Source organism: Odontesthes bonariensis, chromosome 19 (genome assembly GCF_027942865.1).
Source record: "Odontesthes bonariensis isolate fOdoBon6 chromosome 19, fOdoBon6.hap1, whole genome shotgun sequence".
Classification (NCBI taxonomy): domain Eukaryota; kingdom Metazoa; phylum Chordata; class Actinopteri; order Atheriniformes; family Atherinopsidae; genus Odontesthes; species Odontesthes bonariensis.
This window is the reverse complement of record NC_134524.1, coordinates 10,194,536-10,258,051: the sequence shown is the minus strand read 5'-3', so window position 1 is coordinate 10,258,051 and position 63,516 is coordinate 10,194,536. Positions and strand designations below refer to the sequence as shown.

Sequence of the window (63,516 nt, the reverse complement as noted above, 5' to 3'; positions counted from 1 at the left end):
AACTCCTAAACATGCACAAAATAAACATAAATACAGTATATAATATTTATTACAACTATAAGAAGGCAGCCTGAAGCCTCTTAGACATGCATTTTTTTCATCGTTTCTTTAAGTAGTCTTCAGGAATGGTTCTCCAGGCCTCTTGAAGGACATTTCCTTGGATGTTGGAGGCCTTTTGTGTGTTTTTTCAAGGTGATGAAATGAAAACAAATGATTTGTGACAGGCTGGTAAGTCCCAAAGTGCCCAAAGATACAAGTTAAGATGCTTCTTTGCCAAGCTGTCTGTTGCGTGTCTTCGGTCAGATGCATTTTTTTATGCTTAAATAATTCATAGTGAAGTGGCTTAACAAACTAAACGAACTCTGAATATGGTCAGATACGAGGACTGGACTGACAATGAGCGAAAAAGCCTGGAGAACTAATAATTTAGACCACTTTAAAAGATCAAAATAAAGTCTGTCTGCTTGTTAGCAAGAGCCACAGCACTGCGTATGCAATTCAATGCTTGATCGTTCACTCCAACATTAAGGAGATTTCCCTCCTCCTAAAGGGCCAATCGACAGTACATTAACAGTTATATGGAAAGGGAAGTGCGTCGGCATTCAGGTGTCTGTTAACACGACGCCAAAAGACCTCAGCAATGATCTTAGAGAAGCCGGTGTTGCTGCCCATCAGCCTGGGAAGGGTTATGAGGCCATTTCCAAACTATTTGGAGTTCATCATTCAACGGAGAGAAAGATTATTCATAACCAGCAACTTCCCTCCAAAGTCAGTCCGTGCAGTGACCCGTGAGCTGCATCTCATACGGTACAGGCCTCAGTTTGCCATATAAGACTTTTAACTGCACGCGACTTCCTGTCTTTAGCTCCTAACCTGCGCCCAGCTTGACGCAGCTTAACCTGACCCGCTTCCTCACAGTCCCCATGGTTGATCATATGACTCGGATGCGATTAGAGTGAAATAACTCTTTAACACTTGCTCACCGCTTGCAAGTTTACCTTAAGTTTGTCTACAGAAACAGGAAAAATAGACCAAAAATATCAAATAAAAGCACATTTTTGTAACTGGACTGACACGATCCTGTTGTTTGCCTTTTTTTTTTGGTTAATTTTGTTTTCAACAAACTGATTTAAAATAAAAGCCATCAAGTATGAAGAAAACTTCAGGTTAATTCTGCATATCAGTGTCGCTGTTTGGAGGATGTGAAGTGAAGACATGGCGGCTGGTTTTTGTGACCTGATGGACAAATTACTGCCCTGAGGAGGACGCGCAGCTGAAAAACCGGTTTGAGCAAAGTCTGTTTATCCTTAAAAACACAACTCACAGCAGGAAAAAGAAGAACAATAGAGTCGGTACAGGTGGTTGTTATTTCTAAAGTCTTCTCTGGCCGTGTCTGTATGTGCGAGTGTGACTCCACCAGGTTTCTCACATGTGGGCATTTTGAAAGGAAAAGCCTCAGGTTGTCGGATTGAAGCTCCACCTGAGATGTTTATTCTGCTCAGGCAGCCGCTGACAGACTGACGCAGACACCAAACATGACAATGTGACACTTCAAATGCAAAAATATACTTTAATATACTTTCCACGTGTCTTCACTCTGTTTTATGTGCTTCTTTTGGCACATAAAATATAAAATACCTTTCGTGAGGAAGGAAACTTGGACACTGAGGAAGGAAAGTCGTCAAAAGTTACTATTCAGTTAACTGAAGGAGAAGATTCATCATGTAGATTTGAAGCTACAGCTTTCATCTTATACTTTATATTCGAAGGTCAACAGGGAAGCCACCTGTAAAAGACTGAATTGTTAACAAACAAGGTGGAAAATATGGCTTCTTCCCAATGTTTGGGAGGAAAGTTTGGAGCACATTTAATTCAATTTAAAATACTGCACAGACTACATTACTCCAAAACAAAGTTGCATAAAATATTTCCTGAAGTCTCACCCTTGTGTGAGAAATACGAGTCTGAGGAGGCTCACGTAGTTTTGCTCTCTGCCCCAAACTTCAACACTATTGGCATGAAATATCTAATTTTCTTCAATTAGACCCAGATCTTATCTTATTAATTCTGGGAACTTCTGACAAGTTAAGGAAGCTAAATGCTGCACACAATGGCATTATAACGGCAAAAAAACTGATCTTACTTAACTGGCGGGGGAAAGAGGAGCCCTCCTTCAGACGTTGGTTGACTGACTTGATAGACACCTTGCACTTGGAGAGAATTAGATTTATTCTAACACTTTAGACAACATGGGTCGAAATGTTGCCACGATAGTTAGGCTTATGGTATGGTCATAGCCAAGAGATGCATTCTGAAAATGTGGAAATCTGACTCGCCACCTGAGTTTGAAGCCTGGTTGAGGGAGATGGCAGGAATCCTTCACATTGAAAAACTGAGAAACGAGATATCTGGCAATGTACAGAAATGTAATGGTGTATGGAGACCTATCCTGGAGTATTTGAAACTGTAAGTTAACCCCCCCTGAAAAGTGACTACCCTGACATATGTGATGCGTTTGAGTGGACTTCCAACTCTGACAATATATTAAGCCTGATGGTATGTTATTTGTTTTGGTATGTTATGGTTTGGATGACTGCAGTCCTATAGACTCATTGTGCGACTGCTTAAAGCAAGTCAAAAAGTGGATGAACCAAAATTTCCTTCAGTTAAATCAAGACAATTGTGTTTGGCAACAAAGAGAAGAGGTTTGCTGTCAGTAAACATCTTGAGTCACTGTCTCTAGAAACTGAAGACCAAGTCCGGAACCTCGGCGTGCTGATAGACTCAGACCTGACCTTCAACAATCATATCAAATCAGTCACCAAATCAGCCTTTTATCCGCTGACTCAGATCAGATAGTGGAGCCCAGAGTTCAGACTGGACCCGGTGAAGCAGCTTTTAGCTGTTATGCTGCACTCAACTGGAACAAACTACCAGCAGAACTGAAATCAGCCCCAACTGGAAGCACTTTTAAATCCAGGTTAAAAACATTTCTCTTTCGGTGTGCTTATGGTTGAGTTTATATCTTTCTTTTTCCCCTCTTCTTTGATTGCTTTTAACTGTGCTTTTAATTTTTATTCTATTTTTTTCTCTTTAAATTGCTTGTTTTTATGCTGTTCTTTTAAATGCCTTGTCTTTATGTAAAGCACATTGAGTTGCCTGAAGTATGAAATGCGCTATATAAATAAAGATGCCTTGCCTTTGTGTCAAGTCTTATTATTGTTATTATTATTGTATGTGCGTGTATGTATATTGTTTTCTACTTTGAAAAATGACAAAAATATATATGAAAAAAAACAAAAAAACAAAGGGAACATAACGGTTGTTTGTTCATTTCTATGTGAAATGATGTGTTTCCCAATAAATACATTTGAAAGCCAAAAAAAAAAAAGAAAATATGGCTTCTTTTATTGCAGTCAAACATGAGCTTAGGAAACTGTTACAGAACGTTTTAATTGATTTTGATGTTTTTTCATTAATTCTTTACGTATTTGTGTGCTTGGACATGTGTTTTTGTTTCTTATGCACATGGAAACTAAAGTTTTGTTTAATTTAAGGACACAATAAATAGATAAACAGACAGATAGATAAATTCACATCAGCAGGAGGTGGTGGAGAACCTGTTGTCCAGGCAACCCGACTCCTGTCCAGACCAAGGCAAGGCAATTTTATTTATAGAGCACAATTTGTACACAAGGTAATTCAAAGTGCTGACCAGAATGTTTTAAACCTCATTTGCTGCTTGGTCAGATTTAGGTTTTTGAACAACCTGGTTAGGACGAAGCTTTAAGAAAACAAGTTGCTTTGAGTAGAAAATTAAAATGTTTACGACAAAAAAAAAAAAAAGGCTGTCAACAGAATTAGTAAAAACAAAAAGAGGACAAATGAACAGAACCGATAGAAGTTGGTGAGAAACAGAGTAATTACAACAGTAGAGGACGCTCATTGACTTCGCCACCCGTCCGATAAAGGAACTGCGTTCAGGAGCAAAGACGCAAAAAGAGTTAAAAGGAGTAAATATTGATGTTGACATCTGAAACAGAACTTGTAGCTTTCCCTCTGGACTGGTGAGCAAACAGCTTGAATTGATCATACTTTCTGCTCCCATTGAGCAAATCATGCAAAGCGATCTATAAAAAGGGTAAACAGGAGCTGAGTTGTCCCGATCGGCCTGCACAGCATCAGCAGTAAGATCTCAGTGAGTGTATGCTGACAGGTATGGGTGGGTTGGCAGGACACGGATGCGGACTCCAGAGGTGTATGGCAAAAAACTGGGTTTTATTCACAAACAAGGTTAACAAAGGGCAAACTGTGGGACAAAAACATGAATATAACTGTAACTATGACAAGAAAAGAAAAGAAAAGACTTGGCATGGCATGGGGAAAAAAAAAAGCACTTATCTTTGAACGTGGCGTCGTGGCATGAGGGGTGAAAATCAGAAAAAGGATTTCACAAAATGACAGGGGAGCCTGGGAACTAAATATTGAACTGGGTGATTGTGAATGAGTGCAGCTGGGGACAATGAAAACAGGTGATGTGAGTGAAACTCATGAACTGAGTGAGGGAAAAAACAAAACCTAAAACCAAACATGAACTCAAAAACCAAGACATGACAACCTTTAGGTTACATGATAAAGCATAAAACTAAAAACATGGGGAAAGCCCCGTGGCCGTGACATACGCTAATTTTCTCTAAACTTTGTGCACACTCGCATCTTTGCGAAACTTGAACAGGATCAGTTTGATTTGCCCCCTAAAAATGATGACTACATTGCACTGATGCACAATACGTCGGAGAGACGCAACACCTGCAGTCAAATTAAGAGGATTAAGCCGGAACTGGAGGGCGCCACCAATAAGAACATGGTGGGTGTCATGTGGGGTTCTTCTGGTGGGTTTTGTCACCAAATTCTGTAAATCTGACTGTAATTATGATTTTTATGCAGCTAAAAAGGTTTGCACTTTATTCACATCAGTTTAAAAGATAGTTTGAAATGATTCAAAGGTCCTCATGTAGACATTAGGATAATGATTATTTGTGGTATTTTGAGTGTGTATTATATGAAGGGCTGTTCAACAAATATTGCCAGGTGGCTAGTTAATTTACCACTGCCTAAAGACTTTTAGCTCATTTCCATTGCTAATATACACTCAACGGCAACTTTATTAGGTACACCTGTTCGATTGCTTGTTAACACAAATAGCTAATTAGCCAAATTGCAGCAACTGCGTGATGCTATCATGTCAATATGGACCAAAATCTCTGAGGAATGTTTACAACACCTTGTTGAAAGTATGCCATAAAGAATTAAGGCAGCAATTCAACCATCATCAATCCAACCTTTCACGAGCCAGGTGTACCTAATAAAGAGGCCGGTGAGTGTATATGATACGTACAGTGTTGGGTAAGTTACTTTAAAAATGTAATCCGTTACAGTTACAAGTTACCTTGTTTAAAATGTAATTGTAATGTAACTTTTTGGATTACTTAAAAAAAGTAATGTAACTAATTACTTTTGGATTACTTTTGGATTACTTTTACCTATTTATGGTAGCCTATTATCTGTATGATTCCATCTGTATTTATCACATTTATTTATACCATGCTATTTTTCTTTTCATTGTACTGCCATAACTACATTATACATTCTCTGCACATACATGCATTTCCCTAGGTAATTGATCTATTCTGCACATATCTATAGGGCTCGGGCACACGCGTTGCATTCTGGGATATGGTCGCCATATTGGAGGCACAATCTCGTAAACAAACCCTGAGGCAAGACGGAGATCAAGGACCAAACAGTGAGAGAAAAGCATGTTAAAATCGAAGAAAGGATGTGGGATATACCGGGATACATTACAGAAGGAAACCAGAGATCGGTACATACAGAAGATTGGCGTTATAAACGGACTGGACCCTTATGAAATACCGAGCAAGGAATGGATTGTCGACGAAGATTTACTGCCTAAGTTCACCCTTTCGGACATAATTGCGTATATAGTATGTGGTGTCAGTGCTTATACTTTGCAACAGTTTCAATTATAATGACACTTTACACTTTTGTCATGTTACTCTACTTGTAAATAAATAATGAAACACACACACTTGGCTGTATCTCAAAGCATATTTATTTCAGACGACTTCAACTGTGCACAACACTCCTGCTCATGGTGGTCAGAGTACAACATACAGACACAATCTTGTCAAAGAATGTTTTGTCTTCACCTTTGCATGGCAGAACTATGTTGATAGGTACTTTTGCTGACAAAAAGGTGTATTGTTTCTGACAGTTCCAATCGCCCTTTCCATGTGAATTTGGAGATGGGCAATTTTCCTTGTATTTTCCACATTAAATTAAGATTAAGATCAGATTTATTGTCATGTATACATGCAGGCATGCAAACTGGTAAGGGGTGAAAAAGGTGACAAGGGTACACGGACACACGGCACGCGCGGAAAAGCGGAAACATGAGACGCATTAAGTTGTAAATTATACAAAATATATATTATGTCCCATTTGCATTAAGTAGAGAACAGCTGTGCAGCATAAAAGATGAATTTATAGGTACAGTAGGCCTATCAATTGCATTTACTGTACTATTATGTGTTTGATATATAACATCACAGGTCTTCAAAAACATTTAACTGTAGTATCATACATTTAATTACATTAAATTTAACGAAAAAGTTAGTCCCATGGTCCTTAAATGGATACTACAAGTATGTAGGATTAAAAGTTTAATTAATTACTGCCCCAAGACAGCCTATGCTTAGTAATAGCCTGAACGATAACTCTCCCGACCACTTTCGCGGTCCGCTGTCATTAAACCATTAAAGTGAACGTTTGGCATGCCGAGCCAAACGAGCTCCACGGGAAAAACTTATATCAGCAATTCACTTGACGTACCGCCAGAGACAAATTTGTATCGACAGCTGGCACTCTAACATGAAAAACATTCTCGCGGCAAGCTTAGTTAAACGGCATTTTTTCATGACAGTGTAAGTTTTGAGACATGCATGCCACGAGCACTACGTAATCCTACATTGTGCCCCTTTTAACTTCGATTGATGGTGCATCATACTGGATGAACACGAGTGCACCTGTAGGCTGTCATCATCAACGGGGGTGTGGGCGAACAGCGAGGGGATGGGGGTCGCACTCTCAAATACGACCTGTGGCAGAGCTCTCCGGACTCTGCATTGATAAACTCACGACGAATGAAACGACCTCCTCAAATGGGCAAAATGTTCCCTTTCCGTGATTATCGGAGGGTATTATAAAGGGGCATACCTCGTTAAAAAGCCAAGTCCGGCGACAATTAAGGTCTCCATTGACGTAGGCTAAAAGTATTAGCAAAGCCCTGAACTTGTGTGGAAGGCGCTAGTTAGCCACTCTACAGTTACCTCGAGTAGCACTAACACAAACAGCGTTCTGTGAGGCGGTGAAATATCGAGGAATTGTAGACTATTTCAAGTCTGTTATCAAGACATTTAGCTGACACTTGTATTAAAGACACTATTAAAAGCACATTAATTGATCTAACGACACAATTCGTTATGAAGACTATTTCAGGACATCAGTCAAATTGTAGCATTTTAGCGTCAAAGTTAACAACTGTAAACATTAATCCCTACCTGTCCTTGTCGCAATTTCCACCGTGTGGGGTCGGGGTGGGGGTGGGGGGGTGGGGGTGAATAGGGGTTCGCCCTCCTCACTTCTGATTGGTGATAGTGCTTCTCTCACACGCCACTCTTGTCAGTCATTTGTTGTCACGAGAAGAGAGCGGCGGTGATAGGTCTAGTGTTGTTTTGAGGTTCACAGTTCCACTCGCTAGTTGACATGCTCACCCCCCCCTCCCCCCATTTTTTTTTCTCCTCGGATCTACGCGATTCAGAAGAATGACCCATTTTGATTTCAAAACGGCGAATTTCGCCGAAAGGTGGCAAGTTTGCATGCCTGTACATGCATACACACGAAATTTGTCCTCCGCTTTTAACCCATTGAGACATCCCTTGCTTCCAACTGACAGTGTCCTCTTGTGAAGGCGGGGATCTTTACCTCAGCACACAAAAGTCTGTAACTTACCAGAATGAAAATGCAGAGAACACACTCTCATCGACACCGGGATTGAGTGGAAAGTTATGCTTGGTCGTCTTACAGCAGCGATCCATGCTAGTCGACGACGCTTTGTTATCTCGGACACTTGGTCTCCGTGGGTGCGCCTCCAAGCAGGAAACCGGTAAAAAGATAAACCATTTACGATTTCCCCCCCATTCCTGTCACGGCTTACGCTATTGCACCCCACGACACAGCAACGTGCGACCATAGTGGCAAAGACAATAAGTAAAATAGATAAACCAACGAAGAAAGTTCCGAGACCAGGCGGGAGTACGTCTGAGCGCAGTGGAAAACAATGTAAACAAAACAGTTCTGAGCCTCCAGTATGGCCGCCGCTCACGTAGTGACGTCACGTGCCCGAGCCCTATTAACCATCTTTCCTTACACTAGCTGTAAATAACTGCATTTTATCTCTAAATACTGCATGCTATACAATCTGCACGCGTTACACTTGATAAGATGCCAAACTGCATTTCATTGATACATGTGGAATGACAATGAAGTGCTCTACTTTAGTAATAAATAAGCAAAGTAAGACTTTTACATCACATTTTATTTTTCTTTGCACACACTTGCTTGTGTGTGTGCGCCAGTACTTCCGGTGAAAACTTCCAGGTGATTTGACAGCTAGCTCGTCAGGTTAGGGCCAGTGGCCGTAAACAAAGGTTAACTTATAGCCGAGAAGAAAGATAATAATATAACGTAGCTAAAAAGACTAGCTTTCTTCAGTAGCCTAATGCTTACCGATTTAGCAAGCCTAGCAGCCTCGTTGCTAATGCTAGCCGCCGTAACGTTACCAACCATACCCGACGTCAAGGAGTTGGCTGAGCAGGGGCAAGATTATGGGGCTGGCAGAGTTAACTTCATAATGGGTGAGTGCAGGTTTCATTCACTTGTTTTCATTCTTTCACAGGATTGATTCACTTCATTGGTTTATCCGATTGCTGGCCGCCGAGCCATTATGTGTCTGGGTTTGTGTAGGTTACTGATCATGGTTGTTAGCAGTCGATAGTCAGGTTGTGTGTGTGAGTGTGTATTTTTTTCTATGGGTGCGTGCCATTGACTGTATGAGCGGTCTGTGCTCGTTTTTTTATTTTTATTTAATTAGATTGGAGATACTAATTAATACTGAGGGGGGGCTGGTCCCGGGGAAAATTGCCAGGGCCGATTTTTTTCCCCAGTCCGACACTGCCGCTCTGTACTTCTGTCACTGCAACCTCGCACAAATTGTAATCCTGTTAAGTAACCCCCATTCTCACTGAATGTAACTGTAATCTGAGTACATCTTTTTTGCTTGTACTGTAACGGATTACAGTTACTTTTATTTTGTATCCTTTTACCGTAACGCCGTTACATGTAATCCGTTACTCCCCAACCCTGGATACGTATATCATATCAGTGTTGCAGATTACATAAATCCCTAAAAAATAAATATATTTATGACAGAAGTTCAACAAGCTAACTAGTATTATAAAAGTTACCCAATTGTAGCTAACAGCTATGTGAAGCTTTGAAAAGCAACTTTAGACAGGCTTGTGCAAACCTAAACAATCCATTTAACAGACAACAGATAGACTCTTTGTATTTGTTGGTAAAGAGAAATGTTGTAAAATGGTGCCCACGACTGAAACCAGGGTGTGATGAAATGTACCTAAAATATTAACTTGTTCCTTTAAGTTTTAAAGAGAGGCACGTAATTGGTTGTGTAGATATTAATCAAACATAAAGGCAGGAAAATGAGCATAACTAAGTCCAAAATTTGTCCTGTTTGCACGTCGCTTTGTTCAGTTTGCATTAGCTTATTTTACCAGTGTTGTTTTAGTTTAGCAGCTTAGCATAAGAATATAAACTTTATGTGCTCGAGTTACATGTAAATCATAACTGGAAAAACATACTTATTTTCAAGTATTTGTTGGATATGATTGCAGGAACTCATCGGAGGGATGATATATTCAATTATAACTATTTATTTAGCCGAGTTAAAGCTCTTTTGAAGCCTTGCTCCAATTAGAAAAAAATTGATTTTGATTAAAATGTACCTAATTTGACCAAAACTCAAGGACGGGTTTAATGTGTGTGAACAAAATATTAAGGGTGCTAAGAACATCCGAAAATGTAAATCAATATGATCTAGGCTTAATACGTTAGGTGCTACATTTTGTTTGTCTTTATGCTAAGCTAAGCTAATCGTTGCTAACAAATAGCTTAGCATTGTGAAGTTCCTTGAAAAAGGGAAAAACTAACCACAGCTCAATAGATATAGCCCTATATCTCTCACAGTAGTATGTCTTGTTCTTTTTATGCAGTCTGTGTGTGAATTGAAGGAACATTAAATATATTTTGGCCAATGTTTCACTCCCGTTAGCTTAACAGACATCACAATAAATGACAGAAAGTGGATCAAATCAAGATGTCTCTTTTTTCATGATAATAAATGAGGATTTTAAAAAAGGAAAAACTGTTTTCAGGCTTCACTTTGATCAGAAGGCATGATAAACACTGCTGACACTGGGGAAACCGTTCTGCCGTATTTATTAGCTGCTCAGTCGATGAATCCGGTGATTTGTTTTTTTCAGGTCAAATGTCAGCTTTGGACCTCAGGAACTCCAACTTTGTGGTTTTGACATGTTCTCATAATGAACTAACAATGCTTACTGAATATTACTGTTGGATATTTTTGTAGTTTTGTGAAGAGTTTGGTAGTTTTGAGCATCTGTCTTTGGAACTGTGTTGAGTTTCAATGTAGTTGAAACATGTCTCAAGTTGATTTAAATGAACTATAATCCTTTCTTAGATGCAAATGTAAGCATAATGAACCTGGATATTTTTGCACCCCCTCACCTAAAACACAGCAGAACAGACTGTCTGTTCTAATATAATCTCTTTAAACATATCACAAGCAAACAGCTGCTGTAACGTTTCACCTGAAATCGAAACAGAGCAAAAGCCTGGGAGAAGCGTGCCTCCCAGCATGCTTCAGAGGAATTAGGTCAGGGCTCGTGGGTAGTTTTCTTTTCCTAACCGACTTCTGGCTTTGATGGGAGGGGGAAATGCAAGGAGAGTGAGATAATATAGATGAGTGGTGGTTGTAGAAGCTGTATTTCATTGATTGTGTTTCATTCTTAACTCACTTCACAGATGAAATGGAATGGTTCCTTTTCCAAATAGCCCATATTTGATGAAACAGTTTTAGTTTAGTCAAACACGGGGGTGCTTAGACTTTGTTAAACCAGAGGATTTTGTGGAGCATGCACCCCGCAGGGTTTACTTACTTTATATGTTGGCAGGTTTGTTTGTTGAGGAGAGGAGGGAGGGACGTTTGGATGCCTCATAGGCTTCCCCATCATGGAAAATACAGGTTACAGTTGAATGCAGTGATGATAAAAGACTCTGGCTGACAGATTCAATGCTGCTGAAATGGAAGGGGCTATTTTAAGCATTGGTAAATAATGTCGTACTGTACAAAGTGTGTGACGTGTGGGGACCTCCTGTTCAACAAACAAGCGGTGTGGTCATGCGCCTGCGTGGCGCTGCAGGTGGAATGTGCTGGCGATAGTCAAGCCCTTGTTGTCCTAAGGACTGGAAGCAACAGCCAACAGACATGAGCTCACCATCATTACAATGAGAGGCGTGGCCGAGCCCTCGACTGCCGCAGACCTGATGTTGCCGTGGAGACAGGACACACACACACACAGAGATCAGCTTAAAGTGAAACCAATGGGGAAATTTAAATAGTCCAAACGATGGGATTTCATTGGTCAGTCGCAGATTTGTTCTGGGTTTCTCTGTGAGTTCGTGCGTTTGGCGCAGGTCACCGTGCAGGTGCGCCGCACACGCTTCGTCTAATTGTAGTGACGCCGTCAGCCAGCGTTGGAAAAATATTCACCATGCTTGTCTGGCATTTGGCATCAAGCTCAGGAGAGCAATTACTGATCTATCAAATGATTCGAGAGGCCTGTTCTGTGTTTTCTGACTTGGCTTGAATACAAACTACACGGATGAGCTGTTTCTCAAACCTTAACGCGGGTCGACTCCGCTTCGTCCGCTCAGTCGTTCACAGAAGATGAAACACTTTCCAGAAGTAGATCCTCTAATTCCAGAGATAAGGCCAGAGGCAGCAAAGTGGAGGCAAAAAGTGAACCGTTTTATTACATTAAAATGCTTCATACAAACAATTCATACGCACGAGTTTCATATTGCTTCAGACATAAGTTTCTTTTCTGTTTGATTCCCAGTTAAACAACTCTGTAACAAAATGTAAGTACAACATTTATGAAAATATAAATCTCTAAACAGGTAAGTCAGTCCTGACAATACAAAGAATACCATAGAAACATTCATTACCAGTATGTCAACTATGAGTTGCAAACATGTAAGTTATTAAAAGTCATTCAAGTTACTTAAACATACAATAATACCGTTTACTGGCTTCCATATGGACACATTCAAATATACTCTTAAACTGGCATTCCAATATATTTTATAAGAGAACTCTTTTTAAACTTTTTAGCAAAGATAGCACATTTTCTCTATCATAAACGTAATCACTGTCAAACACTTGAACAATTTGGTAACAATATAATTACAGTACAAGCCTCAAAAACTAATGAGACGGTCAACGGAAATAAAACAAACCATAAGTGGGACTTTGGCAATTACATGATAGGATGTCTTTTCCTCTTTTCTTTTTTTTCTTAATTCAGAAACTCTTCGAGTCGGCGAGAAATCTTAAAGCTTGGCGCTGCTACCCAGTTCGATATGATCCGAGGGCCGTCGTCTCAACTGTTCAAAACGAGTGAACTCACGATAAGATGGAATAGCCCTTTAAAAAGTATATGTGTCAAGGTGAAAGTGGGTGGTGTTCTGTTTCAGTTTCACAGATTTTTAATTTAGGATTATTACAGGCGTGTTTAAAGGGGGAGACCCTCGAGTTTCAGCCTGTCACGACGTCATCAGACTCAGGCGCTGTGTCCGAAATTCCACGCTTCTAGCAGCAGAAATAATCCCATTTCTTTATGGACGGACGACATAGTCAATGTGTTTATAGGACACCAGAGAAGAAATGAAATCATCGTATGAGACTGAAACGAGCCTAGGTGCTTCGTACGTGCTCTAAAGTTGCTTTTTTTTTTTTTTTAAGTGTAACGGTGTACGCTTGATTCAATAAAGATGCTCTTCTTTACGTAGCACCTGACGCTCTTCGGTAAATAACGAAATTCTGCGCCCATGCACGTGTTCTGGGACCAAACGGTGGTCCGGTCAAACGGCCAAGCTGAGCTGTAACGTGTTGCCAGTTGGAACCAGGTGACCGTAAAACACACTGATGTGGAGAAAGTTATTCATATAAAAGATACCTTTATACTTGGACTGAAAACTGACTTTCCTTGGCTAACCATGCTTGACTACTGCATTACACTGTGGTAGATTTAAGCCTTGCATACTGCAGCATCATCAGCCGTATGTACTGCTTTAGTACTAAGGTGGCGGACATGCTCAAAGAGTTTCACACGCATAGTTGAGAGTACATAATAGCACGATAGGATGAAATTTCGGACACAGCCGGGATCTACGAGACCTTTTGTAAAGCCGTGAAAAGTTAACTGTACTTTAGATTTAAAATAAACGGAGAAAAGTACATTATAAACGTCTAGATCTGTTTTTAATCTGTGCTCAAAGGACGTACTTTTCCCCTAAATCCCATTTCTCTTCACTCATTTGACAGCTTTGAATGTCACATTCTTCTCCGTTTTACAAATACGATAAAATGATCACAGGCTTTGAAATCGTTTATCAAGGCGACCCAAACTCTGATTCAGTCTCACGGATTTTCAAATGGCTCCTCGTTGAAGGACTGCTGTGAAGATGACAGCGTCTCAATTTTTTAAAGTCCCAACCAGGCATTTCAGGAAGAACCTCCAAATGGTGGAGTGTGTTTCTGGCAGCAGACCCGATCGATGCCTGTCTTTTAAGACACAACTAAACCGACTTTCAACAATTAATACGATATTTGATCTGAATAATTCTAATAATTTCTCACAAACCACTCCTAAAGTGCTTCCACGAAATGACTAAACCTCTGAATATGTTCACACTCTGTCCTTCTATACGGAAACATCTGAAGCTAACTCCACTAAAACCTAAAGCAAGTACACTGGTTAAGGCGTAAACGTGTATGGTGCTATGCTACACTGTATGCTCAATAGTGGTGTTTCCCTTAAAACGGACCGCGGGTAAATTCGTATCAAATTCACGTAAACGTTTCCAAGAAATTCCTCCAGCTATCTTTACACAGATCGGTGCCATCGATCTCTCCCGATGTTGACTCGATTTCAGAAGATTTAACGTCAATGCAAGTGTTACACTGTGTTTACAAAGTCCCTGCATCTTCATAAATCTTGTAATCTGCACGTAAAGAACATTTTAAATTCCAGGCACTCACTTTGATTGCATTAAGCACAACAAAACATTTCTTTAAGGAGTTACACAAATTGCAGCAGCCAAAAAGAGAGATATGTACATATGTTCATAGTTCTTCCTTTTTTTCTTTTCTTTGTGACAAACATAAATATTCTCTTCCAAGAACAACATTATGGCTTAATGCGCACAATGGAAATAAAGACGATGAAAGTGGCTAAGATCACTGGAATGGTTTTGAAAATGTTTGACGAAGACATTTGAATATCAACTTTGTTCTTCAAATGCAGAAGGACACATAATGGCAAACTAATACGCTTACAGGAGTTACATTTTTCTTCTTTTGTAAAACAATATTCATCTAACAGTCGTCATGTGTAAAACTAACGTAAAACGTATCATAAGTTGGAAGTAAGTAATACATCGTTTGAGTGCAGCGTTAAAATGGTCGGCCCATTAACTACCCACAGGGCTGACATCTGCAGCTGAGTCACGTGGCTGTAAACAAGAATCAATTGCAACCCCAGAGATTCCAAGCAATTTCCACCCGTCTCCACCCTCCTGTCTTAACTCCTCCCACTCCTCTCACTGCAGCACTTCGGTCTTTTTTGTAGGCGTTGTCGACTCACCCTCTCCGGAGTCCGACACGTTGATCGGGCTGTCCCTTGAGAACACCTCTGTCGACTCCCTCCAGATGCAGTCGGCGATGGTCTTGAAGGAATGGTTGCCACATTTGGGGCGCACTTTTTGCGAGGCGTTGTTGACAATCTGTCGGCTGTTGGAAGTGGCTATCTTTATCTTGAGGGCGGCATCCACGCGATCCACAACCGTGTATGTGCCGATGCTACCGTCCTCGAAACCGATGATGATGTTTAGTGCTCGCTGTGAGAGCAAAAGGAAGGTCGGGGTCTTGTACAGCGAGCACGTGCCGATGCTCTTACCATCGGCGAGGCGCATCACGATCAGATTGGAAACTACGCCGGCTTCATCATCCTCATCACAGTTCCGAAAGCAAATGTACACGAGATAACGCCCGTCTCTCGATAGCTTCTGACGCCAGATTATACCTGCAGCATGAACGAGCCTCAGCTTCCCACTGTGAAGATCCAGAACGTTTATATTCTCATCACCTTTGGAGACTATCCCTAATTTCCCATTGGGTGAGATCTGAAAGTCCTCAAGGTTTTTGAGAAAGTTGGTCGGCAGCTGGACTCGCCTGCACACAGACTCGTCTGCCACGCTCCAGATGAAGACGGTTTCTGTGGACGTGATGAACACAACACAATCGGGGCAGTCAGGAATGAGCTTGAAGTTGACGATGGTGATGCCGTCATCGCAGACAAACTTCTTGGATACGCTGCCCGACCACAGGCTGACAGCGAGCAGCTTGTTCTTGGACGTTCCCACCAGAAAAGTGTTTGCTGTGGTGATCAGTGCATTCTGCAGAGTGACTAAGATGTTACACACTTTGTGCCCGGTAGCAAGTCTCCACACTCGGGAGGCATTCTGCTCACACAGGGACACCACAAACTGGTCATTGTGGGTGATTAGCAGCTGTGATATTCTCTGTCCATTGATGCGGAAAATGTTTTCTCCATTGTTGGTTTGCCAGATGTACTGACTGGACTTGTCGTCTGAGGTCACCATGAGATCCCCTGAGGAGGTTAGGACACAGTTCTCCACTGTGCCCTCATGTTTGAAGACCATCTCAATAAAGCCAGTGCTAAAATTCCACTTGTGGACGGCTTCTGAGCCATCCATGGTAAAAACGTAGTCCTCTCTGCCAGACAGCTGCAAGGTCTGTATCTTCTTGCCTGTTTTGTCAATGTTGGACATGGCGGTGATGATGTCAATGTCCCAAACAGACAGAACCCCACTGCTGGCAACAGAAAGAAGCAGGTTGTGGTGGACCGATTTGATGAGTTTGACGATAGCCCCTGAGATCTCGATCAGGCTAGCCATGCACTGTCCACTGTCCCTCCTCCAGACAAAGATGGAGGAGGTGTTCTCCATGGAGGCCACGATGCTCTGTCCATTCTTCGAGAGAACAGCAGCAACAAAGCGTTCAGTACGTTTGGCTTTGAACTTCTCGACCATTTTCCATACTTTAGTGTCAAGAACCTCGATACTCCTGGCCTTGCAAATCAGTATGGAACGCTGGTCTTCAGCTAACTCAATGCCCACCACTTCACTGTCATCCCCTCTACAATCATAATCCTCCATCAGCTTCGGGTTAGTTACCTCTTTGGTGCTCCACACAGACAAACTGCCTTCATTATCAATCATCACCATTTGGTTAAGGGTATCTAGTATAAGGATGGACTTGACAAACCCCCCAGAAAATTCAGACGTCACAGTGGCTAACTTGTCCCCATTTCCCAGATGGAAGATGGATGCTGTGTTGAGGTACTGGCCACAGAAGGCGTACATCCCATCTGGTGAGCACTGGACACATGTCACCTCGTACCAGCAATGGAACTGGTAGAGAGGCCAGCCGTAGAGGAGGTCAATGACGTTGACATCTTTACTAGCCTCAAGCCAAGCCAAAGCGTGATGGGTGGAGAGAGTAAAACCGTTGATGAAGGCAACTCCACCAGTGACGCCACTGTGCTTCGACCCCTTAATTTCAACCTCTGATAAAAGGCAGGACTTGTGATTATCATAGATAAGAAGAGTATTTTTGGTTGTGGCCACGACCAGATACTTTTCGTCAGAGGTTAGCCTGATTCCCAGCACAACAGATCTGGCTGTGTCGATCTGTCGCAGGAGCTGCCGGCTCTCTACATCCCAGGTGCTGACCGACCCATCTTCTAATGCTACGAGGACGATGTTTGGGGCTAGAGTGGGCAGGATCTCCACAATCTGCATGTAGCTGGTGCAAAGAGGAAGCCTCTCTGGACTGTAGGTGACGTCCATAGAGGAGTGGAGAGGTATAATAGAGCAGTACTTCGGCCCGTCTTTGTCGCACTCCAGGAGAAGGTGTCTGAGCTTAGGTAGGGAAGTGACAACTGGAAGAAGCCTTTGCTGCAGTTCTGCGGACAGCGATGCTGGGTTTTTTAGCACTTTTACCTTGACGCTGCGTAGAGTGGTTGCCAGGAACTTGAGCTCTTTTTCTTGGGTGTAGCTATAAGCAAGGTCAATGTCTGTTAAAGCCTTGTCAAACTGACCGATCTTGATCATCGTGTAGAGCCAGCTGAAGTTCATGATGACACCGAACATGAGGTCATCGGTGCGCCCACTCCTGGTGAGGTGGTACACAAGCTCTATCATCTTTCTGTGATTGACAAAGAAAATGTCAGGCTCCAAAAGGTTGCACTGGAACACCCAGGGCTGTTCGGGAGTCTGTCTGTCGTAGGAGTATTTATCAGAGGATGTTTTTTCATGGGACTGTGGATGGTGAGGGTTTTTGTGATGAGAAATGTTCAGGGAAGTGAAATGGTTGTTATCGTAAGTAAAGATCTTCTTCCTGCCTCCTGACCATGCCCCTAGGAAGTACTCAGCCAAGAGGCTGTGCATTTGATGCACATCCTCCTCATTACTTAGATACAGTTTCTGGGCAATCAGATGCAGATGCCTGTTGGCCCAGACCATCAAGGTGATGTTCCGTACCTGCCGCTCCACCAGATAGCCTTCCAGCTCCTCCCTGAGCTTCGCAACCAAGTCATAAGAGATCCTCAGTGGGTTTTTGAGGTAAGTTGGCACAATGACATCGCCAAGAACTATGTTGTCAAGGGACAGAATATCTTCCAGCTCAACCTCCGTTAGCCCGGCTTTAGCCATAGTGATGTAGCCCAATGCTCTGAAGACAAATCGTTGGCCCAGTTTGTTCTCCACAGAGTAGAATAGTTGTTCTATGCTTTCATGCACCGTTGAGCAGAGGGATTTATCGTCCACGTCTTTGTGAGACCTCCAGTGAACTACTTCTCTGTAGATAAGGTTGACAAACATCGGCAACGTACACTTTGCAAGCGCCTCATTGACATAGATCTGCTGGCCTGAGGTTACCTTTCTCTTCACCCCGAGCAGCTGCTGTTTTAACGTTTGGCTGCAGACTTTTCGGTCTCTCTGGATCAGCTCCACATAGTACCCCTCGTCATGGACGAGGCTCCGCAGCTTCTGCAAGATGCGGTGTTTATTGGGCAGCGTTGATAAAATGATGCGGACCGTGCGAGGCAGGTGTATGGGGAGCCACCACAGCTTGCGAGCATCATCTGCTTCTGACAGCTGCTCCAGGGCGTCCAGCACAATGACCAGGGGCCTGTGGAATGAGGATTCCCCAAGGAGGTTGATCAAGAGCTCCTTCATCTCCTCAATTTTGGTAGGCATAAAGTGAATCAGGCAGCGGTAGTTTATTGCAATCTGTTCACAGATGCTCTGCAAGAGAGTTCGTAGGTCTGTGGAGGGTTGGCTGGAGCCAATAAACCGAACGATGACCACTGGGTCTGTTTCAGGGTTCGTCTCTTTCTGCAGCCACGTGTAGGCCTGAAAGAAGAAGAGAAAACAAAACACTGAGGTGGTTCTTAAGATACACGGAGTATGGTTATTTATTTCAAATCATGAATGATACATGGGCATAAAAACAGATTTACTTTAAAAGAACAAATAACTGGAATAATGAAAACTTTAAAAGTAGGACAGAGGACCAAACTAACTGTTATTCTAACAGTAAAAGACGGGAATCGTGGTTTAATTCATTTTAATGTGCAAAGTCAAGTTTGCATCATTGTTAAACAGAGAAATCTTTTAAACTCAGTATAATGAATTTCTTATATTCACAACATCTCGATACGCTGACTTTTATGAGATGAGAGGTTTTCTGTGAATGAAAACTACTTTAACATTGTGCCTTTGGTGAGCTCATTACTTCATTCATGAGCTCATTTAACGGCCCAGCTGTGATTTCAGGGAGCATTATGCTATCTGCCACTTTCAGGGAAAGTGATCATTCCTGCTCCACTTTTAGCTTTGAGTACGTTGGAGGGTGTGGGAAGGAATAAGAGCAAAGCAAATGGAGTGTTTACAACAAAAAGATGTTTTACTAGCGTTATTTATTCCTGGCCGTGTGGTTGAGTCTTTGTTTAAGGATGACAGCAGTGACAGAATTCACAAAACTGCTGACATTAAAGACTGTAGATCTGTGCAGAAACCATATATACTCTTTTTTTGTAACAACTTATACAGCTACAATGTCACTGTGAGACAAAATAAAGCCTAATTCAAGTCTTTTCCTTTAGATTATCTAAATCTTACTATATATAAAAGATATTACATCTATTAAATCCCTTTGCGAGTGACATTTTGTTAAGGTGTGCAGATCCTGCTTGCAAATCATGCAAATAATCTGTATTTTTAGGGATAAAATTTGTGCCGTCACGAGCTTTAGATAATTTTACAAACATTAATGAAGTGTGAGCTTAACATTTCAATATTTCCTTCATCATATAAAGTACTGTGCATAAGTCTTGAGCCACCCCTCTTTCATTCACATTTTGGTTCTTCCTGCAGTCTTTTAACTCATTGGCTGCCAGCCATTTTCAGTTCAGAGCCACCCATACTGCCAAGTGTTTTTCAGTATTTTGACTGATTTTTCCAAGACCCACAGAAAAGTTTGTCTTATGACTATGTACACACCGAAATTACCAAAAGAAAGAGTAGACTCTCTTCTTTATAGGTGAGTTTGTCTGCTGAATCTGCTAGTGTGTCTTGTCCTGCCTCCACCTCTGGCACCCTCTATATTTTCATTACCCCTACCCGAACCAGGGTTTGAATCCCATTCCTGCTTTTCTTACCTCTTTTATTTCTTCCCCTACCCGAACCAGGGTTTGCATCCCCACCCCGCTGTAACTGGTGTGCAGTTGGTGAGAGGCTGAGGTAGATTATGGTTGTTGTGGTGTGAGGGGCAGTGTTGGCTGGCATTAGGGGGGTGACTCTGGGACGCCAGTGGTCATTGTCTAGCCTCCTGGAGGTGTCGTGGGCCCAACTAGACGAAACACTGATGAAAGGAGGTTCCCACCTGATGACCCCAATGATATGTTGGTCAGCACTGCTCACTGATCTATATAATACGGAGTGTAGGGAATTATTCACTGAGTCTGGTCCTTTATTTTATTTTATTTTATTTTTTATTTTCTTTAGCACAAGTTTCTTGTGTTTATATTGAATCTTTGATCAGGAAAAAAAGTTTGTTTCTACCATTTTCAGTCTTTTAGTAATAGACAGTAGAACATAGGTTGGTTTCACCAAAATCAGCTGTTTGACCCAAAAAAATGGAGAAAACAAGCTCTTTTTTATTTTGGTGCATAGTGGCACTGCTGCCACCTAGCGGGTAATTTTGACAGTATATTCTCTGTTTAGTGTTTACAAGCCTAAGATTTAGTGACGAACTCCGCTAGATTGTCCCCCAGCCCGCTCCGTTAAAAAACGCAATTGACGTCTATAGACGTCTTTGGCAGTGAACATTTTTTTTTAAATTGACGTCTATAGACGTCTTTGGCACCGAAAGAGTTAAAGTGGTCCCCAAGCAACTTTTAAAGTTTTTCTTTCTCTTTCAACACTTCACTATGAAGCATTCAAGCATTAAAAAGGCAACTAAATGCAGACATGATCCAGTGTTGTCTTTACACATTACAGCCAACTTGGCAAAGAAGCACCTCTAAGCACTTTGTTTCTAAACGCCCGTCGACGCGCAATTTGTTTCCATTTCTTTAGTTGCATCCATGAAAAATGAAATAAATGAAATAGTATCTTTGCAGCAACAAAGTGATTCCCACAAAGTTGGTAGCTGAAAACTTGGCATTTCTCAGCATGGTGTCCAGTGTCTCCTTAAAAAAAAAAGTGGGAAAACTGGGAAAGTGGAGGATGAAAGAGGAAAAAATCCAGCAAAGAGATGTGAGAAATGCATCTGGACCTCCAGCTTATCCATCTACTGTTGGCCCAAGCCTCATCAGAAATGGGCTCCATGGAAAGGTGGCTGTCAAGAAGCCATTTTTAAGGAAGGGTAAAGGCTGAGCTATGCCAAATGACACAAGAAGTGGACTGAAAATCAGTGGCAACAGGTCTGATGGAGGGATGAATCCTGCCCAGGACAGCTTGCCTAACAGGGTTCAGACTGAGATGAAGAACTCATTCCAAAAAAGCTCATTAGAGTTGTAGAAAACCTCTGTTTTTGCCTTTTATGCTGTATTTATGTTGATGTTTGCACATGTTTTTAGTGTATAGACAATCATGCCAGTCAACACTTAGAGGCCGACAGAAGACGCCGACACCAAAGGCTCAGATGGAGCCTTTGGTGAATCACACCTGCTGGATTTGAGCAGAAGCTTAGACATCCTTCTTCATTCACCACCATGTGTAGTCTGGCTTTAATCCTATTAAACCTATTCCTTTTTAAAGTACCCAATGTCTCAAGATTAATAGATGCAACAAGATGGTTGTGGGAGATTTTACTTAATAAATCAGCTCACTTGCATGCTTATAAACAAGTTATCTTTAAACATTACAGGCATTTACAACAAACGAGTGCCCTGACGGGACATTTAATGCAAAGGTTGAAGCAGATATGAGGCTTTCTGCAGGGTGCAGAGGCCAGACGGCACATCCAACGCCAGAATGAACAGAGAATAGAGTAGATGGGCATAAAAACGAAACGTACACGCACGTGCAAAGTTTGCTAAAACCGTTGTGTCTTTTGGTAGACGCACAGATGGTCGAGCGAGTGTTTGAGAAGGGATGAACAGTTGCACGCCCCCTCGTACCCTGTTGTACAAGACAAACACATGCTGAGAGCATACAGACAAACTCAGCGAGCGAACACTCCTGCCAGGGCCGTGGAGGAGGAGTGACGGTGATGAGATAAAAGGGGAAAGAGCGTCTCACCTGTTTGGCCACCTCAGACAGCAGCAGCGTCTTTCCGGTGCAGGGTCCTCCGAACACCACAAGAGGGCTCATCCTGCTCCCCTTCGACGGCATGATATACTCCTGCACGTAATCCAGGGACTCTGCCTTGTACTCATAGAGGGCTGCGAAGTTCTTACACAGGGACAGGTGCTGCACCACCTCATCGTAGAGCGGGTCGGTTTCTGTGTCAAAGTTCTGCTGGACTGTGGCCTGGATGATGTCCACCATGTCCTCGTAGAACTGCTTACACAGACCCTCCACGTAGTGACTCTCCACCTCTTGGGAGTAGCCCAGCTTCATGTCGCAGTGAGTGACGGACGAGTAGACGCGGAGGTTGGAGGCAGCCACGACGGTGGGGATGAATTCGTCTCGGACCTTCAGAAGGCGCTCGTAGGCTTCCTGGTTGCGCATGACGCGATCGCCGCCGACCACGATGTCCATGTAGCGGCCCATGTCTGGGAGTTTGGCGAAGCGGTCGAAGTTGGAGATCTTCCGAATGTAGCAGACGCATTTCCTGAGAAAGGCAGGAGTTTGTTTCCCGAGGGCAAAGTCTAATTCATCCTCCAAGGCTGAAATGAGACCAAGAGAAAGGGAAACTTAAGTCATTTTCTGAGGGAAAAACTTTGGTTTTATAACTTCTGAAGGTAAAAAGCTGATAAATAAGTACAGCTGGAGAGAGATCAAATAAAAGTTAAGCTAGCATCAAGACTGAAACTCTGCCAGCGTCTCCTGCGTATTTCAGCCTCCAGAGAAACCTGTTCATTAAGTTAGAAAGAGACCAAGTATGAAGCTCCAGGAGGTGGCACAGCTTCCTCCAAAGCATACAGTCAAACACTGTTAACAGCCCTGCTCATTCAGTTAAAAAGCATAAAAACTGAAGCTTCTGCACACAAAAGCAACCCCTCCAACTGACCATTGCCTCTACTTTACATTATTTTCCTATTCTGAGCCGTGTCAAGCCTGCCAAACCCAAACCTGTCATCAGATCCCAGCAGCTCACTAATAAATGAAAAGGAGATAGTTTAGTGCTGCCCAAATAATTCAGCAATAACTGTGCGTCCCACATGGAAGGTTTTTAAATCATCTGCACGGTTTGAAAATGCTGTGGGAGGCATCTTGTTATACTTCTATACCCTGATGACACCAGCACTGTTGGTGAATGAGGAATACCTGTTTAGGAGATCCTACAGAGAGCACACAAAGTAATAGCTATATAATTAGCACGTTAGCATCTTATCCCACTGATCTGGCTGCTTCTGCTGTGGCTGACCGTAACAGCGCCTGTTCTGACCTGCAGTTACAGAGAGTACGAGCTATTTCAGTGTTCCCTTCTTTTATATACTTCTATAGTTTATCTTTTCTAACGTGTAATAATGTACTGTGAGAAAACTGCTGTGTACTTTCTAATTTTTTTTAAATTTTTTTGTTATTTATTTAGTATTTATTATTATTATTATTATTATTAGTTAGTAGTAGTATTTTTTATTAGAATTGGTATTATTGTTGTTTTTAATATACAATCATTGTAAACATTAATAATCTTTTGAGCTACTTGACTAATTTGAATTTCCCCCACTGGGGGATGAATAAAGTATTTTTCTATTCTATTTCTATTTGTGCCGCAGCACATTCTGGTAAAAGAGACGTTAAAGTCTCAGGAACTGGATAAATAAAGATCCAATAAATCAGATGGCATCCCCTTTGTTTACCCACCTTTGCCTTTCCTTCCACAGAGTGCAAAGAACAGCAGGAATCGGTTAGAATATGCTGGTCTGACTCATTGATCGGCCCGAGGTTTGTGCAAATCAGAATCTATGGCGCCGCTCACGAGTCTGAAATATAAGTGGTAGTGATTATGCTGTTTATTGATAAATCTATGGCACTGAAGTACGAGAGAGAGCTTTAATTCTGCCATTTTCTTTCTCTGCCCCCCTGCAGTTTCATCTACTGCTCAATGTTCTCTTCAATCTATGCCCAAAAATACCCAGTAATACACCTAATTGTCATCGTATTGATCAGTGAGATGTGTCGCAGCTGCAGAAAAGCCAGAGGAAGATGGAAACACCAGCTGCTCGAGGTATTCCCAAAATATCTCCGAGCAGACCGGCCTGCTCAACAGCAAATTATCTCAGAGGAGACGTAACAACCGGTGCAGCGTTCCTCTGAAGGATTTCTGTCACCTGAAAGCGAAGCAGGTAACGAGGAAATTAACCTGAAAGCGCTCAACAGTTACATCACGAAGAGTTCAAACTCATCCTGTAAAAACTACAGGGGGTTGAAAATATACAAAATACACGACCCCCGACTCCAAAGGAGCTGAGACGCCATGTATAGTGTGAATAAAAACAGTCCTCAATGGAGCAAAGTGAGACCTGAAAAGTGTAATGTTCTAATAAAAGTTGGGGAAAAAGCTCGTCATTACTCTTAGTGTCCTCCATTTCCCTGTTTGTTTCTCAGCTCCATTTCCACACCTGTCTCCTAATCAATCAATCACAGCTGCAGTTACTTCCTCATTACTTTCCCTCAGTTTATTGATCCCCCTCGGTTTATCTCAGTCCCCGTCAGATCCTTGCTGTTACTGTCATCACCTCCACTTCTTTAACTCTCTTCTTTCCGCTGCTCAGGTTTTTCTTTAGTTCTGTTGTTTTATTCATTTCGTCTCTTGTATCTTGGATTTCCGGCTCAATTTATCTTTCAATAGACACTTTAGTTCTACTTTTGCGTCCTCCTCCTCCTCCCCATCATCATCATCATCAGCAGCAGCATTAGTGTCTATGGAACCAGCAGCTTACACATCTGGAAAGGCTTCTTTAAAGCTGAAGGATGTTTACAGCTTTTAGAGAAACATCTGCTCCCATCCAGAACACGTCTTTTCCAGAGAAGAACTTTCATATTTCAGCCGGACAACGTGAAACACACACACTGGCTGTGTTCGAAACCGCATACTTCTCCTACTACTCATACTAACTTTTTTCCCGGATGCATACTAGATTCTCCGAAATGTTGGATATGCATCATGAGGTTACTACTCATACTCAAACTACCCAAGATGCAACGTAACGTGACGTCGTCGATCGTCATTTCCTGTCAAAACGGCAGTTTCAAGCTAGCTACGACGAGGGTAGGTTCACTTCCTGTTTTCAAAACAAAAGCACCAATTGTATCGTAATGGCTTTCCCTATGATAAAAGGCAACGGGTATTTAATTTTGTGAAAATAACCGGAAGTGCGTTGCTCACTGCAGCTAGCTTTAGTATTGCCGAATTCGTCGGGATAAAATTGTAAATAGCCGTTTTTTTTGTCAGATTTTCAACACGTTGGGGATCTAAACGACTACTTTCTCGCCTGAAAATGTTTCATTATCGACTACGTCACTAAAGAGCGCTTGGTTTGAATTTGTTTGAAACAAACATGGCTGCCGCTGGAGAGCTAGGGTGTGTAGATTCTGCCATCGAGTCTGTTCTACAGGATCTCCACATTGCATTTATTTTGAAAGACGAACAGAGGAACGCGATAAAGGCTTTTATCGATAGAAAATATGTTTTTGCCGTCCTTCCTACAACAAGTGTGTGTCGCTTAATCTACGTCACATATTACGTTGCTCTGATTGGTTGTAGGTCTGTCCAACTGAGCGAAGAGGCATTTTTTCTCCTGGTTCGGTTGAAAAACACAAATCTCTATTGAGCGGTATCAGACTCACATTCTGACTAGAATTGTGAGTATGACGTAGTCAGGCTAGGGCTTTTATGCCTTTAATGGAAAGTTTAGATAGACAGGAAGCAGAGAGAGGGGGAACGACACGCAGCACCCCTGTTTTATTATTTATTTTATTATTGTAAAAGTCTGTTGCTCACAGGCTTTTTTTTTGTAAAAGTCTGTTGCTGTCTGCTGCGGAACCGGAAAAGAAAGTAATCGGCGGATCCACCAAACATGGAGAAGGGTACGGAACTTTTACTCGGCCATTTTCATGTTAAAGTTCTTCCAGACGGCGGAGTCGACAGAACCAAAGTCATCTGTAAACACTGCCAAGTTGAATTGTCTTCTCAGCGTAGTAGTTCCAGTCTAAAATATCACTTAAAGGCAAAACACACAACTGATAGCAGCAAGTCATTTAAGGAAACAGACAGTGGAGCGAGGCTTCTACATAAAAACTACAGAAAGATGCTGATGTTAAAAGTGTGTTTGCACAACAAATATTATGGCACTTTCATTCATATGGCAGCACATTTAAAATAAAACTAAATGCTAAAAGCTATACGCTACTTTTGAATTTTTGGATTTTGCTAAAAATGCGATTAATCAGGGAAATCATGTGATTAATTAGATTAAACATTTTAATCGTTGCCCAGTCCTACTAATTACCCTAACATGCATGTTTTTTGGACGGTGTGAGGAAGCCTGGGTACCTGGAGAAAACCCACGAAGGAGAACATGCAACCATGTGCTATCCACCAATTTGAGTCTGATTCTCACATTTAAATTCAATGTTTAAAAAAAATCCGGAATCTCACACGGATAATAATATATCAAACACAGCTGTAATTATGTTACATGTGACACCAGAAACGCTCTGGAAAATAAAGAACAAAGGCAAAAAAGTAGCATTTAAAAGTCCCTCGTCAGTTCCAGTCCCCAGAGCATGTTTTCCCTTGTTTCACGACACTGTGACACGTCGCGCGGATTAATGACCGAGACATGAAGCTGCTCTGTAATCGATCAATCACTGTCATCTGCCGGGGGTGACGCTAATTAATCCTGACTGCACCACATCTCTTTTTCTATCATTCCGGTTTCACGCCCAACGCCTAAACAACAACCCCTCCATCTCAGATAAAAAAAAAAGTAAAAACACTGGAAGATGAAAAATGAAAAAAGGGAGACCTGACACTCACCAGAGCAAAGGAATTTCTTGGCCTGAGCGATCTTCATGGTCCCCTTCTCCTGAAGCTGCAGCACCGCCGTCCGGAAGATCTTCTTGATCTCCTCCGACACATTCCTCCAGGCCTTGTCATTCTTGGTCTTTGCTGCGCTGCTTGACTCCATCTAAGCCAGACGGGGGCCAGACAGAGGGGACAGGGGGGACAGCACACTCATCATGCACTGAGGGAACGCTGTCACTCTCGTTTGTGCAGACGTGCACGACAACACGGCGAACAGCCGCGACTTGTCCGTGAGGAATTTGTGTTTTTAGCTTTTCAAAGCGCCAGCAAACAGGTTTTTTTTAATGACTTTGGAGAAACTCGAGGCAACACTTTGATGCAGCTTCGAATACAGAAACTCAGCCGGATTTTTAATTATCTGCATAAATTTGAATGTCAAAACTGAGATCAACAGTTTTGTTTGAAATTGCGTGAATGGGTTTCAGAGGGTTCGCTTTGGAATTAAACTAAAACTTTGAAAAAACATTAAAGGATTAAAAAAGAAAGCGTTTTAAAGCTGCCTGAACCGAAGCAGCTGTGCCGACAAACTCAAAGCAAAGCGTCTTTTCTCTGCGTGTGCGTTCAAAATGTGTTCATCAAACAGAAGAAAAGCTTTCCACCACAGAGCTCAAGGACACAAATACACTATCAGCTCTGTTAAACAGCTCATTCGGAGATTCATAAATTTGTTTTGGGGGTCGGTTTACACGCTTTAACTGTTAAAAACACAGCACACCTTTACACTTCTTTTACCTCCCGTGTGTTTAAGCCGTCATATGAGAGGCCCACTCTGCTCTAACCGGTCAGCTCATAGATCAGACTTGGTGAAATAGATGTTAAAAAATAAGCTCTAATTAGCTGTAATAAATGATAGAGCTGGTGTGGCAACCAGAAGTGACCATATTTGGACAAAAGGATAGAGCTGGAGAGCTGATCAGACACAACTCTTTCAGGACTTCATCTCCATCTATTGAATTATGAAATTATTTTGATAATATATATATTTATTATATTATATATTATTATTATTATTATTATTATTAATTATTTTGGGAAGTCCACTAGCACAGCGGTGCCCAACCGTTTTTGCGCAACGGACCGGTTTAATGTCAGACAATATTTTCAGGGACCGGCCTTTAAGGTGTGGCGAATAAATACAACAAGGTAAAATGATATGATCAACACAAAAACTGTGGTATTTTGTAAATATAATAATAAACGTGGATCCACTGTGTACTTCTATGTAACTTTTAGTTTTGAAGGCTTCATTGCCTCATTGGAGAGCCGGTCGCCGCATATTATGCAGAGCGCGCTTGGTGCGTGGGAATCATCCATCGCGATAAACATATTTTAAGTAGATCTCCTGGTGTTGTCTGTTAAATGCAGCTTTCTTTTTATTAGTGGCTCTTCTTCTGTCTCCTCACTGGGCCTTTTCTCCTTTGCAAAGAAACTTTTCAAAGACGTCTGTTTTTTACTCATTTTGCTAGCTTGTGGGTTTAATATTAGCGTTACTATATCACGTGAGCGAGACAAGCATCTTGACACGTGTCAAGAGTGAGTCATAGACAGAGAATTCGGTTATTTTTCAAAATAAAACATTGTTCAGACTCGGATGATAAATAAAACGGAAATAATGTAAGTTATTTATGCTTTCTGTGAGGCCCGGTACCAAACGACCCACGGACCGGTACCGGGGGTTGGGGACCGCTGCACTAGCACACTGATTTGTTAACATTTTTTAAAATGAGCATTTAGCCCCTAGTGGTCATCTGTGCTACTGCTTTGTTAAGCACTTCTGTGACAGCTTCGTCCATCCTTTTTATACTGTCAGTGCATGCAGAGAGGGGCTCTTTTTGCATTCTGAGGCATGTCAAACTAACCCCAACGCAGGCAGTATGTAAATGAGCCACATGGTGATGTAGGACAGATACGCAGGGAGACAATAACAGCTTTGGTTGTGGGCTTCGTATCTTTGCAGACATTTTTACACAAACAAAAAGCAACGCATGCTTCCTCACTGAAGGAAAAGCCTGGCTGTTATTTCAGTGTCGTTCACACAGTACTCGGAAGCTGAGTTGGACTTACAGAGTTCTGGTAGTTCTTGAGCATTTGGGCTTTGGGTTTGAGGTAGTATGCGGGTGGCACAGAGTTTTCATCCCTGCAGTACCACTCCTCTAAGATGTGGGTGTCCAGCCCCGCCTCCACAGCCGCGTCCAAGATCATCTCAAACTCCGCCGACTCCACCTCCCCGGGCACTCGGATGCTGCCGTATTTTTCACCCACCAGACCCTGAGGATAGAAGCAGGGAGAAAAAACAGAGAGACAAAGGGCGCCGTGACTCATTGTGATCTTTCAAAATGAACAGTGGAGTCAATGATGCACGCAGCACGGCTTATTTCAGGCAATTTCAGAGCCGCCGGCACAACTGCCGCGTCTCTGGGACATCAGGAACATAGCTGCAAAATGTAACCCCCACTCTGTGTGCACTGTGGCACGCACCGACAGCTCGAACCTGGCTGGTAATTGCTTCACACAGCAGCCACTGTGTGTGTGTGTGTGTGTCCAGTTTAAAACAGACACTACTGAACCTGTCCTCCCACACAAAGTGTCAGAAACAAAGCTTTTCACCTGTTCATCGCAGCATTCCTGACAGAAACATCCCAACAAAAAAAGCTCTTTAAAAGACACAGAGAAGAACAACCGTGGCGTTTCAGAAAAGGAAATACAAGTAAGGACAAAGTGAAGTCACTACACAGAAAATATCATCCAAAAAGGGCGTCTGAGACGCTGAAACTCTGCACAGCAGTTCTGCTCGAGGCAATAACTGAAATCATCTATCAGGAGTGCGTTTCCTTCATCTTCGGAGCTATGCCAAAGTTTTACCAACTCTGGTTCAAATTTCTATAAGTGTGAAGAGCCAAGAGGGTAACAGATGATCTGATCTGGTTTCATTCTTAACTTCAGTGTTATGATTCCTTACTAAATTTACTGACAATTCTTCCTCCAACCAGAGAAAAAGTTCAAAGCATGATCCGTCCCCGTGCTTCACGGTTGGAGATTCGTTCTTCACATGAAACTCTACAGCCTTTCTTGCTGCAAACGTCTGCTGATGGCAGTTAAAAAGCTCCGTTTGCTCCACTTATTTCCAAAGAAGCAAATGTCTTGTGATGGATTTTGGATGCAGGAAAGCTCTTCTCCTGATAAAGCTTCCATGAAGGTCACGTACAGAATGTGCAGATAATGTTGCACCAACAGTCCGCTGAGTCTGCTGAATATTTCATGAAGGTCCTGTGAATCGCCTTCCGAACAATCACACAAGCTTTTATGTACCTGAAAATGCTGTTCTGTCTTCTTATAGCTGCCTTGTGGCTACATGGATCAGAGCCTGCCTCCTCTGATGGAAGGTGGAGGCAGTGGGTATCTTTGACAAGAGCAAGAGGCTTAAACTGGGAATCGAGTTATGCTGTCGACCGTTAGAAAAGGTTTGAGACATTCTGCTGCTTCTAATTTTCTCTGTGGGAGATTATTGTATATGTGAGGTAAAAAAAAAAAAAGAATAAATAGGTAATTAAGCGGCAATAATATCAAACTTAGTGTGTGAGTAAAAACATGGAAAAGGTTGGACTCCGTGAATCAGTCCAGATGATCGTAAACATGCAGCGATTCAAACCCCGGCTGAATTATCCGGGCGCTTGTTTTCTTCCAGGTTTGTTTTCCACACTAACATGTTCACATGCACTTTAAAGTCCGGCTCTGTGTGGACTAGCACAACATAAACCTGCTTAAAAAAGGGAAAATGCCATCTCTCAATGAGAGGAAGGGCTGAACGCGTTCACTGATTGGACGAAAGCGCGCAAACCTGGTCAGCTCGCCGCGTGGCTGCTGAGGTTTGAGTCGTCACGGTATTTATGAAGCTTTGACATTTGCATCGACTCCCTTTCCTTACGAGGACCGTGAACAAACCAAAACCCTAAAGGCTAATTAAAGTCTTTGGTAAACCTTGGTAAAAGTGGTCTAAGACAGCTTTTGCATGGTGCTGCGTTCTTTCCAACGAAAATAAGACACTAATCTCCCTTAATATGGTCACAAGTTAAAAGAAGGTTTAACTTCTTTGATGAAAAACAGAATTCGTCACGGTCTTTTCTTCCCGTTTTCTGAGTTAGTTTTGTGTTTGAGCGACACACTGCGATGCAAAACGCACCCGCCTGGCCAAATTTAAGAAAAAGATGGTGTTAAGAAAAAGCCAATTGTATTTTACATGGAGCAGATGGGATTGTTTTAAAGAAAAGAACATAACACATTAAAAGGATGCTTGTGGATTTTTGTAGGATGACTGTGAAATTAGATTTATGTGGGCCTCTGTGCTGCAAGTTAAGGTTATTATCAACACAATGGCTAAATTTATTGCTGTGCTTCATACCCCAAACAAACCTCTCTCCAGACACACACACACACACACACACACACACACACACCACCCCCGCAGTCTTTATATCCAGAAACAGGAACACTCAAGACAGCAACAGCCTAATTAGGCATTGTCAAATCATCTTGTAGCCTTTCATCCCACTGTCATGAAAGGCTACGTGTCCCATAGATCTACAGTTCCAGTCTTCATTCAGTCACGTGCTTCTGAGTGACAGCAGGTTCAGCATCACTGGATATAATCAGAGCCATTTGATGCCTTAATGTTTGATGTTCGAGGAAGCACAACAAAAAAAAAAAAAAGAAGGAAAACCCTCCATGACATGACCAGCTTATCTTCGCTCCGTGTGAGATAATAAACTCACGTGCACCTAAAGTGTCGCCTCCGGGCGGATACGCCGAGCGCACGGGGCAGAAGCCAAATGACTGTGAGCTCCGATGAGCAGGGAAACGACGCCGCGCTCCCGGCCATGACGCTTCAAAGACGCTCCGTGTTGGAGTCCTCCTTCCTTTGGCAATCGCAGTGGGAGCAGATGCAGAGAACAAGCAGAACCAGTCGATGGCATGTGGGACGGCCTCCTCTGAAAACACACCGACGCCTGCGGTGGATTCATTTGCATTCGCACAGTTCTGTGTCCGCAGATCAATTTCTGAGGCCGACGACGGCTAACGTGCAGATAATCAGCTGGTTCGGAGGAGGACGTGTCACTTGCAGTTTTTTTAATCCAAACCGAGCATTTGCATGATCTAATCTTTGAGCTGACCCACTATTAGTGAAACAGCAGAATAAAGGTATGAATCCTGCATAAAACAGAAAGGCTAAGAGCAAAAATAGGACAAGATATGATCTTTAAATAAAAATCACGAGATACGGCAGCTTTGCTTTGCTTTGCTCTCCTGTAACCCGAGTGTTCCAAGTACAGCCAGTAATGTATGAAGCCTAATATGAAAAGAATGCTAATTAGAGCAAACTGGAGCCAAGCACATTAAACAGACAGACACAATACAAGAAGCAAAGGAAGAGAGATGGTTGCGATAGGAGTGTAAGAGCTAAAGAGGGCAGGCTGCAGGCTAACTGCAGGTGTGAGTGACAGGGGAGGTCACAGGTTCCAACTCAGAGACAGATGAAGGTTTCAGCCCCGGGTACTTCAAAAGAAATCATTAACCTCTGATCTTCAAAAGGAGAGGGTTCGCTTTTATCGGCGAACCCTATCATCAACCTGAACTCTTGTTGACAGTCACTGACGGGGGTTTCCAACTGCCAGATCTGAAGCGATTTGTTGAAAAGCTGCAGAAACAAATGTGAATCAGACACGTTTCTTTGGATGGATTTGGAGTCAATAAACGCGGCCGCGTCGTGTCGCCAGGAGGAGGCGGTATAGCCTCAGGGATCGGGTTGAAAAGACAAAAAGGGTTCGAACTTGTTGAAAACGTCACGACGAGGTCGAGGAAAGTCACAGGACTTAGGAAAACTTAACTGGGATGCGGGTCTGAAGCAGTGAAATCACAGCTGTTCAATAAATATTCTACTGAAGTTTCTTTCATTATCACTTGTGTTTAAAAAAAAGGAAACAAAGGGGCAAAAAAAAGAGTGAAAGATGCTGCGGTCACAGGCTGCTCCTGTTCTCACATTCATCCCAATGAATCCCAGTTAGTACAAACCACAATCGAGCATCACGTTGATAAAAAGCAACGTTTTTCTCTGCAGATAGGGTTGGGATAAAGCTAACATGCTAACAGGCTAACAGAGGGACTGCCTCGTGTAAAACTGGGATTATGCCCGTCACATTTAGCTTTTATTGGCACTTCTGGGACCAGGCGTTGCCACTGTGAAAATGGCGCCCCGACAGCACGGTGAGAGCCAAGACACTTAACTACAGTTTCAACTTCTCTGTTGCACTTTTAAGCCGACTTTCAAGTTTTCATTGCACCTTCTTGGTGGGCCGTACAGATGAGCCTGTAGAGATTGAACTGGTCGCACACTATTCCCTGCAGCTCTTCCTGTTTTTAGTAGTTTAGCCTGTAATTCCACATAAAGACGTAGTGGGGAATTCTCCCTTTAGAGGTGGCATCCATCGTTTTAATGGTCTGGTAAAAGGAAAACAAAAATCTGATGAATTCCTTCAAAGTGTTTCTTACTGTAGCACCATATGGAGGAATCCACAGAGTTCATCAGTTTTCCACATGGTACATCTTGTAAGCAGTGAGCATCTTGATCCTGCCATCTTGTACTTTATATAATATCAAGCTATTTTAGCTAAAACAGCCCACAAGCAGGTCACGCATGGCTGTTCGGGTGCTCTTGGGATCTCCAGTAAACCCTCAGTACGCTGGGCTGGCGTGCAGGTCGCCATATGTGCCTGACTCACAGTGGTGCAGCGTATCAGGAGAGGATGGAGGGACAGGATTAAACTCCTGCAACACTGAGAGAGACACAGTGCGGCGAGCACAGTCCGTGATGATGCTGACAAGGTTTCTGCCAGCTTGCCCTGTGGCGTGTGTGTTTGTGGGGACAGAGATTAGGATAAAAGCTCAAACTGGCGTTTCGTATCAAAATGCCAAAAAAATCAATAAATCGGCCGTTAGAACGCTAACGCAGGCACGAGCGCACAGAAGCACGCTCACACCTGTCCACCGAGCGGTGTAAGCTGTCGTCACACACTTGACTTACAAACGGCGACGTGTAAAAGATGCTCGGATATTTGCTGGCTGGTTTGAACCCTGCATCAGTCGGAGAGCAGGCCTGGAATGAGGCCATGTTGAGTGGATTACCGCACGGCGGCTGACATGCGAGAGCTCCACTCTTTTGTGTTTTACAGTCCGTGTACAGCATGTGTGTGTGTGAGTGTGTGTGTGTGTGTGTGTGTGTGTGTGTGATTGTCCTGTGAGAGGGATTTGTGGCGTTTGTATTACTCTTGCTGCAGGTGTGAGGAACACAGGAGGATACAGCAAAAATAGCACAGTGGCCAAATGAAATTTCACCGATAGCTGCACTCCTCCACCTCCTCCTTCCTCAGGTTTTTTTTTTTTTTCCATCCTTGGAAGGGGTTTTACACTCTAAGTAAGTGCACTTTATCTGATGAGCCAGCTGGGAGAGGCAGCTAAGATATTGTGCACAGCCACAGCATGAATTAACAAATCAATCACTCGCACGGCCGATTAATCAGTGAAACACACAGTCAGCTGTGTGGGTATTTGCTGCATAAGCTTTGGCACCGAAGAGCCAAACATCCAAATTTAACAAAACCAGATGATCTGATCAGAGAAATGTTCAGTTCTCAGTGACACCTGCCATAAGTTATGCTTTAATTGTCATGCTTTACTGTTTTTGCAATCAATCTGTGACAAATGAATGTGGTTTATAGTCTTGCACGAACATGGAATGATGTCATCGGCGTGCTGCTGCTTAAAGAAAAATACGGAGCAACATCCCGGCCGAACTGAGGGGGTCTATATGGGTAATAACTGGGTCAACCGCATGGGGGAACCTCTGGGTGGGCTCGATGTTGGTTGTGAACAATACAAAAAAAAAACCATGATTGTTGTCATTTATACAGAAAAATCAGGATAAAACGTCCTAATTCACACCAAAATTTCATAGGTTTCTTCTAGGGCTGGGCGAGTTAACGAGTTATTATCGCGTTAACTCGTTAATTATTTAACGACGATAAATATTTTATTACGCATTAACGCAGGCTTTATTTTTTTATTTTTAAAAACATTTTTTTCAGGCTTTTATTTTGTAAAAGTCTGTTGCTGTCTGCTGCGGAACCGGAAAAGAAAGTAATCGGCGGATCCACCAAACATGGAGAAGGGTACGGAACTTTTACTCGGCCATTTTCATTTTAAAGTTCTTCCAGGCGGCGGAGTCGACAGAACCAAAGTCATCTGTAAACACTGCCAAGTTGAATTGTCTTCTCAGCGTAGTAGTTCCAGTCTAAAATATCACTTAAAGGCAAAACACACAACTGATAGCAGCAAGTCATTCAAGGAAACAGACAGTGGAGCGAGGCTTCTACATAAAAACTACAGAAAGATGCTGATGTTAAAAGTGTGTTTGCACAACAAATGTAATGGCACTTTCATTCATATGGCAGCACATTTAAAATAAAACTAAATGCTAAAAGCTATACACTACTTTTGAATTCAGATGCGATTAATTGTGATTAATTAGATTAAAAATTTTAATCGTTGCCCAGCCCTAGTGTCTTCTTCTTCAAGCGTCACAACATTCATCTTGGTCATTTTCACTGCTGACGGATGTAAGATGTAACAAAGTTACATTCAGTGTGTATCATGTAAACTGTGCGGCAGATGTTTCAGACTTGTTGCACAGGGATGCTCACGCAGGATGATTGTAGGTGGAGAGGTGAACCAGAAGGTCTGGGGTATCGCATTAGGGCTGACATCATGTTAACCGAGCAGAAAAGAATCAGGGGAGGTTATATATGAGCGGCGTTATCCCGACCTCTCATCTTACATCCAGTAAAGAGCTTCGGACTGTTTGCTGATACGCGTCCTTGAGGTATTTATCACGTTTTTTTGTTTTTTTTCTCCACACGAGGGAATTTGAGACACTTTGAGAGCCGAGAAGAGAGGAGAGAGGCGAGAAAATCACGGCTCATTGTCATGCTTAATCTCCGGGTCAATGACACGGTCACCATGCCTACCCTCGCTATCACCATGAAAACCAGCTGTACTGAATCGGCAGGAGAGAGAAAAGCCCTTACAGCCCCGCTCCGCCACCTGTCTAGAGTTCAGTTTTGCCCTCTGAACGACACTTTATGCAAGACATCCTCACCCATGAAGACAGACTGATGTTTCCTGTAAAAAGCTGCTGTAAAGGACCACACTAGTCCTTGTATGTGTTTGTTTGTCTGAGTAAAACTACCTAAATGTGTTTGTTTACATTCCATATTTTTCTACAAATATAACGCTTAATCAAAATATTTCTATTTTTGTATGTGCTTTAAAATGACTGGTGTGTGAAGTTATGAGTGAATCTTGAATGTATTTTGGAGATTGAATTTTGTCCTTTGCCTGACACCGTAGCTCCACAAGAGGGAGATCTGTAAAGGTAGCCAAACAGGTGTAAGTAACAAGAGCTGCTTTGCTTTGTTTGAGGCTGAGCCACAAAGTTTGATCTCCAGGCTCCAGCTTAACTTTCTTCATTTGCACACACAAAAAGGGACTTTTGACGGCTGTTTTAAACAACGGAAGAAAAGATTATTAAGCATCCTTGGTGAGCGCAGTGAGGTATGTTTGTTTGCTTTCATTGAAACATTGTATCTGTATGTAATTTTGTATCAGTGTGTATGTATTTGACTAGGCCTAAATGACTTTTGAGTAAATTAATGCCTTTGATGTTTTTAATATTGATGAGCAAAATATGACAATTGTACTGTGAAGACTGTATGGTGATTTGATGTTTTGTTTGTATACCCCAACACACAGTTTTCACGGTGCTAAGGTCAACCTGATGATTCTGCTGCAACAAAAATAAAAGACACCTTGAGCATCTGTCGAGACTCTTTTGGAATCCAAGGGTTGCTACAGCTGCTTTAGTTGTTACGGCTGAACATGAAACAGGAAATAAATGCTGTTATTTCTGATTCTGCAGGGCAGCCCTGAAGAACTGTAGTAGTGTCTGTGCCACGCAGAGAATAACAAGGTTTCCAGGTGTCACACAGATCTTCTGTGGCAGCGGCGAACACTCCTACAGCACACGTCAGGCCTTGTTCTCTCTGTGGCGCCTCCACAGAGGAACGATCGATAATCAATGCTGAAGTAATCTTGCTTTTCAGAGAGTTCCCCCTGCCTTCATCCTTTCTTCTGTTCATCCCTGTTCTCCCCTCTGAGCCCTACATTGGGCTCTGTGACAGTTGCTTTTGGCTGCAGACGCATAGGGTTGCCTCTCTTTGAAGTCTCCTCTTAAAGCCGTGTGTGTGTGTGTGTGAGAGACACCTGAACGGCACCTGAATGGGAGATGGTCATGGTAACGGTGTGAGGAGACCACGAGCGGCTGCAGTTGTGTGTGAATCAGACAAAGAACGAGAGAGAAAATGTGGGAAATGAAAATAAAGCCGGCAAATTGAATGCACAGGAGGCTGCTCAGTCACTGGCACGTCAACACACCCTCAAAGACCTGCTGTTTGTTGTTTAAAAAACAAGAAAACCCCAAATCCTGTTGACGGTTTCCCCCGTCTTCACACGAGGATCTCGGTGTACCCCCCTGTAAAAATAAACAACGGTTCTCCGGAGATGGCCCAGACAACCCAGAACTGTCATAACGGAGGATTGGAGTCTCTGATCAAAGACGCTCTGAGCTCCTTCAGTCCTGGAAACGAGGCCGGGCCGGCCGGCCCGACCACGGGGAGCCACAACAGCTGGCTTTGACATGTCTGAATGGAACACAGTGGCTATCATGGGATTCTCAGCATAAAATCCAACATTCATCACAGATGTGCGACCACTAGAATACGCCATAAAACATTTAATCTGTCAACCGGTGAGAACATGTCGTGTACTCTGAGCGCCCAGATTGAGCGTGCAGCCCGGCTGACATCTGATGGCGCAGAGCGAGTGGATCAGAGAGAAAAGCAGCAAAACGATGCGTGCGTGCATACCTGAGTGTGTCTGGTTTCCCTCTGCGTTTTGTGTGGTGTCAGATGTGGAGGAGGAGGGGGGGTTTAAGACGGTGAAATTGCAGCAGTGACAGAGGGCGGAGAGGCCGAGGGGAATGAATGCAATCAGCACGGTGTGTACAACACTACACCGAAGACCAAGACAGCAGCACAAAAGCTGCGTCTCCTCCTTTTAACTCACATCTGATCGTTTCAGCGCAGTTTAGCCTGATTGGACTAACACAGTTTGATTTAAAAAAAAATAAATAAATCTCAGTGAGGACATCGACTCTGAAAAGCTGAGCATCAGGAGAATAAAAAAAGCAATCAGCCGAGAAGCCGAGCTGAACTCCTGCACAGGAGTCGATCTCAAGGCGCCCACGCAGGATTTTAAATAAATAACTTCTCACGTATTGTTTAAATATTAAGGCGCACTCGGAGAGAAAGAGCTGGGATGCACAGTCTTGGTGATGGAAAGAAAAGATGCAGCAAGAATCTTATACTTTTCAGCCTGAGAGGCTGTTGTTTTCTGAGGCTGCTTCACTCTCATGGCGTCCTCCAGCTGCAGCAGCCATTCAGGCAGAGGGCTGTCTGTAGAGCTAATGCGCTAAATGCTAAATCTTCCTTTTGTTCTTCACGAGTTAATAAAGTCTTTGACAAAGTACTTTTGGAGCTGCTTCTTCAGGTAAGTGAACTGTGTAACTGAGGGCGAACACTTGTTGTCAACAGGAAATGTGAACCCGCGTCACGCTATCTTGGATTGTGGGATGGAAGCGCCATCTTGTTACATATGCCGACTGTTAGATCTCTATAAAAAAAGCAGCAAAGCAAATCCAGAGGCAGCCATGTTTTTTTCTCCTACTCTTTGCACTGAACAGGCTTTTAAATGAAGTGATTTCAAGTGTCCCATTTCTGAGTTACCATGAATGCAGCACAGAATCTTGTCTTCAGTAGTATGTGTCTGATCAAATAAGCCGACGTCTCGGTGGCTTTTATGGAGCTCTGTTCCTGGAGTATTTCATACTTTGTAGTTCTGCTTCACAGTTTTCCCCTCCGTAGTTTTATGTGTTTGGTTCTCGAACGATCTTTTTGTGGTTTCTGGGCTCATTTCCCAAATGTTCAGCTTTACGATGAAATGAAGGTTATGGCTTCTGACTGTGACAGCAAGGGCTTCACTTTAGGTCCTCATTCAGATCCTTCAGGAGCACATCGGAGCCCTGATAAATAACGCCAACAGAAAAACCAGGCTGCGCTGGCCCGCTCCCCCAAACTCTACTGTGCTGAGGTTGGTATATGCTAAAGAGAAGTGTTGAGGCAGGAGCCAAGATGCCAAATTATGAGCTATGAATGCGCTTTTAGATTAAGCTGAGCAGCTGCCAATGAATAAAGGAGCGTGAAAATGCGTTCTCTCTCGGTTCTGAGACGGTTTCTGCTGCTCAACAAGGAAGTGTGAGTGTGAAGACATCTTCTGAATGAGAGCGACGTCAGGACGTAGTGCATGCGGTTTCGGAAAAGAAGGAAATATAAAACTCTGTTCGAGGAAGGGGATTACGCACCCTGGAGACCGAGCTCATGTTGTACCCATAATGCATTACCAGTGATCTCTCACCTCAATTTCAAACTGTAGACTCGATCTGTTCCATCTGAATAATTCACCATCAGTTTCTCTTCTTGTTGTTTTCCTTTCTACAATCATGTCCTTTTACTGCCCACTTCTTTTTTTCTTTGAAAAGAATCCCAAAGTGATGCTCTCCCTTCGTTTTGTCGCTCAGCTTTGTGGATTTTCAGGTCACAATATTCATGCTGAAGATGAGATGCAGCCAGCGACGCCTCTCTCATATTTGATGACGCCCTCCTTGCTAATCTTACGCTTCTCTAAGGACGGCCCCTATAACAGAGATTTGTGCATTATCGCCTTATCTTCTGTCAAACAAAGCAAGCGCAAACGCTGCCTGGACAGATATCCTGCGCGTGTAAACTGAAGCAGAAATCCTTGGAAACAGTCTGGTCTTAATGCCATAAAGGAGCCGTACAGGAGCTGCTGCGGGCACGTGCAACATGCTGCTGGAAAGCTGAGATCAATGCAAAGAGTTTTGCAGTGCAGAGACCACAGAGGGTGCAAGTAAAGCAAGAAATAGCACTACCTACTCTTTCATTCTCATAAATCTGTCAGATTCCCCCTCACATGAGCCTGTGGGAGCTCACTGGCTTCAATGGCTTTAACAGCCAAGAAGAATGTTGAGAAAATCTGTTTGAAACGTACTTTTTTTTTGTGCTACTGCTATCAAATTTGGATTAGGACTAGAGCTGCAGCGATAAACTAATCTCACGATACAATACAATTCAATACGCTTACATCATTTTCTGGGGGGAAAAAAGGGACAGTGTGATTTTGACGTGAATCATCGCTGATTGGACTGGTGGTCCGACCTTTGAACCGGAAGGACAACACAGCCAGACAAACAGAAACAAACGAACATGTCACGAACGTGAGAGCTGTGCACTTTATACAACATTTTTATGAACTAATTTATCACTGTTTAGTATAATGGGACCCCCTGGCATTGCATTGTATTACCTTAATGTTCAGTGTTTTCAGTAATTGTAACATCTGACTTTTCAATAAAGTTTGCTTTAAAAAAAAAAAAAAAAAAAAAAAAAAAAAAAAAATCGATACTTTATTGGGAAACGAAATATCGATATATATTGCAGTATTGATAAAATTGCTCAGGCCTAATTAGGACTGGTTAAAACATCAGGCGGTGGATGGGTTGGACTAAAAGACAAAAAAAAATGTGTGTTGAAACATCTGTGACTCTGTAACTAAGTGATTCTGACAGTTTAAAGCAAAGGAAAACAAACGGTGCGAGTGTGAGCTTTGGGTTTATCATGGATTGGCATTCAGAGCAAGTTCTGACGGGATGGGAAAGAGGCAAAGTGAGACACTCACCACAAAACACGGTCCAGCCGAGGTCTTTAGACATTCCTCCAGGAGTTTCATTCGGAGTCTCTGCAGCTCGGGATTGTCCCACTCCTCCGGATCTACTCCCCAGTACAGGTCCACCACCTGAACACCCACACAAGCACAAAGAAAAGTGTTCCATCACTGCACTAAGAGCAAAGATTAATCAAGCATGGCCAGCTTTTCCTGGAAACTGTGTCTTCCAGAGAAAGAGTTTTATCCTGCGTGAATAAAAACAAGGTTATACATCATCTGCAACCGAGGGGATTAACCAGGAGACGGAGTCCTACTTCTTTTTTTTTTAAACCAGAAATCGCAAAAACTTCCGACTTCAATAACCAAAAAATTAAAATATAGATGTGCAGCTTCTTCGCAGCTGAAAATAAAAAATGCTCTGAGAGAAAGCTGGAAATCACTTTGAGAAAACTGAAGTCAACGCCACGCTCTAATGGGGATCAATGGGATTAAACCCGAAAATCCCTAAAAGACGTAAACACACATGTGCACCTGCTGTGTGTCACTGCCCCCCCACCACACCCCACCCCCGCATCTCCAACACCTTTCCCAAAGAGCAGCGGGGAGATGCACACTCACACACATCCTCCGTCAACACATTCATCACAAGTTCTGGCAGCTGAGACAATTCCAACAGTAAACACGCCACAGGGGGGATCTCCGGCTGTAAATGAGTGCGGCGGCTGCAGCGAAGAGGACAGCAGGCCCTCCTGCTGCAGCTTCCTGGGTCTCTGAGAGCTTCCATCAGGCCGGTTTGGGCCCGATCTGAGGCTAAGGAGCGGCACTCCTGATGGTCACAGAGGAAAACAGATTGAAGGGATGTCACGTCCATGGGGTTTTTGCCATGTTTTTAGTTCCTGTTTAGTTCTTAGTTTTACCATGCTTTAGTTTTCTGTCATGTTTTTAGTTTTCAAGCTCATGTTTAGTTTTGAGTTTAGCCATGTTTTAGTTTTCTCTCATGCCTTAGTTTTCTAGTCCAGGTTCGGTATTTAGTTTAGCCATGTTTTCCCCACAGTTTCTGTTGCTCTGCCATCACCTTCATTCACTTCACCTGTGTTTTTCCCCTCTGCTGCACTCACTCACCTATCACTCAGGCTGTGTTTGAAACCGCATACTTCTACTACTCATACTGACTTTTTTCCCGGATGCATACTAGATTCTCTGAAATGTTGGGTATGCATCATGAGGTTACTACTCATACTCAAACTACCCAAGATGCAACGTAACGTGACGTCGCCGATCGTCATTTCCTGTCAAAACGGCAGTTTCAAGCCAGCTACAACGAGGGTAGGTTCACTTCCTGTTTTCAAAACAAAAGCACCAATTGTATCGTAATGGCTTTCCCTATGATAAAAGGCAACGGGTATTTTATTTTGTGAAAATAACCGGAAGTGCGTTGCTCACTGCGGCTAGCTTTAGTAGCGCCGAATTCGTGGGAACAAAATGGTAAATAGCCGGTATTTTGTCAGATTTTCAACACCTTGGGGATCTAAACAAATACTTTCTCGCCTGAAAATGTTTCAAATGTTGCTAAAGTTTACAGAGTTTAGAGCTTAAGCGAAATCAGCTTCAGACCGGCGGATTTCAGCTCGGGCAGGAGCGAAATGCATCGTGGGTAAACGCTCTGCATACTGTCTAATCGATGAGTATGTAGTATGCGGTTTCGAACACAGCCTCGGTCAGTATTTAGTTTCCAGGTTTGCTCATTGTGTTTGCCAGATCCTACCCGTCAATACCCTTCATGCCACGCCAAGTTAAGTATTTAATCTCAAGTCAAGTTCTTTGTTTTTTTCTCAGCCATAGTGATGTTTTGTTTTCTCACAGTTTAGTTATCATCATCCGGCTCAGCCGCGCTTTGTGTTAACCTTGTTTTTTGGAATAATAAATCAAGTTTGCTTTTTGAAGCGACAGGAGGGCCTTTATCACTGAGAGTGTGGGACTTCACTCTCACAGGGCCGGGTGACACTCGCCTCTGCCAATATCGGTTGGAGCAGCAGCGGGGGGGGGGCTGCAACGACTTCTCCGCTCATCTGCTTGATTGTTGTTGTGCACCTGTGAGCAGCTGTGAGCAGCCGTGTTTCCGTTGAGGCAGACAGCTGTCAACTACAGGAGCTGCACATCTCACACACAGCCTGGAGCTGCAACTGAATAACATGTGAGGAGGTGGAACCAGAGAGTGAGTCTGCCTGAAAAACAACATGTCTGTGGGTGTGGGGTCACTTTGGCTGATTAAATAAAGTGCTCCATTCGTTATCCTCCTCCACCACACGACTATTACTTTGAAGAAACTCTCCCACTCAGCGGTGCACGATGAGCATCCCTTGTTTCTCATTGCTCAGCGCGTCAGTGAAGCTGTACACTGGAAAAAATACCCCCCCCCCCCCCCCAAAAAAAAAAAAAAAAAAAGTAAAAAAACAGCAAATAAAAGAAGTTTTTGCTTGAAATAAGCAAAAAAATCTGCCAATGGAACCAGTGAAAATCAGCTTGTCAAGATTTCTTGAAATAAGATGTGATATTTAGGACTTTTGAGGTAAAAGTGATCTTGAAAGTATCTTAAAAACCTCTTCAAATAAAAAAAAAAAAAAGCTTGTTTCATGTGAAATATGACTCAAAACAATTTGTTTTCAAGACTTTTTCATTTAACAAGATATTCCAGATGTATTGTCTTCCAACAAGTCCCTATATCTGGCTGAAATAGTACTTGTTAGGCAGTTGTGTCTTATATCAAGTGTAATGAGATACTCAATAAGAAAAATATATTTGGTAAGACTTTGATTTTTTCCAGTGCACACACTGGAAAAAATCAAAGTCTTACCAAGTATATTTGTCTCATTTTAGTCAAAATATCTCATTACACTTAATATAAGACACAACTGCCTAACAAGTACTATTTCAGCCAGATATAGGGACTTGTTGGAAGACAATACATCTGGAATATCTTGTTAAGTGAAAAAGTCTTGAACAAATTGTTCTGAGTCGGATTTCATATGAAACAAGCTTTTTTTTTTTTTTTACATTTTAAGAGGTTTTTAAGCTAATTTCAAGATCACTTTTAACTCAAAAGTCCTAAATATCACATCTTATTTCAGGAAATCTTGACAAGCCGATTTTCACTAATTCCATTGGCAGATTTTTTTTTTGCTTATTTCAAGTAAAAACGTCTTGTATTTGTTTTCTTACTTATTTTTGGAGGGGCATTTTTTCCAGTGCACAGCCACTGATCGACCTCCAACACACACGTGTGGGGAATGCGGTCGGCCTTGTGTTGACAAGGACCGGAGGGAAGAGGGACGGAGTGAGACGAGCGCCCCTGATTGCAAAAGGTTTCAGCGGGCGATCGGGGAGGATGCGCGGTAATTAAAAGCCAAATGAAGACATTAGTCATTTCTACTGGCTGCGCGCGTGTGGGGAGGATGTTCTGATTAAATTTGCTCCCTCACCTGCCGTGCTTCACTGGAGTATGGGGTGGGGGTGAAGGAGAAAAAGGGGTGAAAGGACAGAAATAGTTGAAGGAAGTTTAAGGGTGCATGAATGGAGTTAAGAGAGAACGCTTTTAACGAAAGAGGCCGGGTTAGATGAGGAAAGACTCCGGTGGGACTGGATTTGGCTCAAACAGTTTCACAGTTTCCTTGTGCCTTTTCGCCCTTCTTCTCTCTTTTTCTTTCATGCCAACTTTGCTTCTCCTCTCTGATTACTTTCCTTTTCTCCGGTCTTCCTCTAAAGTACAGTAACGGGGGGGGGGGGGGGGGGGGTTGCTTACATAAGAGACTAACCGGCTTCTGCTAAGCAGCTTTCCAACGCCCTTGAGAGAAGTTTGCCCGTGGCGGGTCAAGTGCAGGCGATGCTTTTATTTTATTTATTGAATGTTAGTCTATTACGCTTTGGGATTGGAAATCAGATGGGGGGGGGCAGGAAAAAAGAAAAAACCTACCAACTGAAAGACTGAGGCAAGAAAAATGAGCAAAAATAGATCCAGCGCCAACATTAATATATCTGAAGCCCAATGCTGCAGGCGGCTTTATTAAGAACATGTAGTAAATCTCTAAGAATGTTTAGAGAATGCCGGCTTTCTGCTGCTGGAGGACAGTGTCGGTTTTAGCACCAAATCCACGGCCAAATAGATCTATCTGCACAGATGGATCACAGGGAGGGAGGCTGAGCAGGGACTTTGACTTTCCTGCTCCATCTCTTTAACCCATCTCTCAACTCGCACTTTAATAGAGGTCAGGTTCTATCTCTTGGATCAAAGAGAGTTTATTGAAGTTATAAACGGGAGATTTCACAGTCACGCCTTTGAGGAAAAATCCTGCCAAGCTCTGACACACCAGAGCAATCACGGTGCAGTGTTTCAGACAGCAACAAGTTGGGATTAAGTGACAGTCAACAACATGAAATAATGAGCTCAACGGCATGAGACGGGGGGACGGGGGGACGGGGGCTTTTTACAAAACTGCTGAGGATGATGCTTCTTCTTTTATGAGCAACTCCTTCAGATGAAATCGAGTTTCTGTTTTCGAAAAGGGGCGCCGAACACAAAGCTTTGGGGACAAAGTCCCGTTCAAGGTCCGATTGTGAGCCGAGGTTTTCACGCCTGATGGAAGTGCTTCACGCACAGCTTGGAAGCTCCTCTAACCAATAACAGACTGGGAAGCATGAACCAGAGGGTCAGCTTAAGCCTGTACACATTACGGAGAGTTAGAATAATTCAGATAAATTATGTTTAGAAACACTCCGTCCTCCTCAAGGAGGCTCACAGAACAAACCGGGTACTTTAAGAGAAGGCTTAGCTGCCCTGTAGCCCAGTGGATGTGAAGATTTATCCAGTCCCACAAAACGGAGGATTTTCAGATTACCGAGTCTGTATAACCGGCGGCACATGGGCTGCTTTTCCTTTTAACCAAGCGTAAACCCGACAGCCGATATTCTGCAGGTGGTGCATGCGAGCCCATTAATTTCCCCGCTTCCAAAAGCATTGCTGGCAGTGTATCATTCGGGCAAGCTAAACGCAGCCTGCAGTGCAGAGAGGTGTCTCTTAATCAGGCCGGCCGCCGGGTGGAAGAAGTCTGAGCTGATCTGAGCGCGCTCGAGGGCCTAAAGTGTAGCAGGGTGAGTGCAGGTGTTCCTGAACGCAAATGCAGTTCATATTTGTATTCAAATGACACTATAATTAAATAACACGACAATTAGAACACTTAAACGAGGGATAGCGTAAGTCATTTAAGCCATTTTCCCACACTTCCGTCTGTCAGATTTCACAGAAATATGCTCTGCTGGTAACTGATAAACCAGCTGGAGTGAAAATGCCAGCGACGTGGTAGAAGTAATGAGACATCCTCTTTAAAAAATGAGACGCTCTCTTGAGGGTTATCTATAAATACAGCGCAGCCGAAGCCTTAGATGTGTTTCACATTTGATTTTTGATTATCTTTGTTGATTGTCAGTATCGTTCGTGAGCAGGCGGCTGGTATTTCTGAATCGAGACTGAGCGGAGAAAACATCAGTGAATGGAGACGGTGGCCTGCTGCCAGGAAGCGACCCGAGCGGCAGACCGAGGAGAGAACATGAAACCAGAAATATGGCATCCAAGTAAACAGATGGGGGAGTCGCAAATAAACCAGATCCAGGCTCACAACTGCTTAGTTTAGTCTGAAGATAAGAGACGAGAAGGACGAGAGATCTAATAAGTGTTGGCGTTTTTATCTCGTTTTACTTACCAATTAAAACACAAAAGAAGCTTAAGCAGCTTTTAGATTTTGAAGTGGGCGACGTATTCAAAGAGTACGGCGTCTTTTGTGAGAGGCGTCTCCCCTGCATCTGAAAGCACAAACAGAGTGTCTCTCCGCCCTTCTTCTCGTCTCACGTTGGCCCACTTGTGTTCTGAGATGTAGCGGCCGTGTGAGGGACACATGCTGGGAGCAGAAAGCTTTGCTCGAAGCTGCGCTGATTCCGTTTGAGCGCCAGCGATCCGACCGGGTTTTTTACAACGGAACTGCTTTCAGGATCCAGCGTAACTCCCGTCTGTGTGAGGAGGTGATTGTATTGTGAGATGATTTATGAGTCTGAGAAATGCAAGCTGGGTTAGAAGAAAGGGAACTGGGATTTTTTTTTAACCGCATTGGATGAGAAAATTGCATCCCAACAACAACAACAAAAAAAAAAAACTGATCTCTGGAGCAAATCTGTGGACTTATTCGTGTTGTACAGGAACTGATCGATAGCACTGCAGAGAAATCTCGCTTGTGATCACTGCAATATATGCAATACGGTACAGCCGACAGTATAGAAACATGGTCAAACTTTAGTCTGCTGGTCTGACCAACTCCTCAGTTTAGAGAGCGGGAGCTCTATTCTGATGGGCTGTTATTGAGCACAACAAAGGTTAGGGGCTTGGTCTTAGTGGGAGTTAGTTACTGATATAAGCTGGGCTTTCATGTACTAGCAGCTCTTCTCACTACAGAGCAACTCAACCAATCAGCACCATGAACTGTAAGGGCTCTCAAAACCACTTTCAATTCAATATGCATTGTGAACCTCCTTGAAATGAAAATGTATTTTATTTATACAGCCCTTTACAAAACAATCGTTACGATGTACCAAAGTGCTTTACAGCAGGTAATAAATAAAGAGAAGAATAAGTAAAAACAATAAGAGAACAATGAAAGCAATAAAATACAACAAAATCAAATAAGATGAAGTAAGATAAAAGTGTCATGATACTACTGGGTATTAAAATCTATCCTAAATAAGCAGGTTTTTAGCTTAGATTTGGGCCCAGGTCAGAAATAAGGCGTAGCTCAACGGGGAGCTTATTCCAGAGCCTGGGGGCAGCGACGGAAAAGGCTCGGTGTATTCTGACCTCAGAGCTCTACCAGGACTGTTAAAAGCTCAGATAAATATGATGGGGCGAGGCCGTTAAGAGCTTTAAAAACATTAAAAGTTTAAAATCAGTTCTATAAAGGACAGGAAGCCAATGGAAGACTGGGAGACGCCGACATAAAGCGGATAGTCTGACCTTGAACTTATTAGGGCATGGATGGCATTCTCAAGGTCATGACGACTTAAAAACATTTTAACTTTGGCCAGGAGACGCAACTGGGAAAAACTAGTCCTGAGATGCCCGATACCTTTTCCAGCCCAGTCGCCAGAGAGAAGCGTTTCTGTGTTTCTCACGCTCCAGTTTCACGTTTATTATCTCAAAAACGGGCTTTTACAATCTTTACAGGGCTTTAGATCTTGAGTGTAAACGCAGACAATCTCATTCATAGAACTTCTGGTTGAAAAGCAGCCTATGAGATGAGGAAGGAGTCACACTGGGTGGAAAAAGTTACACATAACTTTTTTTTTTTTAAAAAAAAGGAAAACCTTTAGCTCAGGTGAGCGGGCTGCTTTTATTCTGATGTGGTGCAAATCCTCAACTCTGGGGGCAAAGATCTGAATAAATGCATAAATATGAATAAAGAGCTTTTTTTTTAACCTTGGCTATTATGATAATATATGATAAGCTGCTCCCCGATTTGAACTGGATTCATGAAAAAAAATTAATAATGTGATATAAATAACTATCCAAAGAGACTCCAACAGTTGTGTAATAACCCAAGGATAATTAGACACAGTCCAAAATGTGGTCAGCATAAACAAACAGAGACAACACGATGTGTCACCGACTAACAGGCGGCCATGGTCAAAACAGACAGTAATACGTGTAATCTGACCCCACAAATAACAGCTCACACGCTCCGTGTTGCGTCTGACGTGATTATAACACAGCGTGGGACTTTCTATCATCTCTATTGGTGGCTGTTTTGATGGGACCCAATTAGGAAGGGTCTTAAATATTCTGAGAATGAGACGACTGGAGGCCCAACAAGTACATCATTATTTGGTGGGCCAAAGACTCAACCTCGGGCATGAAACTTAGAGATCGGTGCCTGAAAAACAACTCCAAACGGTTGGAAAGTGAACACTTTCTGTTGAAATATGTCAAAGGGACAGAAATCCAGTGAAGTTACAGACACGCCGACACCTGGTCTGACCTGAATAAGAATGCTGGATGATGCATCCCTCCGCCACCACCCCTCTGTCTTTGAGTTGGCTTCAGCTTTCTGTTATTTCCCTTGAAAAAGTGAGCATGCAAATGACTGATTAAATCAAAGGAGAGAGAGCAGGACACATGGGGATAAAAATAGTATAAAAAAAAAAAAAAAAAAAGGGATCACGGAGCGTGATGCCCCGGTTGGTGCTGTGCGCTGACTGAATGAGGACGCAGCCCTTGGCCCCTGGGCTGGATTTCCGTGCCCTATTCCTCCCGCTCCATCCCCTGTGATCCTTCTGCATCCTGTTAAGGGAACGCTCTGGATGGAAACTGAGTCAAATGATGAGAGACGGGGAGAATTGGGTTTCAGCTGCTTGGTGTGTGCGTGTGTGTGTGTGTGTGTGTGTGTGTGTGAGAGAGTGAGAGAGAGGGGAGTAGAGTGAGAATCTGTGTTAAAGAGGAGGCGGGTTGCTCATAAATTACAAATCAAAGCAAGAAATGAGTTCAGCTCGGCAAAGATTGTACTCGCGCTACAAGACATCGAACGTGCAAATCATATACGGTTTTACTCGAAAGTCCCCGACTGGTACTAATCGGCCCCGAAGCTCCAGTAAAAGGTGATTCCAGCCAAGGAGCCGAAAGCTTCCTCATGGCGAGGAGGAGGAGCGGTGGAGGAGGGAGACGAGTGGAAGTGACTCATTGTATTAACTTTCGGGCCTTCTGCATAATCATTCGGGCTCATGCCTCATCACAGCGAGCTGAATCACCAGACAGACACGTGACCGCAGCCTCGAAACGCCGCTGCCTGACTTCTGTTTACTCCTTTATCACTCAGTCCCAGTCGTGTGTGTGTGACGCGTGGCCAAGCTTCACAAGAAACCCCCACAGGGGCAGATGCAGTGGTTGCAGACTAAATAAATGTTCCAAAAAGCCTCACGCGACAAAGCTTTGTGTGCTGCTCGCTACTCCAGTGTTTTGAGGCTCTTGGCATACGTTATTTTGCTCAACAAATCAATAATACAACTCTTCAGGATGTATTTCAGCTCCTTGAATGGACCTCCTCTTATCTCAGGTTGGTTAGGACAAAGGTGTGCACATTTCTGCACTCCTTCCTGTGTTTATGCGCAGGTATTCTGAACTCCGTCTGGTTGCAAAACCTTTAAAACCAGCGCATCCTGCTGACTACAGCTTCATGGGATAATTCGTTGGGTCCGGCTCATCGGGAACGAATCTCCGCAGAAATCTCCCGATGACTCCAGGGGCGCTCCTGGGTTTGTTTAACAAACAAACCTCTGATAGTGATCTTTCCACTCGCACTGATTTGCAATGCAAATGATTGTGATCGGTGGACACCAAAGGGGGGAGGCGGGGGGTGTGCAGCGGTTCTGAGAAACAACAAAGGGGAAGCCTGTTGCATCATGCAGCATAGCCGCGGCTACATGTGTGCCAGCCGTCACCGACGGCCTTATCTCTGCCGGCCTTCTGTCCGCTTAAAGAGACAGGATCCCCTCCCTCGAAATAACCTGGAAATCTGGAGCTCTGAACCTTACAGGTTACTGGAGCTATGAAGAAGGTGAGACGTACAAAGGATAAATCAAAGTCACCCACCTGGAATTCAATGCCATAGTTCTCCCTGCAGAAGTCTCGTAATTTGGGGTAGACGTGCTCTTTCAGTGCGTTTCTCTCGGCTTCTGTGTCTGGAAACGAAAGACAGAAATGTGACAAATTTAAGCAGGTAGCAAATAAGGTGAAGAACACTTGAGTTTAAACTTGAGCTACAAACGGACCTTTTAACCTTGGAAAAATAAAACTCGGGACTAATCTCTGGCGCTCTGGAGTCGCGGCCTTATCACCGGAGTCCTTATCAGACAGTGAACATGATACATGACAGGACGCTGGTGAAGAAACAGCATCGGATCATAGATGGAGCCGTACTGTAAGCCATTCACGTGACGGTACATCCGGCCGGGTTTGTGATGCGCTGCTTGTCCCAACAATGGACGGGAACATCTATAAACGTCCCTTTTCCACATGTTTGAGCTTCTTGAACAGGTTGATTCAGTTGCATTTTCTTTGCATTTCAAACAAGAAGCACAGCTGCTGTGTAAATGAATCCAGCCCTAACTGTGAGTGCGTATGATTCTGTGCAATTTAACGGAAAAGTCACCGTGTCGGTCATTCAGACACGAAGCTGACCCCTTTGCACTAAGTGTAGTGGAATGTAGTGCATGTCAGAGAGGGACTTAATATGTTGAAAGGCCCTACAAGCACTGAATAAAATATGTATACTTCTTTAAAAAAAAAAAGGATGGGTGGTGTCAGATGGGTGGTGTCAGATGGGTGCTGCAGCCCTGACACATGCCACTACGTGACTGACATTGATTTTTCCTCCCTCGAACAGAGACGGAGAGTCCCCAGCCGTGACTTTGGATGGCTCAGCAGAACTGTACTTTATATAATTGCACCTCTTTATGGACTTCTGTGGTAAAGCCGTCCTCACTGGTTCAGTCAAATCAATTGTAAAGCTTTCAGGAGACAAAGGACAGGAAACGCCAGAGATTTACAGTTTCGCACAGAGAAAACTATTTGAGGCCCAGGTGGTGGTGGGCACGTGCACAACCTCGGGAGACCCGAGACGCCGAGGGGGAAAGAGCCCGACGCCCGTCCACCTCAGCCATGTGTCACCGATGCTGGACCAGCTGGGAGGGATCCTCGGCGTAATGCCGTTGCTTTTATCACACTTTTATTAACATTCAGCTCATGTATATTAAATACCGTTAAAAAAAGAGAAACAGTAAAGCTGTGATGTTAGAAATCTGTGGTTATTTCGACAGCCTGAAGTGGCAGAATGTTATATTTAACAAGAACAAAGTTAATCTCCTCTATCTGGAGCCTCTGATTTGAGCTCAAAGGCTGTTACTGGGCACTTAAAAGCTCCTCCCCTGAAATTAAAAAACGGAATAAGAGAGAAAAATAAACCACTAAATCTGAAACAATGAAAACTAAATGAGTATAATCCTCTTCTGTAGTGTTTCAATTCTGCAAACGTATAAGTTTCATATAAAACGCAGCTGGATTAAATAACCTTTGAGCACATCACTACTCTGTCTCACCAATCCATACGGATCCTCGGTGTGACCATTCCAAATCAGCTAACTGTTTAATTCATTCATCATTCGATATTTAGCGTGACGTGTGAAGATGCCCATAATCGTGCGGTTAGCTCGCAGAGCCGGTGCTAACGTACTGCTGAGGAATGTGGGACTGTGCAGCTTTACAGCGGCGGTGATCACATCGGACAGACGGGAGTGTCAGAGAGTGAAAGCCCACGGCTTGTTGTCGTGTCCCACTTTCTTTCCTCCTCTCCTCTCGTTTTAACAATCCTCCAAATGGTTATTGTAATGTATCCGGACAGGCCCGGCCTCTCTCTTTCTGAGGGGTGTGGACGGGCAGTTAAAAACAGAACATGCCCGACAGAGATGCCCCGTGTGACGGCAGACGCCGGCCTGCACGCACAGCCCCTCAGCTGCTAATCGTGAGCAGACGAGCCCACAAATTTACTCTGACGTATCTATCTCCCATCTATCTTTAGTAAGGCTTTGGGCCGTGACTGAGCAAATATCCGCCCACAGCCACCCCGGCAAAATGTCAAATCTGAACCAAACGAAGGAAATAGTATGCAAATGAATATATATCACAGTGAGGACGACAAATGTGCAGAACGAGCAGCCCTTTGTGGAATTTAGATTAAACTTGTTTCTGTGTTTGGGAAGTGTTGAGAGACAAGTTCTACTCTGTCTGGATGTGACCTGACAGACTCAACTGTGTTGTTGTTTGTATTGTGCTGATAACAGCAAACTGCCTCTCTGTCTCTTTTTTTGTTTGTTGTGGGACGATGATGAGCTATGGCAGCCTGACGTATGTGTGTGTCTGCTGTCGACACACTAACATGCAAAAGAACAAAGACTGGATCCAACACTCTGCTTTCCCTCCGTGTGTGTCCCTCCCTCCAATTTTCCCATCTGTGTCTTTCAATAGCGCAGACAAATCTATCTCTCTGATAACTCCTGTCAGCTCCCTCTATTCTCCCTCTCCCATGCTTTGCTTTCCTCTCCGCTTCCCTTCTACTTTTGGAGAGCTAATGGGCAGTCGTCTGGACGGAAAAATAAGCCAAATGTCCCCGACGCTCTTCCTCCCTTTCTTCTCACTATTTTTAGTCTAAAATGTAAAAATAGTAGAAGATGTTCAAGAATCCGGGATGATGACGTCCAAGCTAAAATATTGTGATTAAGAGGTGAAAAACAGGCTTTTTTGGCTGATATTTCAGTGCTACAAGTACAAAAATCTCCATGTTTCCGCTGCTAAAATGGGCTGAAAATCTCAATCTCAGTAAGCAGAATAGACCAGTCAACTAATATGACTTGTATGGATTATTAGATCAATATTAGCATTAGCTATATTGGTGGGATTTTAAAAAAAGAGGAAATCCTTTCGCTTGTAGTCCACCGTTGTTGTTTACTTTGCAATGCTTTATGGGTAGTAGTGACGTAAAATGGCTGGAAGGTGGAATGGATCCAGGCTACAGTGAAATGAACTTGGCTTCGGGTTTGTCCTCCGTTTGAACCCGAGCGCAGAGTAAGTGGTGCAGACAGCAGGGAGGACATTAGCAGAAATGTACAAGAAGATGAAGAGGATCGGAGAGGTGGGAAGGCTGCCTTTCAGTGCTAACAGAGGAGCTCGGCCTTCTGTCACTCACTCACGTGACTACAGAGTTTTTAAGCTGAGCTGATCATTTGTGGTGCAGCCGTCAGTTTTGCTGTTTGAACTTGTGGTTTTCAAAGGTTTGAATGGCTGGGATCGCCGTTAAATTGGACAAACGATGGGCGCTTTCTCTGGAACGCGGCTTAAAGCTGACCAGCATCACAACTCTGTCTGTGATTGCTGCACATCAACAACATAGAAAATAGGAAAGAGCAACTCATCTCACGGCCGAGGGTTGATGTTTGTGTTTAGCTTACATTAAAATGTAGCTCATTAACTTAATGAGACGAAGAGTTGCTGTGGAACATGATATCATCTCCAAGCTTTGCTTTAAGCCCCCACTACAACGAAGAAACGACCGTGGGCTCCCTCCTATTGGCTCCAGCTGACAAAAATGTCAAATGAATCAGGGAAGACGAGGTGAGAACAGGGATGGGGTCCTCAGGTTGTTGCCCCTCGACTGGAAAATACAAACAAACGTGGCTCTGGATCCACATCTTTACTGCTCGCTGGTAAAAGCTCCAAAGCTATCGGTCAGAGTGGGAATTTCACGCCGTCATCGCCCTGGAAAGCACATATTTTATCCTTTTAAAAAGGTGGGTGTGAGAATTTTACCCCAAGTGCCATAGACGTAAACAGGGCTGCACAGTAGATCGAAAAACATAAATCAGTCACAATCTCGATTCACACGTGCACGTGATCTCATTTCTAATTTTCCTCGGGGCGATTCAGAACAATCCTTTTAGTCATGCAACTGTTTCGCTGCTCTACAAGGAGCGAGACCTCGACTGTTTCCAGCTTTAAACCCGACGATGAGGCCCAAGGCGTCATTATCCGTGAGCAGAGTTTCAGCATCGTTGCAGCGCCACCACCAACGTCTACAACCACCTTTAATGCCACCACAAACTACAGCAGGAGATGGCCATTAAGGACGAGGAGGCCATATGTGTAGCACACAAACACATCCATAAATCAGGCGTTACACGGTGCATCGCCATTCCCTTCAAGTTCCCAGCAGTACAAAGATATTGCCTTCGACTCGGCGCCTGCAAAGTAGGGATTTAAGGCAGTGATGGAGACTCTGGACAAGCAAAGTTATTCCTTTAAGGGGTTTAAAATAAGGAAAAGTCCCGCATTTTCTTGTTTCTTTGGTGACATTGGTCTGTAAAGCGTAAAGTCGTGCAGGCCTAAAGATAAACGGAATTTAATTATTTAATTTGTGCTCCTTAAGGCGCTGAATAAACAGATTTGAAATATTCGGCATCAACACTTTTTCTTTTGATGTTTCAGTTTCGGAGCCTCCACTCACCTCCGCCCGTCTGTGAGCAGAGGCAGAAACCTCCGACAGATGCAGTCCTGTCAGCATCCGTTTGGACAGTTACAAACAGGGAATTCATCGCCTTTCCCACACTCAGCTTTACACACGATAACTGGTGATAGATTCAAATCTCAGGGTTTAGACTTGTGTTGAAATATTTAAGGAATTTAAGATGAAACTATTCCAGCGGTCATGTGTTTGCCTGCTTTGTTTTCAGAGACTTGGATGATTGATTCAGAGAACGACACATTGGTCCAGAGCCGTAAAATGGGGGGCCTGTGACCCCTTAACGCCCCTATTTCTGACGCCTTTGATGAACAGGCTCTTTCCCTGTCATGATCTCAGTCTCGTTCAACTGATTTTGTCCCTGCTCTCATCTTTGCTTCACACCTGCTTTGACTTTTGTTGATTGCTCCATTGTTCCTCACCTGGCTGCATTTAGTCATTCGCCACACTCACTTACTATATATTTATATATATATGCATCCTTCCTGGTTTGTATTGCTCTCTGTTGCCAGATTGCTTGTCCCCTCTGACAAGCTGTGCAGCCTTGAGTCCCTCGTGGCATTTCTTGTGCACGTATGACCTCAGCATGTAAGTCTAAGTCTTAGTCTTTGTCTTTGGGTTTGACAGTTTTACCCAAACGAAAGCTGAAATAACCCAATGAGGCGATTCTGATGCTTACATAAGGCTGATAATAATACCAATTGGTGGGTGGGGACTCCCCCAAACTGGATCCTACGTGCGAAAAACACACTTTATCATGAATATATTGGAAAATTGAACACATATAATCATCATAAACAGTTCCAATCCCATTGGAAACACTGAGAAAATGCAGACGTGAACAGGAAGTGAAAAATGGTAAACCACCTCTGAGAGAAAGCACGAAGAAGACCTGGATATGATTTGCATGCGGGCGTAAAACCTTTTCATATCGACACAGCGAACGTGTTTCCATGCCAACCATCACGAGAACTCTTCATCACTTCATCAAACCTCATAAGCCTTTTAAAATATAGACTTCTGCAAACCAAATTCTGGGGACTCCCATGATCTATGCTGGTAATATGGAAATATTTGGGCTGATTCCTAAAAGATTGCTCTGTCTTTCTCAAGGATTTGATGATCTGTAAAGGCATGTAGTGGAAAGAAATGAAAAGATAGTCATGTTCTTCACAGTTCACATAGATATTATTTGGGATTTTCAGCCCCTGTAGACATGCTAAATGATGCTAAATAAATAATATCATAAACTGGCTGATGCAGAGCTTTCTCACCAGTCATACTCTAAACTGCTGAAGTTAATATTCATCGATACAAACAGGTTACAACATGTTGCCTTGTAACGCATCAGAGCAGATCTCAGACGCCCCAAAAATGAAAGCTTGTGCTTCTTAGGATGCTCGGGGGGCTGCTGCTCTGACGCAAACTCTCCCCCCCGTGTTGTTGTGTGCGTGCAGTCGGTGAGCAAATCGATCATGAATGACCCGGAAGATGCTGAAAGCACACGTGCGAACCAGCCACCCATTAAGGCCAGATGTTCCTGCGTTTCCTGAGCGCAGTGGGACCCCGTCGGTAAGTGAATAATGCAGAATCATGGCTGGAAGGAACCCTCCAGGGGTTAGTGCCTCACCGCTAACATCAGCGTGACCAGCATGGAGCGAAACTCCGCTTCTCTGCCAGGGACTTAACTTCCATTTGATTAGACAGCCCAACCAGTTTTATCTTACCCAACATGAAACCTGTAACAGGTTCAGTGGCTAGTAGCAATCCAAGCAGCGGCTGCCTGAAGCGCCACGAGTGGGGGGCGTTCCTTTTTCTGTGCTGCACACTTTCAGGCTCTCAGAGACTCCTCTGTGTGCTGGATAGAAGGTGACGATAGGCATGAAATGTTGTCTCGTAATTCATGTCATTTTTCAGACTCAAATATTTGGCAACATGAGCCAAACATCAGACCGGTCAGGTGGTTGGATCAGCCTGCAATATATCAAGCGGTTCAGATCTTTAGAGAAATCTAAACAGACTCAAAATGTATGACGCCACTCCTTGGTTATCCCCTCAAGCCATTTTTTTTTTCCACATATAAAAACATCCCAAATTCAGCCAGTAATTGTTCTAAAACAGGCCAAAGCGAGCAACCGTTGCCCTGTTTTCAGGAGACGATTTAAAACCAAAACAAGCCTGCGTTTCCTCACCAGACTAATTAGCCCGCTATTCGAAACTGTGAAATTAAAGAGTAAATTGCACCCTTATAACAACGAGCCGGTGATTTTATAAAGATCTGCGCTGCTACAGTCACAACAAGAGCAGGTGAGCTCTTCAGTGGAAAATAAGTTACCGAACATTTCAACTTATTTAGTAACACGAGCAGATCTGGAGGATGTCGTCCGATTGTGTGATCAGATGGAAGACAGGCGGATATATTTACTGTCTTTCTGGCTGAATCAACTTGCTTTATTCTGTAAATATTATCATTTATTTCTAATCTTAAAAAAAACCAAACAGTCAGTTTGTTCTTTTTGTGCAACGATGTCATGTCCGACCCCCGTGTGAACGGAGCAGGTAACACTCCAAAGCATTCCCAGAGAGCGTGTTGACAGGCTACACACAGAACCAGAGGAAGAGGGTCGTTTAGCACAGAGACGTCGATGAAAATGTCTAACCGGGGAGATGACAAGATTTGGGAGCCTCCGTTGGTGAGAGTCGACCTCGAGATTTGACAAAATTAACAACTGAGAACGAGACCTTTCTCTGTTTTTGTATCCCGTCTCCATCAAAGCACCAAAGCTACAGTTAATGTTTCAAGCTAAAACGCCACATCTGAAACAGAAAATCTCAAGTATCCAGGGGACTTCTTCACCATTAAACGTTTAGACGCTCCAAGGAGTTGGAAGCAGGTACGCTGCCAGACTTGTCAGGGATAACTGCCTCTATTAGATCCTTCCCGAGTGGATCCTTCCTCCACTCCAGAGCTAAGGAGGCAGGAGATGTCACAGGAGGGATCGGCTCGGCCGGAGAATGTGGCCGGGTACGTCCAGAAATCCAACACTTGGATCCAACGATTTATTAAAGAAAGCCACAGACGGCTGACACGGCCTCTCCTCTTTGCTCCCTTTCACCAGATTCGATTAAAAGAACTACTACATCATTGCAGACGCTGACACTCTAACCTATATCACAAACCTAAAGGGGAAAAGGGCAGGACTGAGCTCTGGGAATAGTTGCGTGGTGAAATGTAAAGTAATCAGTGGTCTCTATGGCGACATTACAGCCTTGACGATGCTGCGTTGGAGGGCTGATCTCGTGCATCGTATCTCTAAAGCCTCTGGCTTTCATCAGCGTTTAACAGCTTAAGAGATAGCTTGATATTTGAATACAAGCTATCATATCGATCCCCTGAGGTGACTTCAGCAAGCCGGAGTTGCTTTGATATTCTCACACAAACTCACGTACATGGAGAAGATGAGACGGACTGCAACAATGCGCCCACTGGTATGCTCAGAGATAAATCAACTTGGACTTTTCTCTGGCTGGTCGCTGCTGGCTAGCTACTGGCAAGAACGGATAGTTGGGGGGGGGGGGGGGGGGGGGGTTAATTGATCAGCTGTGGCCACACACACACACAGAGAGACTGATCCACCTGAGCCCAGAGGCTGTGCGATTCATTAAGATCGCGACAAACCAGCGTAAATCCGCTCAAATAAGTTGTTTGGCTTGTATTCTGCCAAACGTGACACACTGCAAAGGGATGATGAGATAATGGGGGGTTTGTTGATGATTAAAGTTCTTTACAGTGTTTCTTCTTCTGCTAAAATGTGTGTCCTTCTCCTTTACACGCGCCAACACAAACACGGTACACGGCGGTTGTCCGTGGCTTGTGATTAAAGGCGTTAGGGTCGGTGTGCTCAGCTGATCCGGCCGTAAAACTGGGCAGAAAAGGTTTAGCGGCTGCTGACCAAAACAGAGTTTCTCATCACGCAGACACGATGAAAAGAAAACGGCACTTGTGTCGTTACGCTGCTGCGATTAAAGCTGCGGATAACGCCTTCATGCTGCGTGGACCTTTAAATGCTGAAACAACAGTTGTTTTTTGTTGTCAACTAAAAAAAAAAAAAAAAAAAGGACATTTCTCTGAGAGGACTGAACTGAAAACGAGAAAAGAATATCACTCCAGAGCACTTTAAAAAGCTTTTAAACAAACGAGGAGTGGCTCAGCACAGTGAAGATGAGGGGATCAACATTTTCTTTCTGTCCAAATACGTTGAGAAGAAGCGTGATTTGTCAGACCGCAGGCAGCTTCCACTTCAGCCCATCTTCAATCCAAAGGAGTCCACGGCTCACGTAGTTTGATTATGCACAGCTGACCCATGAGGTAGCCTCTCTGAGGCTCCTTTTATCCACAGTCTTGCTCCACAACTTTCCTGCTCTTCAGCTGCCTTTGCTTCCAACCTTTCTGGACAAAAGTTTATTTTTCTTCCAAAAACACCATGACATTTCTCAGCTTAAGCATTCGACAGGTGGTCTTCCTGCTACGATCAGTTCAACGTGTTTTCATTTGGATTCATTTGTTGGAATCGGGATTTTCAGCTCGCGGAGAGCTTTAAATCCCAATGCTGCAGAGAGATATGACAAGAAGTGTGTTTTCTAAATGTGCCTGGGGGCCATCGGATTGTGAGTTCATACCTCCAGTTAATAATCTCCACAGCCCACGCTTCAGATGGACTAAAGAAGAGCCTGGACAGCCCCCTCTAGTGAACATGAGGAAAGCAGCTGTGTGTCAGGGCTGAGCAGGGTCACATATAAGTAACTGGGTTTTTTGCAAATGCATGTGGCAGGTTCACTGCTTCTGTAAAGCGAGCTTGAAGGTGCAGCAAAGTTTCTGAAGACACTATGGATCCGCTTTGTGTCTAAATATGGAGCAAATGACCCCACATATTTTCAAATGCAAAGAATACAGAGTGTCTGTGCAGCTGAGTGAAGTCAGACAAACAGGATATCAGCATCTCCATTGGACTGGTGACCAGCATGTCGCTTAAATGAGAACAGCGGGTCATAAATGGTTGCCTTTCAGGCTGAGGTGTGTATTTCCCATTTGTGCCGACGGTGTGAGGAGAATCACTCCGAACAGCAGCTCCCCCTCCCCTCCCGCCTCATCGGTTTTCCGTACACACTTAAATTCGTGCTGAGACGGGAAGCTCTCGATGCCTGAGTCAGCTACAGGTGGCTAAAAAGTGAAGACTCAATAATGTGGCGCAATAAACTGAGATGGGTTCATTCGTTTTTTCTTTCCTTTCATCGGATCTGCGGCAGTTTGCTCGGGGAAGGAAAATGAACGACAGCGACGTATCGACAAGTGCAACCGCTGTTTTTTACTCTTTGGGCATATCCTCCCTCTCTCTTAGCCTACTCCAGTTCGCTCGGCTTGTTTACTCCAGTTTTACTGAGACTATTTTTACCCCCCTGTGCCCAGAGGGCATATTCAAATACAGAACTGCGACGGGGTGCCTCCCTCGCAACCCGACCGCCTTGCACTCTGCTCAAAACCATGCACTCTGTGCTGAAAGCAATCTGTTTGGTCGCCACATTATTGCACGACAAAATTAGTTTTTTGTCAAGCTGTCACGTTAGGATAAGTGGGCATGTGAGCTCAGCACCCTTTTAATAAACTCCAGGTTAATCTCAAAGCGCTGCCTTTTCACTTCAAATGAGGGCAAAATCAATAGTGGGGCCAAAGGATCAGGAGCTACTACTCATTCGACTGTATTTTGTGTCAGTGTGTTTGCATACTTCAAGATACCTTAGGGGGAGTTAATGTGGCAGGATGTTGGAAATTCCCACATATTATTGTTTACCAAAGGGTCAAATCTTTTACACCATGCTGATGTCTCCTTTAAATGGAACACAAGGCGTCTAAACAGCTGCATATGGTGAAATATCTGGTGGAATGAGAGATGATGGGGCACAAAGAGGCGGGCTCTTACCGTCGGGGTTGGCGGAGATGAAGACCCGGACGCTGCGGCCGGTGGGGACGTGGTGCAGCGGCAGGGCGTTGATGTTGCCGCTGATGGCCGCCCTGCGCAGCGCCGACTCCCGCGGGCAGGGCTGCCTGCTCCCCACTCCCGACGGCCACATGGGAGGCGACTTCCAGCGTGGCTGTACACACACGCACACAGGGGGGTCACGTTAGCGCGGCCAGGGGCGCACAGATCTCCCCCACCGACCCATCCACACCCATGGGGCGTCAATTATTTTTAATAAACACTAACTTTAATCATATTTATGATTGAAACGTTCCATTATTAGATCCACAAATATCCTTAACACACATACACGCACAAGAACCAAGTTAGGATGATCCTGCCAAATCTTTCCAAAACACGGGAATGAAACTGGATGTTTTTGTTAATGCATTCATGTGGTGGGGAAATAACATAAAAAAAAGGATATTACGCACAGCCTACTACCGTCATGGTGCATGCGTAATTTGTATACATGTCCTTGGACTTATTCATGAATTTTCATGCCACTCTGGGACAAACAGACAAACAAGAACGAGACGATACAAAACTCGGATGGACGAGCAAGGCAAGCATCAGTCGCGTTCCCACCCCAGAGAAGATGCTTGTAAGGGCGAATAACCGCTAAGAAAGGTTATTCCGCCAGGAGCAGATGTCAAGTCGCTTGGTTTTCCGGAGTTGGTCTGTCTTGGAATCTTTGCTTCACAGACGGAAAACCTCGAAAAAGACAACAAAAAAAGCTGGGGAAAGTTGGGTAGTCCACTACTGACCACTACATGAAATCATCCGAACCAGACAACTACTGTAAAAAAAAAAAAAATCACAAAGGCGCCGCGTCCAGAGAGTACTTGAATACTACTGATGCTGGAGACGGGCACAACAACAGGATACTTCTTGTTGCTCACATTCGTTCGCTTCATTTCGTGGCTTTCGAAAATATCCAAGCGTCGAGGGCGGCAAAGACAGGTTTAAAAACGCCCATCAGAGTCGCAGTGCCCGAGAGACGACGTCGGGAGACGGTAAAACGGACGTTGTGAGCCGGAGTGCTCCCCGTGGCATCCTGCTGTCTCTGTGAGCAGACTGAGGCGCTATGAGTGCTGGATAATGTGAAGCAGCTGGAAATAAGGAAGCGACTACCGGTTGGAATTTTCAACATAAAACGCGGTTTTAGGATACAATTAGCTGCTGCGCTAAATTTACTCAGTTTACGAAAGAATATACAAAAAAAAGACACGATATCTTCAAACCTGTCGTCAAATAAACAACTGCGAACGTGTGACTGGTAGTGCTCATTTAAAAGCTCCTAGCTTCGTACTCACCTTAACCTCGTCCGTTAGATATTCGCTTTTACGTTGAAAAAATAATATTTATTTCCGGTCGTGCTCCAGCTTCTAGTGTCCGACTTGACGCAGGTGGCAGAGGATGCTGTGGACGTTCCTCCTCCCTGTCTCCCTCATCTCCGGTGGAGGGTGCTCACCCAAGCCCTATTAAAATGGTAATGGACCGCGAAGTCAGCATTGCGTTGTCGTAACTGACGTTACAGCTATTTTCAATCACTAACCAAGCAAAACACTGATGTGAAGACCGAATATATCTTTATCTTCATTAATTAGACATCGAAAAAGTTGAAGACAGCAACAAAATTACTTAACTTTTTCTTTCTTTTTTAACCCAAAGTAGCTTAATTTAGCCATTTTCTTAGGCACGGCTAGCTAATAAAACGAGAAACCGCTTACAGACAGCACCTGGCTTTATTATTTAATTCATGTCGGCAAACATTGAAAAAAAAAACATTCCTATTACAAACAATTACATTTTTTAATGTAGCTGAACTTGTAACACACTATTTTCTTACTGAGCAACCGTTACCTGGCGTCCCTTTTCGTGGATAGCACAAGCAGCAGAGAAGAAGAAGAAGAAGGAGGGGGTTGAATTAATCGCTTTATCAATAAATGTACCTCTGCTCTGCAGCCTCTGGTTATTCGCGCAGGAAGTTTAAGTGCATTGG

General features: G+C 43.5%; 1 protein-coding gene across 1 annotated transcript; it reads right to left on the bottom strand.

Annotated features, from left to right (window-relative positions):
• Positions 1 to 12,270: 12,270 nt before the first annotated feature.
• Positions 12,271 to 62,546, bottom strand: nwd2 (NACHT and WD repeat domain containing 2). The gene is made up of 8 exons (XM_075451463.1): positions 62,100 to 62,546; positions 61,473 to 61,644; positions 51,018 to 51,106; positions 41,351 to 41,467; positions 29,438 to 29,641; positions 27,326 to 27,476; positions 22,414 to 23,003; positions 12,271 to 19,020 (listed from the first exon to the last, which is right to left on the bottom strand). The coding sequence occupies exons 2-8, from the start codon at positions 61,621 to 61,623 to the stop codon at positions 15,124 to 15,126; spliced, it is 5,199 nt and encodes a 1,732-aa protein (XP_075307578.1). The 5' UTR covers positions 61,624 to 61,644; positions 62,100 to 62,546; the 3' UTR covers positions 12,271 to 15,123.
• Between the last annotated feature and the right edge of the window lie 970 nt (positions 62,547 to 63,516).

Bases quoted from the DNA above. Each gene is read 5' to 3' on its own strand.
- nwd2 (XM_075451463.1), bottom strand. From the start codon at position 61,623: ATGTGGCCGTCGGGAGTGGGGAGCAGGCAGCCCTGCCCGCGGGAGTCG. The intron at 29,642-41,350 runs GTGAGTGTCTCA...TTCTATCCTCAG, and splicing joins CGGCTGGACCGTGTTTTGTG to GGTCTGGTGGGTGAAAAATA. The intron at 27,477-29,437 runs GTAAGTCCAACT...CGTCTGGCTTAG, and splicing joins TCAAGAACTACCAGAACTCT to ATGGAGTCAAGCAGCGCAGC.